General features: G+C 37.6%; 2 protein-coding genes across 6 annotated transcripts; both read right to left on the bottom strand.

The window, feature by feature from the left end:
* Positions 1 to 18,644: 18,644 nt before the first annotated feature.
* Positions 18,645 to 71,792, bottom strand: LOC131072921 (transcription termination factor MTERF4, chloroplastic). 5 transcript variants are annotated; one of them, XM_058009221.2, is made up of 7 exons: positions 70,947 to 71,791; positions 69,490 to 70,247; positions 51,309 to 51,473; positions 50,854 to 50,958; positions 50,643 to 50,749; positions 50,468 to 50,560; positions 18,645 to 18,951 (listed from the first exon to the last, which is right to left on the bottom strand). In XM_058009221.2, the coding sequence occupies exons 1-7, from the start codon at positions 71,521 to 71,523 to the stop codon at positions 18,660 to 18,662; spliced, it is 2,097 nt and encodes a 698-aa protein (XP_057865204.1). In that variant the 5' UTR covers positions 71,524 to 71,791; the 3' UTR covers positions 18,645 to 18,659. The 5 variants fall into 5 exon arrangements, with proteins under 5 accessions (XP_057865204.1, XP_057865205.1, XP_057865206.1 ...); XM_058009222.2 differs by having other exon boundaries at positions 69,490 to 70,241; XM_058009223.2 differs by lacking the exon at positions 50,468 to 50,560 and having other exon boundaries at positions 70,947 to 71,792.
* On the bottom strand, positions 56,096 to 60,228 carry LOC131072922 (uncharacterized). The gene is made up of 5 exons (XM_058009225.2): positions 59,370 to 60,228; positions 58,970 to 59,265; positions 58,474 to 58,868; positions 57,955 to 58,366; positions 56,096 to 57,863 (listed from the first exon to the last, which is right to left on the bottom strand). Exons 1-3 carry the CDS (start codon positions 60,098 to 60,100, stop codon positions 58,807 to 58,809), a joined length of 1,089 nt encoding a protein of 362 aa, XP_057865208.1. The 5' UTR covers positions 60,101 to 60,228; the 3' UTR covers positions 56,096 to 57,863; positions 57,955 to 58,366; positions 58,474 to 58,806.
* Positions 71,793 to 72,089: the final 297 nt, after the last annotated feature.

Genomic DNA, 72,089 nt, shown 5'->3' with positions numbered 1-72,089 from the left:
GAGGAGTTTTACAAGAAATTCAGAGTTGGTCAAGAACCGACCCATAAGGATCCCGCACAAGCTTCGTTTCAAGGCCCTAGGTCAAGATCACATAGGATGAGGACACCTGTCCCTGAGGGTGCTACTAGTGATGATAATTTGGACTCACTCACGATCGAAACTGATGAGGAGAGTGCCATTGACGACCTCGATGACTATCTTGACATACCTGAATATAACCACATCTTCACTATTAGCCTTGCGAACTCTGAAAACACTAAAGACCTTCCCCTCGTTCACCCCCAACTCATTGACTGGGATCAGGATGGACCAGCACAGCTTGATACATTTCAAAAGGACGAAGCTCTTGTCGATTATCTTGGCATTCGCGATGATCTTCCTCTGGGAGACCATAAAGCAGGATACGTCATAGAGCTTAATAACATGGCATACTTTGGTGAGGGTGTCGGGCCTTCTAGTCGCAAAAATGTGAAAATAAAAACAAAACAAGGGTCTTATGGCGAAAACCACACTGTGGCGCTATCTGACTCTAAAAAAGTAAAAAGAAAGGACGTATCTGAGGGTGAAAACCTCTCTGAGGCGCCCGAAGATGGAAGGCTTGACATTCTCCCAGCATCATACGAGGAAAAATCATCCATGTTGGTAGAGGAGACTATAAAGACAAACATTGGTACAACAGAGGTTCCACATAACATATTTTTGGCTCAATCATTGACAGAGGCCGAGAAAGCAAGGTTCATAAGCTTCTTTAAGGAACGACAAGTCAACTTCGCATGGTCTTATGCTGATATGCCTGGACTAGACCCTGATTTAGTAATGCATCATTTAACAGTCAAACCGGGGGCAAAACTAGTAAAATAGAAATTGAGGAAAATGCATCCACAAGTGGCATTATTAGTCAAGGCAGAGCTGGAGAAATTACTGGATGTCGGATTCATACGCCCAATTGATTATCCTGAATGGATTTCCAACTTAGTACCTGTTAGCAAACCAGATCGCAGCATCCGAATATGTACAGACTTCAGGGATATCAACAAGGCTTGTCCGAAGGACGATTTCCCATTACCAAACATTGATTTAATTGTTGATCTCACAGCAGGCCATGAGATGTTATCTTTAATGGACGGATTCTCTGGATATAATCAGATCAGGATTGCACCTGAAGATCAACATAAAACATCATTTACTTGTCCATGGGGAACCTTCTGCTGGAATGTCATGCCCTTTGGGCTGAAAAATGCAGGTGCCACGTATCAACGAGCTATGACTACTATCTTCCATGATCTCATGCATGTAACGGTGGAAGATTATGTTGACGACCTTTTGGTTAAATCAATAGACAGAAATACACACTTGGACATACTTTCAGTTGCTTTTGATAGGCTGGAAAAATACAAGGTAAGATTAAACCCAAAGAAATGTGTCTTTGGAGTAACCTCCGGGAAGTTTCTAGGATTCATTGTGTCTAAAAGAGGAATAGAAGCTGATCCAGCAAAAGTCAAGGCTATCTTGGACATGCCGCCACCCAAGAATATCAGTCAACTTCGGTCTTTACAAGGGAGACTCCAGTCCATACGAAGATTCATAGCACAACTTGCAGATAAGTGCAATCCTTTCCAGCACCTGCTACACAAAAACATCAAGTTCAAATGGGATGAGAACTGTCAACAGGCTTTTCAGGCGCTCAAAGACTATCTTTTGAACCCGCCAGTTTTAATGCCACCAATTCCAGATCAACCATTGCTACTTTACATATCAGCTACTCCAACAGCACTGGGGGCACTCCTAGCACAACAAATACCTGACGGCAAGGAAAAAGCAATTTACTATACCAGTCGCACATTGGTGGGATATGAGCTGAACTACACACCTATTGAGCGTGCATGTCTCGCTGTGGTCTTTGCTTCACAAAAATTACGACATTATATGCTCACTCACAAGACTAAGTTGATTGCCAGAATTGATCCACTAAAATATCTTCTCAACAAAGCTACACTTACTGGGCGACTGGCCAAGTGGGTAATGATTTTGAGTGAATTCGACATTGAATACGTGGACAGAAAAGCCATAAAAGGACAAGCCATCGCAGATCAACTGGCAGATGCTCCCATGATAGATGATGTTCCTCTACAGTCAGAATTTCCAGATGAGTCCATTCTAACAATATCACCTGCCAAGCCATGGCAACTATACTTTGATGGCTCATACACACAGCATGGGGCAGGAGCGGGTATACTCTTTATAACTCCCCAAGGCGATTCTATACCAAAGTCATACCGCTTATCATTTCCTTGCACCAATAATATAGCGGAATACGAGGCATTAACAACTGGGCTAAGAATTGCAGTTCAGTGGAAGATCCAAGAACTTCGTGTTTTTGGGGATTCTCAACTTGTCATCCGTCAAGCAACTGATGATTATCAAACAAAAGATGAAAAGCTAATGCCTTACAAACAACTGGTAGATGATCTGAAACAGCACTTTGCAAAGATAGAGTTTGAGCAGATACCAAGAGAACAGAATCGCGCTGCTGATGCCATGGCTACAATTGCTTCGCTCATTGATCTACCGCAAAATGAGACCTGCTATGAGTTCCTGGTTGACAACCTGCTGATTCCGTCATATGAGACCACTCCTACGGAAATGATATGTGTTGTTGGTCCTGAATCCCAGTTATATGGTTCCATATTCACATACCTTCGCGACAATATCTTACCTCCCGATCTATCGAACAACCAACGCCGCACTTTCATTCGCCAATCCTCCTGATACGTTATCCTAGCTGATATCCTATACCGACGAGGTCTAGATGGCACCCTTCTTAGATGTTTAGAGAGTGACGAAGCTCAGATTGCGTTACGAGAAGTGCACGAAGGGATATGTGGTCCGCATACTAGTGGTCCTACCTTGGCCAAGAAACTCATCAGGACTGGATACTACTGGCCTACTATGGAAAAAGATGCATATCAGTTTGTCAAGAAGTGTAAGCAGTGTCAAATTCATGGAGACCTTATACATGCACCAGCACAAGAACTACAGCCACTTGCATCTCCTTGGCCCTTTTGTCAGTGGGGACTCGATCTCATAGGCAAGATTCACCCTCCTTCTTCCAATGGACATAAATTCATTATCACAGCCACAGAGTATTTCACAAAGTGGATTGAAGCTGTGCCTCTCACACAAGTCACTGGGAAACAAATCGCTACTTTCATCCTGAACTACATCATTTGCCGATACGGGATTCCTACTTCCATTATCACCGATAACGGGCGTCCTTTCAAGAACCAGGATGTTCGTGAACTCTGTGAGCGCTTCCATATCTCTCACCGTTTCTCCACACCATACTACCCCCAAGGTAATGGCCAAGCTGAGGCGTCTAACAAAACAATTCTCAAAATCCTTAAAAAGACAGTCGACGACGCTGGCCGTAACTGGCATGTCCAACTCAATCCCGTACTTTGGGCCTATCGTACCAGTGTCCGCACACCTACAGGAGCTACACCCTACTCACTTGTCTACGACGCTGAAGCCATCTTGCCTATTGAGGTCGAGCTACCTTCTTTACGGGTCTCCTTGAGAAACATAATCAACGATGAAGACTATAGGGTCTCCCGCTTACAAGAACTAGAACTGCTGGAGGAACGACGACACACTGCTTTTAATCATCTCAAGGCTTACCAACAACGAATGAGTCACAGTTACCATCACAAGGTCAAGCCTCGCACATTTGAGGTAGGTGACTTAGTCCTCAGAGAGAACCCCAAAAATCAGCAAGACAGAGATAAGAAGGGCAAGTTCGAACCAAACTGGCTTGGTCCTTACATCATCACAGCAGTATATGGATCTGGGGCATATCAGCTCTCAACTACAGAAGGGGAATCTTTGGAGGATCCTATCAACAGCATGCACCTTCGCAGGTTCTACACATAGCTCATCGGAACATCCTAATTCAAAAATACAAAAAAATCAAAAAAATTCAAAAATACAAAAAAATTATAAAACAAAAAAAATCGTCACTTGGTGAAAACTTGGCAAACAGGCGCCTTGTGACAACAAAAAAATTGAAAAATTGAGAAAAGTAAAGAGAAATAATTTCGTCCAACGGTGAAAACCACTTCGGTGGCGCCCTGGGCAAGTACCATGGTGAAAACTGGGTCACCAGCGCCATGCGTAGAGACTTTGCTCCTCCCTCCTTCAGGATTCTCTTTCATCCTTTCACTTTGCACACACTCACAACCTATTCACTCACAATAAACTTACCCATTCCCATCATGGCTTGTTATTGATCTACCTAAGATTGGTTAGCCATTCATAATAACCCTCCCTTTTCACTCCCTTTTCCATCCATAATAAATCAGATCCTATCTGTGACTACGGCCAATTCCTAAGTCTAGTAATGGGTGTGGAACTGAGAACATCACATGTTTCGAGGAGTACAGTTTCTTCCAGCTTCCTTCAAGTCTATCCGCGCACAATCCGCAATAAAGCAGCATTTGCATCGAAGATCCACAATAAAGGTCCGTCTTCTCCGCAATAAAGTATCAGTTTCATGGATTCAGTCAGTTTCAAATGAGACACAGCAGCAACAATGAGCTTCAACAAAAATCAAATCTTTCAACAGACTCAGACAACATATGGTTCAGTGTTAATCTATCCTTTTTGTGAAAGTGAACATTGTGACCACAATCAAACATGATTTAAACAAGTGACGAGACACTAAACTTGAGGACTACAGTGGATGTTGGTGTCGAGTCTTGGTTTTCTTTTGATTTTATCTTTTTGGTGACATGTCTTTTAGCTTTTCCAGGATGTCTTTGACTAGAGATTCTATCTCCAGGATGTCTTTGACTAGAAAGGCGAGGATGGGGTATCGTCACCTATTTGCATTTGCTGTCTGTGGATTGTCTTTTAGTAATGCTATGACTTGTCCAAGGATATGAGGACATTGTGAGTCTAGTATGAACTGGGGCATTCCTTGTTTGTGACTGTCTTATCTCCATGCAAACGGGTACAATGACTTTTTGGGTCGAACATATGCCTCGATTGTCATAACCTACCTGCCATAATAAGCTCAATGATGATAACGCACAAGAAGCTCTTTCACGTTCATATCTTCTGTCTTCCATCCCCCTTTCTTGATTGACTTCCATTGTCCTTCTCGAGTCCGCGTAGCCCGCTATCACATGACTGAGTATAATGACACACCAAAAACATTTGCATTTCATATAGTTACACCTACATCACCACATATAAGCATTTCATACATACATATAGATATCACAATTGCATCACATCCTGCATACAACACATGTTAGCACATCTCACATTTTCATTATGTAAATAATCATTTGCATTATCATATTCATTTGCATTACATACATTCACATTTGCATCATGCATCACATATACAACATAAAAGAACAAAAATATATTGCATTGCATCATATAAGCATCCATATCATAAGAACATTTCATCACATAAGGTACACATGCATATAGCTGCCGCAAAAAATGGATCATCTCTCATATATAATCAAAAAGTGTCATGATACAATGATGTCAAAAGAATCATATGGCTACAAAAGAATCACCCGCAGGTGTCTACAATACAACAATGATACATATACTGATACAATGGGAGCCCACTATAGCTATGAGGAACTCCCTCCCTCAGAGCCGCCTGGCCTCGACGGAGTCTGAGCTATAGAAGGACCCGCCCCGGGATCCCCCTGTCTCTCTGGTGGTGGTGGAGGCCCCATAACCCCACCGCTGGATGCCTGTCTCCTGCGGCTCCCTCCCGTAGCCGTCGTTGTGCGCGACGATCTATGGAAGCTCCTAGCCCGCTGATCTGCTGGCACGGCTGCATAGTATAGATCCCTCCAGTAGGCGATCTCCTCTCCGGCTCGCAAAACATACGCGTAGCCTGCCCCTGCATCCTCTGCTGCCCGCCTACCTGCCCTCAGAGCTGTCTCGGCCTCTGTGTATCTCTGGATGGCCTGATCCCTCTCCCGCTCTGTGTCTCGGACCCTGATCCTAAGGTGGTTCCTCTCCCGCACCAAATCCTCAATCTCATCTGCCTGGCCTTGGCAGATCTCCCGCAGCCTCACCACCTCATCCTCCTCAGAGTCTCCGCTCTCCACCTCCTCCTGTGGCTCCTCCCCTACAGGTGCCTGTCCCTCAACCTCTGCCTGCACCTGTCCCTGTGCCTGTATAGGTACCTGTGGCTGCACCTGTCTCTGTCCCTCTGCCTGTACCTGTCTCGGTCCCTGTCTAAGACCCTGTGCTGCTGGCACCTGTAGGGGCAGTCCACCCCGTCCTCTCACCACCGGAGCTGCTCTCTCCTGTCCTCCTTCCCTCCGAGGTGCCACCCGCCTCTCTCCCACCACTCCCCTCCGCCTCCGCCGGCCCCTACCTCCATCCCCTCCTCCATCATCATCATCTCCTCCACCCTCTCCATCCAGTGGCTCTGCCGGATCGGTCAATCTGGGAAATGGATGCTCTACCCAATACGCAGAGTACTCTGCGTCCATCCCTGCATCATCTACCTCTGGCCACATGTCCCATGGCATCGGCATCATCTTCGCTAGCTGCATCACCGCCTGATCATATGATAGCAGTGGACCAAACTACACCTGATCTCTGACCGTCCGGGCATACATGCCCGAGCCCCGTGGCATCCGCTGGATCCACCCAAACTGCCTGCACACCCTATCAACAAGTTGCCTCTCCAGAATATAGGGCGTCCGCCCAATCAAATACCTGCTCCTAAACACATAGGGTAGCTCCAGCGCGTCATCCTCCCACTCCTCGCACCCCAGGTACGGCCTCCAAATGACCATGTCTATATCATCAATGACTCGCCTCCAATGCTCCAATCTCCCAATCCGAGGCTGGGATGTGATCATGTCATACAGGTGCACGAAACTCTGTCCCTGTCCTCTGCCTCTGAAATGAATGGGCCGTGTGATGGGAAGGTGCTCATAGGCCCACACCTGCAAGAGAGTCACGCCGCAGCCCAAACCCACCGATCTGTGGTAGACAAACTGATGCAGCTCATAATATAAATGTGTCAGGACACATGGGCCCCATGCATACCTAGTGTGCTCTGCCATCAGCGTCTCCAATGCCCCTCCCCAGCCCACTGCCAATCCTCGTGTGGCCCTGTCTGGACACAAATACCCACTGATGACTCCCCCAATAACTGCCGGCAATGCTAAACCTGTGGCAGTCATGGTATCCCAGGCTACATGACCTGCTCGCATCTCCAAACCGGGATCCTGAAACACCCGTCTCAATGCCTCCCTGTCACCGTCACGGTCGTAGGGAATCAACTCTCCATCAATAGGGACATGTAGTATCCTGTACACATCCTCCAATGTCACTGTCATCTCACCCATCGGCAGGTGAAATGTGCACGTCTCCGAGTGCCATCTCTCGGCCAACGCAGTCAGCAACCCCATGTTGGCCCGAAACTCGGGCACATAGAGCATATGTGTGAGACCCATCTCCTCAATCGAAATCATGTCCTGAATCGACAACTCTGGTCGCAATCTCTGAGTCGACGGGAATCTCTCCCGTGACTCTAACATCGGCAAATACTCCTGCAGTCACACAATCAATCTTGTCAGTTATCGTGGCATTCACTGTTTATCACAAAATGCTACTTGCTACCTAAATGCATCTGGTTATCTATCCTAGTGACACTCACTGTTCATCACAAAGTGTTGCTATCTATCCTAGTAGTGCTCCCTGTTCATCACAAAGTACTACGTGTATGACATTCCCTGTTCATCACAAAGTGTCACTCACATTTGCACTCCCTGTTCATCACAAAGTGCTGCCTATCTTGGTGCTCCCTGTTCATCACAAAGTGCCTGGATCTATCCTAATCTTCCTAGAGGACCTGCTTGAGTGTATCCTCTCAGCAGCTTATCCAATCGACAGCATATGTTCATCACAGAACTGCCGATTTGACCTAAAAGACTAAAACCATGCATTTAAACACACAAACGCACTTTTACAACACACACGCGCTTTTAACTCATAAACGCGCTTATAGACTGCACAAACGCGCTTCTGTAACACAGACGCGTTTTATGAACACAAACGTGCCTATGCCAGACACAAACGCGACCAGGGAACACAGACGTCCCTACATTACATAAACGCTTTTATAAAGCACAGACGCTGCTACATTTCACAAACGCGTCCGCATTCAACACAAACGCGGTTCCAGGCACAGACGCCCCTGGACCCGACACAGACGCGCCTGTTGGACACAGACGCGCCTGGCGCTGACACAGACGCGGTTGCGCGTTTTTGCACTTTTTTAATATCCTATCCCTAGCGCATTTATTGCTCCTAAACATGCATTTATGACAAAACTCGAAATGCGTGAAAGTACGAGGAGGTTTTCGGGTACTTACCGGCTCTCCTGCATCTGCTGGCCTCTGGAATTGGCGAACGCGGTCGAATCTATGAATGAAAGCCATCGCTGCTGACTGCTGCTGCTCTATTTTCTCTCTGCACTCTGCTCTCGTGGATGTGTAGATGACAATGAGGATGTATTTTCCCCCGTGGTCTATCTTATAGCCTACCCTAGCCCTCGCCTGCATTTTCCCGGGTCAGTATTCTTCATCCCGTGACTTTGTCACTTTATCCGATCAGTCCATTCTATCCCGTCTTTCTTATCGAGAGATTGTCTGCAATCTTTTCAGACATTTTCATCCAATCTCTCGAGGGGGCATATAATTCCTTATTCTGGGGCAACTCTGTATCAGTTCATCTTATTTTCTTTGAAACAACGCGACAAGCCGCATTGTCTCAAAGAGGGGCAAAATGTAGACACCCAAAATTGTCATGTCTAATTAAATAAATATTTTATTTATTTAATTATCTAAGCCTAATTCTTCTATTAATTAAATAAATTTTTATTTATTTAATTAATTCATTTATCCTCTTCTAGCCTTATTTCTCATTTAAATAAATACATTTATTTATTTAAATTATCCCTTTCCTAAATTAAATAAATACTTTTATTTATTTAATTGTCCTACTTCTTCTATTAATTAAATAAATCTTTATTTATTTAATTAATTCATTATCTTTTTCTACACATGACACATGTCATTCATCTCTTAATTCATACACTACCTACCCCTTTCATTATTTTATCATTTCCTTTACCTACCCTCTAATCCTAGCCGACCTCTCTTTTTACACCTCTCAATCTTAACCCTCCATTTCATATTGTGTCTTCTATTTAAGGAGATGCTTTCTTCATTGTCAAACCCTAACTACTTGATCAATTGACTACACTACAATTCTACTTGCAACCACATTCCGTTCTTTGTTGAGCTCTTGTGCATACAAAAATCTGAGAGCAAGCATATCAAACAAGATCAATGGAGATAGGAAGAATCGAGATCAAAACCCTATTGGACATGTGATGGTATAATCTTTGTGATTTTGAGTTATTTGCATTGTCTTAGGTTATCTTCATATGTTATGGTGGATCTTTGTTCATTGTTAGGCTAGGGTTTTGTGGTTGAATTCATTTAGTATTTCAATATTGATTATCATTGTTATCCATTTTCACCATATACAATACTATCTCTGTTTCTGGAGTGAATGATAAAGGCAACACATCTGTAGCTCCTCCTAATCAAAATCTTCAGATTTTCACTGATCCATTGCCTTCTCATACCTCTAATGCAATTGAGGCTAATGATTCCTCTCTCTCATCTGATGGTCTTGTGTCTATGACTCCGAATGTGATTAACTTTGTAGAGCAGCAAGAAATCCCAGAAGAACCTTCCATCACATTTGATTCTAGCGAAACCATTAGGGCACCTGATGGTCCTTTATACATAGTTGCAAAAGTTAAGAATACACCTTGTCGTGGAGTGCTTATTGATCCTTCGTGCATGGTTAACGTTATTACTGAAGAATTTCTTTTTACTTTGCAATTGAATCAAGTGATCTATGACAAAACAGATGTGATTGTGAAATTATTTGATGCATTTTCTTCTCCTGCAATTGGTTCTATTACATTGCCTATTGAGGTCCATAACAAATCTCTTGATGTGAACTTTGCTATTATTCCATCTTCCGAACAATTTCGTGTGAAGCTTGGCTATCCTTGGCTATCTTCCATGAAAGCTATTGCTTCTCCTATTCACAAGTGTTTGAAATTTCCCCATAATGGTGAAGTTGTTACTGTCAATCATAGTCTCTTTAAACCAGCTGAAAGAACCTCTAGTGTTCCTCTTGACTACTTTTGGCCTAAACAATTCCAATCTCTTCCTCCGCGAAGTGATCATCTTTTCAAATCTTATCAAAAGTGGAAAACAGATATGATCCTATCTCTAAGTGAACCTAGAACACCTAAACTTGACATTCCTATCATTCTTGAGAAGGAAGTTCTTCCTTTGAAAGATAAAACTAATGTCTTTCCTCAAGAAGATTCCCAACCCATCCCTATGGATGTGACTATGTCTATACCTAATAAACTTCCTAAGAGTAGACCTATACCTCCTCGTCATGATGGACTTGGTCTTCTCCCTAAACCGAAAATTCCTCCTTTGTATGGAGCAGTTCCTCCTCCTTTTTATAGAGAGAAGAGACCTTCTTCTTCTCCTATTATCCAGCCTAAGAGACCACAACCTAAACACCCAAGTGCTAAGGATGAGAACATTCCTCCTCCTCAGTCTTCTCCACTTCCTACTAAGACTAGACGAAATCGTTCTGCACGTGAACGTCGGCGAAAGCGTCGTCTTAGAGCTCAAACTTTGCAATCTCCAAAAACACCTTCAACAAGCATTATTCCATTTTCTCCTCAGCCGGACATTGAGCCTAAATCTCCTAAACATAAGATGCATGATGGTCTTGATCCTGTGCGAGTTAAAGATCCTATTTTTATAAATCTTGATGATGATATAGATGAAAATGTTACTCCTCTTGCTTCTGATAGTGAATATGAACTTGTTGATGTTAATAACCATTTATCTAACGAATTTTCTAAAGCACTTATCCTAGCTCCTAGACAAGAACAATGTGGCTCGGAACATGAACATAGCCCTTGTTTGGATCTTGTGATAGCTCCATCTACTGTGTTGGATGTTCCTCCTCTAGCGTGTTCCCTGCCTTCCCGAAACATTGATCAGCAAGATCGGGGGGTAGATGACGTGCTAGAATAGTTACATTAGCATGGTAGACTCTCTCCCCCTCTCTTTTGTTACTTCTTCTATATGTTATTCTCATTCTTCTATTTGTTGTCCTTGGTGTTGTCTACTTGAGGACGATGCAAAGCATTGAGATCTCTCGATCTCTCTCATGTTGACTCAAAAGACACATGTGTTCCCTTCTTCTAGGTGACCTTCCTTGATTGGGGAATGAAGAAAAATTATGCATACATACATATGATATATATACATGAATTATCATACAGCATACTGACCCCGAGGAAAGTGAAGTCACCTCGTGCTTTGTGTTTTGTGTCTATTATCCTTGGGTTTATCTCAATTATCCTTGGGTTTATCTCACACTTGGGGGCTAAATCCTTGCGATAACGTGCTCCTTTCTCATTTCTTATATGTATCACTACGTTAAAACAATCACCCCCGGTGAGGCGTGTGCGATCGCTTTAACGTAGGGGGGCATACATCCCGTTCATATCTTTTCAAGATACTTGAAAATTTCTTGGTAAATTTAACCTTGCCTTGAAAATTTTTGATATCTTTCTTGCATGACTCATAGTGAGGGAACCTTACTACTGACAGTCATGGTTCTCCCTCGTGATCTTCCCTTTTACTTTGTCAATCGAAGTCGTAAGATCCTTAGTCCACTGGGGGCTTGGTGTATCTTGCCTCCTTGACGTGGTGAAAGTCTTTCAATGTTGTTTCCTTGTACTTTACCGGAAGTATGAGCATACATACTCCCGCTAAAGTGGGGGCTAAATGTAGCGTCCTAAAATTGCGACACTTGCAATTTCGACTGCATTTCGGTCTTCACGATGGCGACGCAACACGCAACCTGAATGGAGACCCCAAAACTTGCTCACGACACTAAAAACTGCATTTTTCAAGCACCCTGGCCTGAACCTCCTTGCACCCTGCTGTCCCGGGAGGTGGGACCAGAGCGCCCAGCGCCCTAGTCCCTCAGGACCAGGACGCCCAGCGCCCTGGTCCCTGGGTCCTATTTTGGGCCCGGTCTCCTAAGGGGCTCGGGTCTTTTTGTTTGCAATTTGGAAATTAACTTTCCCTGATCGGCCTAAGGTCGGGAAAATCAGTCTATCAGCCCTAAATGACAAGTATATAAACTACATTTTTCTCTCTCATTTGGGATAGATGAAGAGGATATGTGTACAAGGCGTGGAAATTATACTCAAGAATTCAAGCATTCAAGCATTCCTTCAAGCAATTGATCATCTCAAGTCTCCATTCAAGGCTAAGTGTTGCATTCAAGACAAGGATTCAACCATTGAAGAGGAGATCACATACTACATGCTACAACATACAACATACAACATACAACATCTAAACCTTCACACATAAGGATACAAACATCCTTAGAACAAGGTATTAGTACTTGTTTTACAGTCATTTACATTTACAGCTCTTGCTCATTTCTTGGTTAATTCCAAAACCGGGGTTTGATCTAAAGGCAAACCCCCAATCCCTAACCCCCCAATCGTCTTCGCTTTTCTGTGTGTAGGTTGCAGGTACGCGGCTGAAATTGAAGATCTGGAATCCTTGTGCAGAGACGAACAGATCCCCCTTCGTTTCGCGGATTTTTCGGAGGACCGTGGCGCCGGGCACCATCGTCCCGACAACTTTTGCTCAAATTTGCAGGACAGTGTCGTATCGACATTTTACTGCTAATTCCAGGTCCGCAGCTTCATCCTATAACCCGAACTCAGTTTATAAGCGAAACTTTATGACTTTCTATGCATGCTTAGCTTAATTTCCTTAACAACATTCTTTACAAAAGAGGGTAGCCTTGCTTTCCTAACCCTTGAAATTCATTTAGCATCCAATCTTGCATTGCGTGGGATTGGATCTTATGAGTTTCAACCCCTCTTTTGAATGTAAAGTCTCTCCCCTAAGTTAAAAACCATCGAATCCTAGCGAACCTCCCTTCTCTCTCCTCGGAGTCAGAAGAGGGGAGAACAACTAGGGTTCGATTGCGATTTTTCCGGTTTACAATTTTCAACCTTATATGCCCTCCAGAACACTTTCTTTGGTACATAGAGACCCATAGATACTTGCATTTATTTTTAATAACCTACTCTTAACTAAAAATAAAAATAAAAATATTTTTCTTGGGTGATGCAGGATTTCTCTAAGGTCGTGGATGCTCTTGCATCAAAGGTGGTGGATCTACTTTTCCTTTGCAAAACTACTAGAGGGTGTCACATGGAAAATGGGACCATAGCTGGGATCAATGGCTCCCGCTTGTTGATCTCCAGATTGATAATCCCTGCATGCCCGCAAGATCGAAGTAGCTAGATCTCATTAGCATCATAGGGTCACAGGCAAGGGACATGTGGCAAAGGCACGCTCTTTCGTAGGAGCCATAGGACGGGTCCACTAGCAAAGTGCAAAATTGCAATAATCATTGATCTATTTGATCAACTACTACATTTTAAAATCTCCTTATAAGGGGCTCGAGGTCATCTATAGTGTTCGATTACATGCCAACCAAGCTCAATTGGTGGTCAAAATTGAAATAACGACTAGGCGATTTTTTTTGTTTTAGAGCTTGACACAGTGGTCAAAATTTATTACTCCAGTGACATTCTCCTCAAGCATGATGTAAAGAGCAGTGCCATAACTATCCCACACCCTGTAGAAGCAAGCTTAGAGCACACCATGTTGAATTGTTGAAAGGAAACTAGCAGCCTCATAATGACAATTTCCACACAACCCAAAGGGAAATCTATATAAACAAGTATTTAGAATCCATATGCAAGAGAATAGACATCATACCCATTAAAAGGTGCAACAAGACAAATCGTAGGAAAAGCCTCAAGAGGGAAGAACCCAGCCTCCAAAAGCATCCATGACTAATGCATTATTCAACAATAAACATTACAATACATCTCCAAAGCCTCCATGAATACCTTTGAAAAATCAAGCCTCCTCAATGCATTATCCATGTGTCCAAGCATGTAACAACACATCCCCTGCCATGCTTCACATATGCACTCTTCAGAAGAAGACTCAAAACCCCAACTAGCCAACTTTAAACAACTACCCTTGTGATTTATTTTATAGAGACAATCTCCCACAAAACCACCAAGTAGTATTACATATAACCATGTGATCAATACGTTGGAATTAAAAACCAATGACCCCACATTTGATATTGGGTACTAAGTTTTGACTTTTTTAATTTACTTTCCCTAATATTAAATAAAAACAATATGATATCTCAATGGGACTCCTACATTAAAGATAGATCTCAATGTTACAATACAACACACAAAGTGACCCCAAGAATGTTAGCTCCTAATGATGCACGTCCATCAAGGTTTCCTTAGGTGCACCACACACATAATAGTAAATAATACATTATAAGCATTTTGCAAAGTGCGCAACACCTAATTCCCAATAGTTATGGCTTGTAAGTCTCCCTTTTCAGACAAAACGAACATCATTTGGTCATGGAGCTAACCAAATTTTGCGGGTTATCCTCCTCGAACCACATCCACATTAATTCCATATTTATCATTCCTTTAAAAAGGACAAGATCATACATGCCAATATCAAATCTTTGATCGGATTACTACCAAATTGTCCTAGTGGCTAACCTTAATTGGTTAGGGTTCAAACCTAATGTAAAAATTTGAGTATGATTGACCTGTAAAAGGTAATTCTTGTAATATTAAAAAGAGCTCTTCTTTTATTTCTCTTGTAGATTTCCATGTTCTACAACTATAAATTAGCTTGGCCTCTATATTAATGAAAATTGTTCCTTTTACCTCTTCTCTCATTCATATTTCCAATGCAAAAATCATCTTGCCTTTATGTTTGAGTGCATTTTTCTTATTTTTAATGCATGCATGTTGTGTTGACCATGTTTATAGCTATTGATTATGAATATTTATTTCCTTCTAGTATCTTATCAAACCCTAACCTTCATGTGTGCCTCTAGGAATTAGCAGAATAGAGAACTATGTAAGTTCCTTGATTATTTTCATCAATGTTCTATATTGTTGTGGGAAGGGAGAAACAAATTCTCGTCTTGATGTATCACCCCCTTTTGTTTTTTTGCATTCTTCTCCTCCCTTTCCTTATATAAGTTGATAGGATAGTTTTAGAGTAGGGTTTCAAGCATTGGGTTGGCTCAACACTTTGCACCTAGATTGGAGAGGAAGTCGACCTTCTCTGGAGATTCAATCCCCTTGTCCTAGGTCCCACACTTTGGTGTTGTGTCCATGTTTCATGAGGTCGTTGAGTTGATAACTCAACAAGGGTGCAAACTTTTGTAACAACAAGACTTGTAAATTAGATGGAACAAAATATCTAGTATGCAAGGTCCAACCCTAATCAAGAGGACAATAGTACCAATGTAGGATCTAGCAACATTATCAAATTCTCTATTAGTAAGGTTTGATAGTTGTATCTTTGACAAGTCTACTTTGAATTGGCTTAAACAAATCTTAATTGCATGTGTTAAGACTTGATCTATTATTAACTACAATTCTTCATGTTATGTACAATTTGCACACTACACCACAGTGTGTAAAGGTATCGCTTCTTTAAGAACCTTTTCAGGTTGTATTTCAACATCATCAAGTGTTATTGCATGATATTCCTTGTAGCTAGTAGACTATTAAAGATGTAATTGATTGTGAAATATTATCAAGACTCACTTGGGCCTTCTCTCGGGCTTTTTTTTGAGAACCCTATAAAATGGTGATGTACACACTAAAACCCAAAGTGATCTATTAGCTTATGTATTTTGCAATTGTTAAATGATATCAACCTCCTTAGGTTGATTAGATGTAAGCTGAGGTGCAAGAGGTTGATTTGATGCTTTAGATGGTAAAACAAGTGGGTGCAATGTCAATAATTTTCCTCTTCCTAATCTTTGGTGTGTATGTGCTACAAGACTATATTCATGTGAATTGGAAACATTGACGAAAAGTGGGAATAGGAGAGGCATGAGCCATATTTATAAAAGAGGAATTGGGATAAAAAGGGATAAATCATGAGGGAACATCTCTAAGTCTATATTATCCTCAAATGAGTTATGACTAGAAAAATAGGTAAGGTAAGAATTATTCACAATGAAATGTAAAACAAACAGGAGGAATCAAAATATTGCAAAGCTCCACCACTTATATTAACTCACCATTCAATCAAATATAACATTCTAAATTTGTATAATTAGTAATAAAAAATGATTTCATATTCAAACAAGTAGCTATAGAACCATCATAATCATTCACTAAGGCTCATAATGTCATCATGTAATTAATGAGAGTGTGTTACCATATCACAATCATCCACATCAATAATCAAAGTAGTGACATCATAAAAAATGACAACATCATGGGATGTATGGTTAAAGAAAACATGAGTTGTGAAAGATTGGTCATCATGAGTCACATCATCATGGATAAGAAGAGATATGGTATCTAAAAAGAATGGCTCCATGGATGTAAGGCTATCATGACATGTAGAAGAAATATCATTGTGAAAAATAATGTCATCAAGAGGTAAACCTGCATCCTCCATGTTCATCATGCAAAGGGTATCACAAGTAAAAAACCTCACAAGATATGTACTCATCAATATCAATATCTATATGGTCATTATAAATCTTATGGAAAAATGACATAAGTGTATCTAATAAGGATGAAGACTAATCAATTCCATTGAGAAAGGAAAAGATGAAACATTATAGAATATAGCCTCCACACAAGATGTATCATCATCCTCGATATAATGTGTTAAAATATCAAGGATAGATGATGACATGTAATTAAAAAAAATCTATCAAAATCTAAAATTTAAGTGAGCATATCAACCAAGGAGCAATACCCAAATGGATCCCTAAGGTGAGATTTTCCTAATGTAAAAGCATGGGTTAAAAGATGTATATCACTAAGTATATCAAAACCCTAATTAAGGAATGAAAGTAAAATGAATCAAATCATAAGAAATCTGAAAATAAATGAAAAACTCATAATTATAATAGACATTGAATACCCTAAACTTAGTAAATGTATAGTCCTAAAGTCAAGCCCTTGGGAATGTAAATATGGCTAGGTTAACCAAAAATGTAAAGGAAAATCATCTTTCCTTTAGTTAGTCTAGGCTAATTAAAAAAATGCAAGCAAATTAATCACAATTAAAATAGATTAGTTATTTTCACAACTAGGAATAATAGATTGAATATGCCCTTTCGAAAAGTAAATGAGTGATATGCTAGAACAACAATGAACTATGAAACTTAAAGCAACATTGAAATTAATTACCTCGAGATTGGAAATAGGTATTCTATCTGGAGACCTCCTAAGAATAAAAACAATATTTAAGTTCATTATGAGTCAAATTCAAGACCTACAAGATTGGTCCCAACCGCCAAAGGAATGATGTGACATCAAAAGTGATCTATTACTTGCAAGAATGAATCTCCTAATAATGGACACATGAAACCTACCTCACCATGATCTCTACTCTTCACTAACTATTAAGGACAACAATATTGAAAAATATCTTGGAGAATTTGTCAAAATACAATGACCAATTTCTACTAGGTCAAACCCCCTTAATTAGACCAACTTTATGGTCATGGGAATGATTGAAAACAACATTGTTCAATTATTCAAATGCCCTCAAATAATTTGATGCAAAACTAAATTCATTTTAGTGCTCTAAAGCAAAATGTTACTCGAATGGTACTCCTTGAGTGCTTAGAATATGTGAATATAATCATGAATACTTAGATGATAAAATGTACGTTGAGTATCTTTAATTTATTACACAAAATGTGTACCAATTCTAACTCGTAACGACTGGTGGAATAGATAGGAGTTGTTATAGATATTAAACAAATAAATTGAAATTCCAGGCATTCCTATAGCATGTAGAATAAATCGGTGCAAATTTTAAATTTTGCATATTTGAAATTTGGGTCAATCATGTATGGTGTAAGATTGATCCTACAAGTCATGGGATTGACTATAGATAAGAAAGTGTAATATCAAGGTGGTGAATGAATGTCACGACATGGAGAGCAATGATACACATAATTCTAATAAATGTATCAGAATGCAAATAGCATGGATAAGAAAAGATCAAATGTATAGAAATGAATGTAAATGGAGAATAATGATAGATTGAAAAATGAGTTTAACTTTATACAAAAAGACAATTTGTTAATATACAATTGTCTTAAATCATTCCATCAAAATAAACCCAAAACTAAATAAAAATTCGCATAAATATACAAAGTCCATTATAATATCAACTTTGATTAAAACCATATATCCTCCACTACAACTATTCAACCAAAAAGCTCCACCAAAAAAATTTATAATTCATATTTACATAGAAACTATATACTAAACCTTTTCCTTCATATATAAAATTCAAAAATTGTACCATTCTACCATAGATAAACAGAGAAAATTACCGAAGCAGAAATCAATCTTGTATTAAATCGTCATTCCATCTAGAAATCATTTTTTCAAATGCTGCATCTCCGCAGCCATAAATAGTACTTAACGAATAATTGTTATGCTTTTCTCCTAAACGCATATAGCGTGGTATAATTCTCCTATCCAGACTATAACTAAAATATTGAGGGAATTTAACAAGTTCCTTTGGGGATCGTTGCATGACGTCGATGAAAAACTTATACTTGGGTTTTAGTACGTTGGTGACAGTCAAACCCAAAAGTGATGGTAGACGCCTTACCATATCTGCAACTTCTTCCCTGCATGCATATGAAGAGAGTAAGAACAATTCTAGAGAATCCATATGACGGAAAGACGTTAACAAATTTTATTTACAAAAAAAGTAAAACAAATAAATGAATGTTTTTAACGTCTACGATTACAGAGATTTTTGAAAAGCAACACCTCTTAGTTTTATTCAGAAGATTTTCTCCACACGACTTTATAGAGTTAAAAGTCTTTAATTGATATTTTTGCTAAGAATGGGCTGAACATTCAGTGATCATCCAACTCTCAAATTAATAACTCCAAACACCATTTACAGTCACATACATATGAGATCCGATAAAAGTTGAACAGGAAAAGAATATGTTCGATTCCACCCTAGAAAATAAATACAATATCCCACTACTGCTAAAACAATTTTAAGAGATCTTTAAAACTACAAAGAAATTGCATCCAAACAAAAAGCTGACAAGTACTAGGACATGACTGGCAAGTAATGCGCTTTAGTACAGCACATGAATTTGCATTGGGGTGTGAACAATGGATTGTTCTTTCGAAAACCAAATTTTGTCCTCATGGAAAGTTACTAAAGAAACAACCCAAGTCGATCTAATGATATTTGGAGCTATATTTATACAAATGCCTAGAATTTATTTTGTTATGAGTTGGCATTAAGTTATGTTGTTTTCAACACTAAATCAAACAACATACCACAAGAAAATTCATGAGATTTGTTTCTGATGAGGATAAGTAAATTTTAAATAATAAGCCTTTCTAAGTTAGAATTTCAATGAGGATATCTTGTTCATAGTTATAGTGCCATGCATGCTAGCATAACATTCCATAGAAATCTAACTAGAAAATGTTAGTATGCAATTTTTGTTGACCCTTGGAATTCTAGTAAAAATTACAGTGTAGCAAATACTCTCCGTTGACCTTTTGCAATGCTGCTAGGCAACAACTATCTATGCCTATACTTTCTATTAACCATTTTATTCTGCTAAGAAGCAGGTCTGTTCATAGTTATAGTGCCATGCATGCTAGCATAACATTCCATAGAAATCTAACTAAAAAATGTAAGTACGCAATTTTTGTTGGCCCTTGGAATTCTAGTAAAAATTACAATGTAGCAAATACTCTATGTTGACCTTTTGCAATGCTACTAGGCAACAACTATCTATGCCTATACTTTCTATTGACCATTTTTTTCTGCTAAGAAGCAGGTCATATTATAAAATATTTTGTGCGTGTTGGACCTCGGAACATAAATAGGGCATATACCATAAATTTCAAACAATTGGAATCGAATCCTTTAATGAGAAAATGGGAAAGGTATTAACAATGAGAGCATTGTTTGGATTTTATAAACTTTGCTTGTCATTTAGAGACATTCTATTATTTAAAATGTTCTACTTTTTTGCTTTTGATTAAGCATAACAGCAAAAGTCAAAACGGATCTCCAAGATGGAGACCACCAAAAAGATCATTACAAACACAAACAATAAAAAGGAGACAACATGAACAGCACAACAAAGAACACAGCACCCATACAAAACCCAAGAACACCCACCACAATCTACCCAGAGGAGGAACAGTCCAGCCCCTGAAGATTGAAGGCCACCTTCCTTTCCTCAAAGAGCTAGTGAGAGAATCCATGTCACTGCTAGAATCATGAACGGTCGATTTCTTTCCGATGTTCCTTTTGGTTCTGGTGAGCCCCCCTCAAGAATTTTCATGCTGGAAGCAGTGTTCTCCAAACATTGTTTGCTTAGTTCAAGGTCATTGGCCACTGATCCCTCCAGATCCCTAATCTTCTTTCCGAGCGAGAACATCTTGTATTGCATAATGTTGATCATTTTATGGTTGGAATAGTGGGTATTAATATGATAATGTTTATTATTAATTTTCATGTGAACATTGCTAACCTTTTCTTTATCAACACCAGTCAACTGATCATCCTTCCTCAATTCTTGTTCCTTTCTCTCCTCGTAATTGTGCTTCTAAGGGGGGCTCTCAATCTTGGTTTTTGTCTTTTTTAGGATGGGTCTCTTTTGTTTTCACTTTAGTAGTGGTGACTATGTTTTTCTTCTCCTTCCCATTAGGATCCAGGGAAGGTCTACTACTACACAAATTAACATTTGACACAATCTTCACCATTGTTGAAAAACTCTTACTGGGCAATAACTCTTTTGTCCCAAAAAATTTTAAAACTTGGGACTCGGCAAAAAATATTACTCAGCAACGATCTTCTAGCATGAGGATTGGAGGCAGTTTTATAGAGTTTGTGAGCTTTGGGTGGGGCCCATAGGCCATCAAGGTTTGACCTTGTGCATGGAGTTCAAAGAAATTTTTTATTTTTTTTTAAATTACTTTTGAGCCATCTAGCCAGGGGAGACACTTGGGCATCCCCAAGATGATTGAGAGGCTCCTAGGAATCCCTTGAACATCTCAAGGATGTCCTGACATCCCCAACATCCCCGAAATGACAAATGTGGTGGCAAGGCAGTTGAGGAGCGTCCCCCACAATTCCCTACATCTCGGATATGTACTCATCCCAAAAACCTTTGGTCTTTTTTTTTTGTGGGTGGGTGGCGGGGGGGTGGGGTGTGTGTGTGCAGGCCCATGGAACAATTCTTTAATCTTACTTGTGCCCATTCTTACCACCTTTGTGCCATCAATGTCCAATCTTGTGGCATCACGAATCAATTTTTATGTGATGTCAAACTCTAACACTACTGATTTTCACTTTTCCTTATGATCCAAGTTTATTGGAATTGGATCAAAAGAGCAAGGTCAAAGCCCCACATGGACTCAAAATATGACGCCACCCTACCCCTATAGAAAATGTCCCGTGATTCCTGATTTAGTTCTAATGTCTTCACAATAGGAGGACTCAACCCAACTATGTCACCTCCCATGATAGCAACTTCAATAGTTTTTTCAATAGTAGAGTTGACCAAAAGATGGAATAAAGATTAAGGTTACCATAAGTGGTAATTACGAGGCCAACTGTCTGTTTAAAGGGAATGTGAAATATCCCAAAACTAGGATATTGTTTCAAATCTGATTTGTTTTTTTTTGTTTTTGCCATGTTTTGCTTAATTTCATTGCAAAGTAACAACATGCAAACATGCAAAGGAAATGATATAGACTTCCATGGAAATAAGCATGTTACAAAGACAAATCTATTGATAATGATTCTGATATTAAACATGCATGATCATTTGAAACATACAGAAGAAGATTGAATGACATGCAAGAAGAGAGACCTATGCAATGTGTAGCTGCTGCTGTAGAGATGTGCCAATACCAACATGCAAGGAGGAATCAATATCAACCAAGTCTACAAATAATTGCCACAATATGAAGAATGATTACCGTCCAAACTTGGAGAAGCTGCTACTACACAATCGCCCTAGCCGGAAAATCTCCTCCAAAACCTAATTAGAATGATGCCAATCAGCTCAATGATGAAACCTGAGTGAGCCCACCTCTCAAGTAGCGTTGGGTTTCCGTCCAAGATATGAATATCCAAGGGTTTCCGTCCTCAAATATGGCTGCTACTGTCAAACCAGCAACAATGGAGAAATTATCAAGTACCAAATCAACATATCATAATCCTTGGAGAAGGAAGGAAACCCCTTAAATAGATTTTCTAAACCACTTTTGGACCTCAAAATCACAATGTGTGATTTTTAATAAACTTTTCCCTCCTCCAAGAGTTCTGTCCCACTTCCAGAAGGCTTAATAAATGTTATAAATTCATTTTATAACTTTGTCGTCATGATAAAGTCAATTTTATTTTATTACCACCTTAATAAAGTCACTTTAAGACTTTATTTCGTAACATAAGTCACTTTATTTTTATAATTTAATTTTATAACCAAAAGTGACTTTTCCCTTATTACTTTATGGGCTCAAAATAATATTATTATTTCTCCATCAATAAATAATTGACAATGCCAGCCTCTCATCCCTTATATCTTTGAATTAGCCTACCAGAATGACAAAAGAATAGGCTAATCAACACCCAAATGATCATTGGGGAGAAGGGGACATTACAGAATGCAATCTTAACCAACCTGTCACTGCCAACTCAAATCAACAAGCTACTGCCACCATAAACCACAAACCCTAAAATTATGGCAAAACTCCTTTAGGATTTTGTCCATTTTAACAAATCTTTTGAGAATATGATGTGAGTGGAGTATGTAGAAATAATTAACCAATAACTCCATTGCCTCTTCATAGTAATCATTGATGACATAATTATCACGACAATGATGACCTTGATATGTTCATCAACCAACCATGAGCACAATGTCATGATTAAGTCTTGATTAGGTGTTCGGATCAAGAAGATTTTCCAAATCATTGAGAAGAAGCAAGTCCACATAATCCGAGCCCCCTCACTAATCTCCAACATCTCCAGCTTCTCAACCCACTTCATTAGCAAGACCATCTGCAACCATGTTGTCTTCTTTAAAAACACGCCCAATAGTGAAGTGACAGGAATATTCTCAACTATCTGGCATCAAAAATAAAATTTCCCTACTTCCAACCGGATGCAAAGACACCATTGATGCAATCTATGATTAATTTGGAGTCACCTTCAAGAATGACATTTCTTATACCAATAGAAGAGGCAAAATGCAGACCCAACAAACCACCGTAGCCTCAGCTTGGTTATTGGTCCTAACCCATAGATTACTAACTAAGGCAGCAATGATCTCTCCTTTGCCATTTTTGATAACTCCTCCCCCCACTAGCAATCCATGGGTTTCCTGTGGAGACTGTTGATGTGTTTTTCATGCACTATGCAACACAAAATAAAATGCCAAAGACACTCTATCCTCTCTTGATCAGAATCTCCTCGGATACTAAATGATGTGATCAACCGAGATGACTCCAAGGTTTCTATTGATAGGTCTTGACGTATAGATAGCTCAATGGTCGTGATATGATTTGCTGAAATCACAAGGGAACTTACGTTGAATCTTGAATGTTGAACATTTGGATATTGCTGGAATGTGGAGATTAACTTGATTAAAAAGGGCAAAAGGATAGGGTTTAAGAAGACTACGCTACTCCTAAGAATGCAAGAGACAATGAACGATTGGGTGAAATTCAACTAAGCTCTGCTTCGCCATCAACGAACAACTCCACAAAGCTAGTGAGATCTTCTAAGGTAAGCACGTGATGTTCTAATCACTATTAACAACCATACCATCAAGGTGATGCATATCAAGGTATGAATAGCAATTGAAGTTAAGCTCATTTAAGGATTCCAATTGACCACACAAGGCAAACTTACAATCAGTAAATCGCTAGTGGTATGGATAAATGAATTTCACCATTAATCATTCACAATTCAATTCATTCATCTAATCAACATGAAAGCAAGTTTGTTGAAATAACACATCAAATCCACCATAGCTTCAATGAAATCATATGCTCTTTACAACAAAGTCTTGGCAACAATCTTTGCCTTCTCCTAAACTAACTTCTATTCTATTTGCTAACTATTGATTGCTATCTATGAACTATCATCTATTACTCCACTATTATTCTACTCTTGTTCACCCTTACAAATGAGAAAACCGAGCCTTATATAGATAGCTCATTACAATGAATGGCTCGGATTGATTCACAATCAATGGCCAAGATTACAAGGTGGAAACCCTAATTAGGGTTTGTTACAACTACTTTATTTTGGCCAATGAAATAACTACATTTAGGTCCAACATTGAATGTGAACCAATAGGAAATGAGGTTAGGTATCTCGAAGTTTGTGCATTCATGAGGTGAGTCAGGTACATTGCATCTGGACACGTTGATATGAAGCCCTTTGATTGATTGGTGATGACAAGGATGCCACCTCAGTCTGCTTGGTAGACTTGATACTCAACATCACAAGCAAGTGTTAATGCCACGAGCAATATCTCTTGATACTCAACATTATCCATGCCCGGTGTGATGAAGATGAAGACATCACTATGGTTAAGTCGGTCCTTTACCCTTGCTTACCTATCTTGCCTTGATCATCCTAACCTGATCAACTTGCCTTACTGCTAGCTGTCTTCTTGATGATGTTTGATGATTAAGCTTTTCTCTTTTGAAGTTGCAATGATGTTGATACGCTTTAGAGTGTAGGATTCTAATCTTTTTTAGATCTTGGACTTTGACCTTGATCTCCACTTTACATGATTCGAACTTGACCTTGATGTCAAAATACTTCCCTTGGATCGCTGTTCTGGTCCTCCTATAATCAGTCCTACTCCTTTGCCCTTACCTGCAAAACAAACAAAAGGGGGGTCAAATACATAAAATGCATACTAATCTTACCCATCCTCCATCTTATATGCCCTGATTTTGTCTGATCAATGGTGTCTTAAGGTCTGATTTTACTTAATGTCTGATTTTATGTTTGCTACAGGTTTGATTATACATGGAAATTAGCTCAGACCTGCTGTTGTTGCCTTCAACAAATGAATGAAACAAGCCTCCTCCTCAAGATCAAACCTTCCTAATCAAGATCGCACCTCCTTGATGTGGAGTTTGATCAATGAAATGATCGACAAATTCGCTGATCTTAATGAGTTTCGCACTGCCTGAAGGATTTCTATCAAGATTGCTTGGAAGGATTGCTTTGTATGATGTTTTGATTGTCATAAGAGACCTCCTCTTATAGGCACCAATGAGTGGGGTATGTCCTTTCAAATCCTAGGCCGACTTGACCCAGCAGACAAAACATTTAATCTCCTTGGTAAGCGCTTCACCCTTATTCATATGATAGCCGACTTAGCATTAAGCTTAGAGGCACCTTTGATAGGTTGGCTTTTTGTGCTTCATTTGCACAACCTAGGCAGAAATTGGTAGTCATATGCACAACCTGAGCGGCATTTTTTGGGTAGGCTTGCACAAAAATGTCAGCATTTGAAGGCTCTATTGCACAAGGATTTCGTCATTCGTGGTCCTTCATGCACAATCAAATCGGAAATTTTTCTCTTGTATGCACAATCATGTCGGAGATTTCGCTCTCTCATGCACAAATAATTTCAGCTTTTTAGCCTCCCTATGCACAAATGACCATGCTAAGTCAGATGTTGATGTTTGTGTGCACAATTTAACTAAGTCTTGATCGGATTTCTTCTATGTTGTTTGCACAAGAGTATCGGCATCTTTGAGGCTTGAGCATCATGACTTCCCTTGTCAGCATTTTTGGATAGGCATGTACAAACATGGTGGCTTTTTGGTGCTCAATTGCACAACCATTTTGGATTTTAGGTGCTTACTTACACAAGAATGGCGGCATTTAGGGGGTCATTTGCACAAATGTGGTGTCATTTTGCCTCCTTTATGCACAAAGTAGATGTTTATCTCGCCTAAGCCAAGCAAATTAGACCCTCATTCATACAAGTTTGGCGGAAATTTGGTATTTAATTGCACAAACTTGAACTTGCATTTCACCTAGGTGTGGCGGCTTTTTGTGGTTCATTTGCACAAATACCTTTATGTGAGCAAGCTCATTCCAAGACCACACCTCGAGCAAAATCTTGCCTTAGCTAAATTTTGCATCTTAAGACCTTAATAAGCCCAATGTTTGCATACTTCATCATCTTGGGATATTTGTTCAAAATTGAAAGCAACTCTAACAACAATTCTCTGAACCTAGCCTTTGACATCCAAAAACTCTAAGACCCACTCATGCTCGCAAATGAGATCTTGATGACTTGATCACCTAAAATAAGTTAATCATGAAAGTCTCAATTCGATAGAACCAACCTCCTCCTCACAAGCAAAGGCAAACTACTAAGCCAAGACAACTAACCTAAAACCCTAAGCCTAGAGCGAAAAAGTAGGGGTCCCCATTTGCAATGGAGCGATGTGTTAAACGTCACAACAAAGACCCCATCATAATCAACTATAAACCGACCGGTAGGGGTAGGCAGCCATTTTGTGCATGTCAGAGTCAACAATGTGTATTTCCCTCCTTACTCCCTAGCATCTTATAATTTTGGACTCGTATAGAGGAGGATGGGATTGTTTTTTAATGATAGAAAACTCCAAACTTTCAGACATAGCCCTGCAAATCAACATGGAGACTATTTCACAAATCAAGGACCATTCATTAGAACCAGAGTTCCGTGACTCACGGCGAGTCACGCAAGTCAGCGGGCCGGGTGACCCTAACCTGGGCTCGGACAGGTCAGGGGGCGTGACTCGCCGAGTCAGCGAGTCACTCCCTGACTCGCCGAGTCCGAGGGTCTTGACCCGGCCGGCGTCACTTAAAAAAGTGCAGAAGTTGGGTTGACCAAGCAGACAGAGAGGCTGAGGCTGTGGCTATGGTAGAGGAGGAGGATAGTGTTGTGAAATATGGATCAAAGAATAATGAGAATGATTATGGAAGACTGATTGCCGTGAGTTATTGATCGTCTCCATCATTGAATCCGGTTTAAATACAAGAGGAAAGGTTGCCTACGTAGGGACATGTCCATACGTGGCAGTTGCCACGTATGGGCATGCCCCTACGTGGCAGTTGCCACGTATGGACATGCCCCTATGGAGGCAACCGTTCATAACAATTAGTTTGTTTATGTTTAATTTCCGAACTGTATGCTCTGTTAATATATCACTCTCCAGATAATAACCGATTTACCATCAGTTAGATTCACGAGGGCTATATCTTAACACTCCCTCTTAGCAGGAGTGGATCTAAGTAATTTTCTTGGGAGCATATTCTGTCATGACTTCCAACACAATTCGAGACAACATTTAATATAGTCTTGTCATGACAATAAACTCAATATCATGATATCCGGCTCAGTCCGGGACAATCACTTAAGAAATCAATCATGAGATGATCACATACTTTAGGATCAAGATATCCGGCACAGTCCGGGACAACAACTTAATGTAGTCAATCTTGACACTTGGTCAACTATTGTCAAGATCGTCGCCTTGAAATAGTAACCTTAAACATAAGAAGATCGTCATCTTCTTGAACATAGTTAGAATATTGCAATATACATTTTATTTATTTATTCATGAACAAATTACACATGGTAGGAATTTCATCCTAATAATCTCAATTATAATCTAGTCATACCAAGTTTACTTCTGAAGTATTCTATCTTCAATCTTGCAAGTGGCTTGGTGAAGATATCAGCGTTTTGTTCTTCAGTACTGATGTACACTAGTTTTATGACGTTTCGATCTACCATATCTCTTATGTAGTGATAAGGGATCTCGATATGTTTGGATTGATTGTGAAAAACTGGATTTACTGAGAGCTTGATACAGCTCTGATTATCACAATGAATTATTGTTGAATTCAAAGTTTTTCCAAATAATCCAAATAATAACTTTCTTAGCCATACCGCTTCATGAGCTCCCATGGAGGCTGCCATATATTCTGCTTCGGTGGAGCTTTGTGCAACTGCTGACTGTTTTCTGCTGAACCAAGATATCATAGCAGAACCAAGACTGAAGCAACACCCTGTAGTACTTTTACGGTCAGTGGTACTTCCAGCCCAATCAGAATCAGAATATCCTTCAAGTTGAATCTCAACATTTTCATACTTTAAGCCAAGTCCGATTGTGCCTCGTAAATATCTTAGAATGTGTTTAGCAGCCATTAGAGGTATCTTCTTAGGTTCACACATGAAGTGACTTAATACATTTGTAGCATAGCAGATATCAAGACGAGTATTTACCAAATACATGAGTGAACCGACGATTTGTCTGTAGAGTGTGGGATCTGTAGGTTCTGAATCTTCTACCTCAATTTTCAGCTTGTGCAAATTAGTTTCCATTGGTGTAGCTAATGGCTTACACTCCATCATCCCAAATCTAGTTAGAATATCTGTGGTGTACTTTCCTTGATTTAGGAAGATGTAGTTTTTCTTCTGCCATACTTCTAATCCCATAAAATAATGTAGAAGCCCTAGATCCTCATATCGAATTCTGCTGCCAGATCTTGCTTACATTTCTCAATGAGATTATCCTCTCCTGTTATCAAAAGATCATCCACGTAAAGGATCAATATAATCATATTGCCATTTGAAGCCTTGAAGTAGATGTTGGGATCTGCTAGGTTCTTGGAGTACCCTAGTTTGGAGAGATAGTTGTCTATCCTTGCATACCAGGCCCTAGGTGCTTGTTTTAACCCATAGAGAGCTTTCTTTAGTTTACAAACATAGCAATTTTTATCACGTATGGTGAATCCTTCTGGTTGTTCTATATATACTTCTTCTTCAATTGAACCATTTAGGAAGGCAGTCTTTACGTCCATTTGGTGAATTTTCCATCCTTTGGATGCTGCAATTGCAATATTGTTCTTACTGACATATACCGGGCAACTGGGGCAAATGTCTCTTCATAATCAATTCCTGCTTTCTGAGAGAATCCCCTGGCCACAAAGTGAGCTTTATGTTTTTCAATGCTGCCATCAGATGCATATTTGATCTTGAATAACCACTTGGATGAGACAACTGATTTGTCTTTTGGTCTAGGCACTATATCCCAAACATCATTCTTTAGTATAGATTGATATTCTTCAACCATAGCATCTTTCCAAGCCTGTTTTGATAAGGCTTCTCTGACATTTGTTGGTTCAGAATTTGTGAGTTCGGTTAGAAGTGCAGCATAACATTTTAGAGTTCTTGTTCTCTTATTTTCTTTGGAAATTTCATTTGGTTCTACATTATTCTCTTCAATTATTTTCCTTGCCCATAGAGGTCTTTTCTTGTTATTGAGTGTTTCAATATTTTCATCAACAAGAGGTTCAAAAACTCTTATGATGTCCTCCCTCTCAGTGTCTGAAGGTTCTGAATTTTCTATGATATTCTCCCTCTCAATCTCAGTTATGTGATCTTCTTCTTCTTTAGTAATGTTATCATCCTCAGGTTCTTTGAGTGTAGTGTTTTCTTCAAACTTTACATCTCTACTTATCTCAACAGATTTTTTCCCTGGAATGTAAATGCGATATCCTTTAGTATTTTCACTATAGCCAATGAAGATACCTCTTTTTCCGGATGGTTCTAGTTTTGTCCTCTTTTCTTTAGGAACATGTATATATACGGGACAGCCAAATATCCTTAAATGACTTAATTCTGGTTTGTTCCTTGTAAAAGCTTCTTCAGGAGTTATGTTTTCTAGAACTGAGTGCGGACATCTGTTTTGAATGTAGACTGTTGTATTTGAAGCTTCTGCCCAGAATAAAGTGTGTAAGTTTTGGTCATGCATCATGGCTTTTGCTGCTTCAATTATGGTTTTGTTCTTTCTTTCTGCTACTCCATTCTGTTGTGGATTATATGGTACAGTATACTCCCTCTTAATCCCAACAAAATTACAAAAGTCTTTGAAGTTGTTAGATGTATATTCTCCCCCATTGTCGGATCTTAACACCTTAATTTTCTTCCCTGATTGGTTTTCTACTAGTGCCTTGAATTCTTTGAACTTAGTTAGTACTTCATTTGAGTCTTTGCACTTTAGAAAATATATCCATGTTTTTCGAGAGTAGTCGTCAACAAAGATTATGTAGTATAAGGATCCAATTAGGGATGGTGTTGACATGGGACCGCATAGGTCTGAGTGAATTAGTTCTAAAATAACTTTTGATTTGTGCTCGCTTGAGGGAAAAGAAACTTTCACATTCTTTCCCAAGGCACATCCTTTGCAAATGCCTGTGTGTTCAGATTTTAGTTGGGGCAATCCTGAAGTAATCTTCTTTATGTTGGATAGAGCACTATATCTTAGGTGTCCTAATCTTTTGTGCCATAATTCATTATTATTTGAAACTTCAAGATTTAGTGCTTCCTTTTGATCACTGCAAAGTTTGTATAGGCTACCATCTCTTGAACCTACTGTTATGGCATTTTTGATATTTGTATTTTTAGGCCAAAGTAGAACTTTATCTTCATTGAAGGTAACCCGATATCCTTGATCAGCTAGGCCTGAGATTGAGACTAGATTTTTTTTTATTCTAGGTACAAACAGAACATCCTTTAATTGTAGAGATACTCCATTTCTTAGTTTGATAGTACAGGTCCCAATTCCTTTCACAGGATATGTGGAGTTATCTCCAATAGTAACCTCTTCACTTGAGTGCCCGTTAAGTGTTTCAAACTGATTTATGAATCCGGTTATATGCCTTGATGCTCCACTGTCTACGATCCAAGTGTTTTTATTTGTATTTATTTCGCTTGATAGGGCTAAGAAGAAAAGTGAGTTTTCTCCTTTGACTTCGGCTAGAGTAGCTTGTGTTTTCTTCCTTTCTGGACAATTCCTGTGAGTGTGCCTATATTTGTCGTATTTGTAACACTGAATTTTAGACATATCTCTTTTCTGATGGTTTTTATTTCCTCTCTTCCGTTTGGAGAACTTTTTCTTTTTGTTGAAGGTATTTGTATTAAGTGCTTGGATTTCTCCTTCTTTATTTGGCCCTAATCGTCTTGAGATTAGTCGAGATTCCTCTTGAATGCACTCATTCTTAAGTTGTTCAAATTTGGGTAAGGGGGGTGTTCTGCTAATACATTGAATGTAGGATTCCCATGAAATTGGTAATCCTCTTAGGGCTATGAGAGAGATTTCTTGATCATCTACCTCATTTCCAATAGTTTGTAATTGGTCTTTTACTTCAGATATCCTTGAAAAGTATGTAGATATTGTATCATCTTTATTCATCTTTATGTTTAAAAGTTTGTTGTTTCAAGGTTAACATTCTGCTCGCATTGTTAACTTCATATGTATTTTTAATGGCTTTAAATACTTCATATGCTTTAAGCAGTCTGGCTATAGATGGAAGAATATGATCTTTGATTGAGTCAATAATTATTTTCTTTGCTTTATTATTACACCTTTTCCAGGTAGATTTCTCTGGTTCATCATTTGGCATGTCAAGATTTTCTTCTATGTAAGACTCTAATTCTAGTTCTTCAAGAATGGCAATGATTCGTATCTTCCAGGAAACGAAGTTGGAGGCTCCTTCGAGTCTATCTTCCACTCTCATATTACTTGACATTTTGAATATTTTCTTAGTTGGATATATCCTCTGCGTATATAGCCTCTGCGTCGATTTGTTATTTACTTCCGATAAATGCTTATGAGTAATATGGCTGTCTAATTTATTCTCTTAATAACCTGGCTCTGCTACCATGTTGTGAAATATGGATCGAAGAATAATGACAATGATTCTGGAAGACTGATTGTTGTGAGTTATTGATCGTCTCCATCATTGAATCCGGTTTAAATACAAGAGGAAAGGTTGCCTACGTATGGACATGCCCCTACGGAGGCAACCATTCATAACAATTAGTTTGTTTATGTTTAATTTCCAAACTGTATGCTCTGTTAATATATCACTCTCCAGATAATAACCGATTTACCATCAGTTAGATTCATGAGGGCTATATCTTAATAGATAGAGCACGATCAGGCACATCACCTATGGCTACTCAGACTAGCACATCACAAGCAGAGACTATGGCTACTCAGTCATCCAGGACCTACCTTAGACGCCTTTCTAGGAGGCAAATAGACGAGGCTGAGCCTGAGCCTGAGCCATAGACTTGTTTTTGTTTACACTTTACAGTTACATATATGTTTGGGAACATTTGAAGACATAGATTATATATACATTAGACAACATTTATAACTCTATATATCTCTGTTTTCTAATTCCTTCAGCTACAGTTTACATTTCTATGCATGTGATGGATGTATGTTTATGTATGTGATCAAATTAGCTTCTATTTGATGATGTTATAGTGTCTTTAAGCTTAATTCAATAATGGGTGTATGAAACAAGTTTTAAATCATTAAAAATCTCTAAATTTCAAGGGTTTTCTTATTTTGCCGAGTCATTGTCGAGTCCGAGCCGAGTCAGCCTTGCCGAGTCAGAGCCGAGTCCGAGTCTGGGAACTTTGATTAGAACACACCCCATCCAACAAGGAGAAACTTGATACATTCTACGAATGAAGCATCCTGGTCAGATTACTTATTGATGCTAGAGTCCAGCTCATCTCCTATGAACATGCACATATTATAATTAACAACCTGTTTTTATTGTATTCATGAATGCACAAGCTGTTTATCTGGGAGATGCGTTAATTCATAAGTGCATACTTATTTCAACAAATATTTATGATCATCTCCAATTTCACATCCCAACACATTACATTTAAAAATGTGTACAAGGTGATCTTGACAAAGGTGGCAGCTCTTATACAAGCGATCAATTAAAAGTTTCATCAATCATGGGATGCCATTCAAACTCACTTCCCATTATTAGATGTATATTGGTTAAAATAAACTCCTACCTCCAATGTTACACAAATCATCGAATGATAAGGCAAAGCATGTATTTCCATTAATTAGTCTTGGCCATTTATTTGAATTCAAGTTATGGCACAACGAAATCAAAGATTAGCTGTTATAAATAGTGTTGGGACAGTTCAAAACATCTAAGGACTACAACTAAAAAAGGTCACTAAATTGAGAGTCTACAATGTCAACATTTAACAGTATTATATGTTAAAGGACCCAAATTAACTACACACATGTAAAATTAAGAGCAAACAAATATATATAAAGAGATATCATATATCCTAACAATTATTGTACTTCATAACATAAACCAAAGTTACCAGGTTCAAAAAAATTGATTTGTGTGGGAGGTTAAAAAAATTTATATAGGATTTGAAAGGTCCAGACTGAATCAGACAAATTTGAACGGTCCAAAAAATTGGGATCAAGCCAGATTTGGTAACTATGACACAAACAGAGCACGATAAAGAATAATCACAGCATGCAACAATGATCCTCCAAGACCGATCTTTAATGTAGACAATCTGCACTAGCAATCAAGGGTGAACATAGCAGACCTACCAGTCCAAAGTGTGCAATCTTGATATAAGTTGTCACACCACCAATGGAGGGAGTGGAAGGAGATTTAATTATGTATAATGCGTAAAATACTCATTTACATAACTGCCATTAGGAGGAAAACCTTAATAGATTAAGAACTCCCGTTCAAGGTAAAGGCCTAACTAACATGGTACTATTCCCAATGAGGACTACAAGTTAACAACATAAAGGACACCAAGTCAAGGGTACAACCTATCACTGACACCCCTCTCTAAATTTTACTTGGGAGCATAGAAGGAAATCTGTTGTTACGTAACATCCACCTTTAATAACTTTCATAACAAGCAATAATAAAAGTCTCCAAGAATGGCAACGATGATAGTAGAAGTGTGCATGCCAAAGCCAATAGTAAGCTCCAAAGGCCAAAGTGTTAAATATCAACAAAAATGCTTCAAGTAAGGAAAACATGACTTAACCAACTGCTTTTTACTAAAAACACATGGTATACACCTCTCATCCACACTAATCTTAACTCAAATACATTACAAACTTGTCCAACTGGTTTTCTTTGATTTCTCACACTTTCACATACTCTACACTTAATTAGAAACATACACTTGAAACCTACTTGTCTTAGAGACTTTCATGTAGATCTTTTGCACGTTGCATTTACTCCTTGTTGATGTGTTTTTTATGACTATATGCAATACATAATAAAATACTAAGTATTCTACCCTCTCCTGAACAAAGACCTCTCGAATTCTAATCTATGTGATCAAACGAGACGACTCCAAGGTTCTGATAGTCAGGTCTTTACTTTATAGTGTGGAAAGACTCAGTGTGTTGATCTGATTTTGCTGGAATCACAAGGGGACTTACGTTGAGCATGATGAATGTTGGAACATGAAAACTAACTAATCTGCTTGGAAAATAAAAGGCAAAAGAGATAAGGGTTTAAAAAGACTATGCTACTCCTAAGATCAATGATGACAATGAATGATACTTAGACTGAGAAACTCCTTCAAATCAAGTCTTGCTTCGCCATAATGACAACTACACAATATTGATGCAACCTTCTAAGGAAAATGGAAAATTTTCATATTGCAAATACATCACTCAAATACCCAATGCTAGCACAACTTGAATGAGTATCCCCAATCGAACTTAGCACAATGACGAGGTTCAGGTTAACTTTACGCTGTGACTTACAATCAGCAAACCACAAAAAGCATGAACCAAGGAATTCATCATAATATCCTTATAAGCATCCACCAAAATCAATGAACTTTACTTAAACTATGAGAAGTAACAAGAAACCATGCAACAAGTTGAAATAATACACAAGGATCCACCATAACTTCAATGAGATGAAGCATTTATTTCCACAAGCCTTGGCAACAATTTTTTGTTTCCTCCTCCTACTCTACTTCTAACTCTTAATTGCTTATACTATCAAATTACTAACTATTGTCTAGCCACTATTCTTTGCTACTCTCTATTCACTTACAAATGAGAAATTGGAGCCTTAAATAGAGGGCTCATTACATTCCAATGGCTCAAATTGATTCTAGAATCAATGGCCAAGATTTTACAACAAAACCCTAATTAGGGTTTTGTTGACGTGTATTTTGTACACTATCAAACACAGAATAAAATACCTAAAGGTACCTTATCCTCTCTTGAATAAAGTCTCTGATTGCTGAAGATGTCGCAAAGAAGGATCAATTAGGGTGACTCCAATGTTCTTTTATGTAGGGTCTCTACGTGTGGATAAGCTCTCTGTGGTATGATGTGATTTGCTGGAATCACAAGGGGACTTACATTTGATGATTGAACTTCTGATCTGCTTTGAATATTGCTGGAACACAGGATTTCACTAGCTTTGATTTGAAAAAAGAAAAAAAGATGAGGGCGAGGAAAGGATCTAATTCTAATACTAGGAATGTAAGAGCAATGAATGATCTTTGATGAAATTCTAACTAGGTCTTGTTTTCACATCGCAGGACCATCTCCACAAGGCTAGTGCGATCTTCGAAGGGAAGCTTTATGATGTTCAAATCATCACTGCAGGCATAGACACCATCAGGTTGATGCATATCAATGAAGAAGCGACAATTGAAGTTAAGCTTAAGCTGAATGATTCCAATTGACTACACAAGGCAAGTTTGCAATCAACAAACTGCTAGTAGTATGGATATACGAATTCCACCATCAATCAAGCACATTTCTTCCACTCTTCTAATAACATGAAATCAAATATGAGAAGTATAAAGACCATGCAAATTGTCGAATCGACCCATAAATTTCACCATTTCTTCAATGAAGTTACAAGTCTTTTACAACAACATCTTGGCAACAATCTTTGCCTTCTCTCTCTACTCTACTCTAATTGCTATTCTATCTTATTACTTATCTATTTCTAATTCTAACTCTCTAACTCTCTAACTCTCTAACTCCTTTACAAAATGAAATGCCAGGGCTTATATAGTGCCCTCAATACAATTCGATGGCTGAGATCAATTCGAGATCAATGGCCAAGATTTTACAATGAAAACCCTAATTAGGGTTTGTTACAACCATTACATAACATTTAATGCTTGACCAATGATAAAATTGTATTGCTTGGACACATGTCCTCTCTGAAAAATTCCACCAATGGATAGCCGAGGTAGGTACATCGGAGTTTGTGCCACCTTCCATGAGTTAGGTACATTGAATCTGGACATGCTGAGGTGGACCACACTAACTGGAGAAGTGATGACTAGGATGCCACCTCATTTGACACTTGGAACTTGGTAGATATTCAACTTGATGTTGTTGAGAAGCTAGCTTTAATTAATTCTTCTGGAACTATCTGCTTCTTCAACGAACCCTTCGCTTTGACTTCTTGTGTCCTTGATTTGCAGGATGATGATGTACCTCGCCTTGGAACGCTGGATTGGAAGAGGTCGCCCCTATCTTGATGATGCTTGATCGAAGAAAGCCATCCTTGTCGATGCTAGACTGGAGGAGGTCGCCCTTGTCCTTGCTTGATCTTCCTTGAGGAGACCGTCCTTCGATTTGTAGATCTTTCGAGCTTGGGAGTCGCCATCTTGATACCTACACAACATTTTAAAATTTAGTAATATATCTTGAAATCTAAAAATTAAACTTTAAAAGGAAGATTCAAGATTTTAATTAGGAAACTTCATGATAAATCTTGAGTTATCATTTCCTAATTAACCCTGCAATACTTAGACTTTTCTAAAAAATGTCTAAAAAAAATCAAACCTTGAATAAGGGTGTCAAGATGATTTTGCCATACCTCCTCTTGAGAATTAACTCTAAGAAATGATGTAAAAATAGATGAATTTTGCTAGGCAAAGTGTAGATCAAAGCCCTTCTCTTGAAAAAATTGTGCCTCCATTAGCTAGCTTCTTCAAGATCTGGAAATTCGCCTTCAAATGTCTTCAAAAATCTGGAAATTATCCTCCAATCTAGCAAGAAATTCGCCTCTCCAATAGCCTTCAATATGAATTTCACCCTTCTTAGTCTCCACTCTTGGTAGAAATTCGCTCCTCAAATTGCTCTTCCAAATCGCACTTGAAATGATGAGTGAATGATTTGAATAATGAAAACATGCCTCAAATATATAGAGCGCTCACCATTTATTTCCATGGGCCGACTTGGTGAAATAGGCCCCAAAATAGATAAAATTAATAAAAAGAAAGAGGCCGACTTTGCAAAAAATAATAGATAATACCCCAAGCGCCCTCTTTTTTTATTTTAAATTAATAATAATTAATTTCAAATGCCTTTATAAAAAATTTAGATTTTAAGGCTCAAAATTAATTATTAAATGCCATGCGCCTTTATTAAATGCCAATTTAATTGAAATTTTTTAAAATATTTTGAAGTTTTTAACGAATTTGGCATCTAATGTAATTTGCTAAAATAAGGCAAAAAATAACGAATGTTGATAACTTCGCTCTGGTCCCTTGGAGAGGGACAGGAGCGCTATTGCCAATTGTCATCGAAATTTGTGGTCCTTGCAACTCCATTCCACCCCGAAGCACCTTAAGTATCATTCCAAACTTGTGCTTTGGCCTAGATTCGTCCAAACTTGGCGAGAAGGACTGGATATTAGGTTTTTCGCCCTGGTCCCTTGGAGAGGGACAGGAGCTATTTTGCAAATCCAAGGTTATCCGTCCTTTGTTAGCCTTCCAAATTATATTCAATGGATAAATCATGTTTTCCTTGGTCTCTTCAAATCATAAAATTGTCTTGATCCTACAAGAACAGTGCAAATTTGAAATTCAAGCTCCAGTCCTTCAGTGAGGGACGGGAGCACTTTTGCAATTACAAGCCAATTCGTCCTTTGCTAGCTTCGAAAATTATCTTCAACGGATCGATTGTGTCTTCCTCCACCCACCTCAAACGCGAAACTTGCTTTCCTTTTGCCAAAAACTTGCCTTGAGGGAAAATCGCTCTGGTCCCTTGGAGAGGGACAGGAGCGCCCTTTGAAAATAGCCCTGGTCCCTGGGTGAGGGACAGGAGCGAACTTGTCATTTAGGTTGGTTTTCTCCTTTGTGGCCCACTTAAATTATATTCAACGGACAGAGCACACTCCCCTTGGCCTCTTCCAATCGCAAAATTATTTAAGTCTTGTGAGGATAATGCAAATTTGGGATTCAAGCTCCGGTCCTTCAGTGAGGGACAGGAGCGAATTTTGCTCTCTAGGCCAAATCGTTACAATTTTCATCAAAAAATGTCTTGGCTAAGGAAGATATCATCTTACTTCATGCTATGAATAAAAGTTAATGTCCAAAAAAGGTCTAAAATTGTGCATATAAAGAAAAGCGCTCTGGTCCTTCAGTGAGGGACAGGAGTGAATTTGACCTTCTAGGCAAAAACTTCATCATTTCATTGTTTTTGATCAAGTTTGGATGCTCTATCATGCTCATTTCGTCCTTCACCATGCTTTTGATGTCTCAATTTAACCAAACAAGGCCAGGAATGGCTCAAATAAGTATTTTCGCCCTGGTCCCTTGGTGAGGGACAGGAGCGCTTTGCCTTGGTCCCTTGGAGAGGGACAGGAGCGAAATTCGCTCTGGATCCTCAGTGAGGGACAGGAGCGAAATTTGACTTTTTGAACTCTCTATCAGGATAATTTTTATGGAATATAACATTTAAGTATAAGTGACATATATACTTTCAGGATGTTTGAGAGTGGTTTCAGACCTCTAGGAGTTATATTGCAAAATCTAGTTTTTTGAGGTTTTTCAGTTTCCAAACTTAGTCAAATTTCAGGATCAAGACATCACTCAAGCCGGACTTGCTTATCCATGTGATCCCCTGGGCGACACTCAAAATGCAAAGGCTAACTAACAAAACCCTAAAAGACCAAAAAAACAAACCCTAAAAAGCAAAAAAAAGCAAGGGTCCCCATTTGCAATGGGGCGATGTGTGAAAACGTCACAACAGGTTTGTTACAACAAACTCCTTTTGGCCAATGTGAGAATAGGAGACATTGTAAATCATCCACTTGCTAAGTCTAGTTCATTGCACTTGAACATGTTTGACTGGGATGCCACCTCAGCTTGCCTTGCAAATTTGATTCCTCATCATGAATAAGTGTTGATACCTTAGGCAATATCTCTTGGTACTCAACATTTCCAATTACCCAATGTGATGAAGATGTTGGGACCAAAGTAGCCAAAAACTCCTGTGTCCCTCCCTAGGTGCTTGTATCCTCATATCCAAAACGGATACGTATCCAATACAACCTGGATACATGTTAGATACTGTACCCATGCATGCCCAAAAAACCTTGATTTCCAACCATGCCAAATAGGTGATGTGGTTTTTTCAAAATTTGACGTAAATCTTCTTAAATTTAATTTAAAAAAACTTCATTCATGCAATTTAAATAAAAAAATTGGTATAAACAAAACCTACACCAAATGAGAAAGACAAATGAAATGTTTTTCTATTTTAGCAACCCATTTCTTTGGGTTATCTTCCAATGCAATTCTACTATTTTTGCATATTGTATATTGTTAAATCAAGTTATAATTATTTATGTAGAAATTATGTGTCTATATTACTTTTGAAGTAATGAACATCTCCTCTAACAACTTAGAAATTTGTGTTAAATATGTGTATGTGTTTTTTATGAATGTTGTATCCATATTGGGGGTCTTAAAAAATGGTCGTATCCGTATCCAATACCATATCCGTTTTTGTATCAGTATCCATGTCCATGCAACTTTGGTTGGGACATATTCCCAAATTACATCATCTTTGCATGATCAAGTCTTCTAACTTTGATTATCTCTTCAGAAACTGTCTTTCCTTCTTGATCATTCTTACATTTTACTCTCATATTTGGAAATTTTTCTCCTTTGTAATGCATTTCATCCTTGATCCTTGCTTTAGTCTTTAATTCCTCTTGAATGTAATCTTTCATCTTCATCATCCTTGTGGATTCCTTGATATTGTCTCGCCATTTCATGATGTTGATCCTCATCCTCTTGGATTTTTCTTTGATGGTCTTCTTGTATTCCTTCTTGAAGTGTGAATATTTTCCTTTCCTTGTATACTTGCCTATCATCCACTTCCTTGAACCTTTTTGAACATGTTGCCTATCAACTTTGAAGTCAGTTACAGGTTTGGTAGATAGTCACTTCCATATTTCAGGTCATAATCAGACCTTGCCAAGTGTTGAAAATCAGGTTTTTAGGCCAGGTTTATGAAATTTCATGTTTAAATCATGTATTTCATGGTTTCATTTCCAAATTGAGCAGTGAAAGTGTTGAATTCTGATTTTAGAAATTTATTTGAAATTCATAAATGAAAATCAGACCCAAGGATAGAAGAGATAGCAAATTTTGCTAAAATCAGATCTGGAACAGCAATTCAAAAAGTTTTGCGAGGACAATTTCCAGATTTTTGAAGGGTTTCAAGAAGCAAGTTTTGTGAATTATCTAGCATTTTGTTTACTTAAGGTTTCATTCATAATCAAGATTTAATGTTTTCTTTGTCTTTTTCAGGTTTGATGTGAAGAAGGACAACATCAAGATTTTCAAGGACTCAATATTGTAAAAAGGATCGAGGTCAAGCTCCAAGTTACACAATTAACTTCACAACATGTGAGAGATCAACATGTTTAAAAAGGTTCAAGGAAGTGGATGATAGGCAACTATACAATGAAAGGAAAACATTCACACTTCAAGAAGGAATACAAGAAGACCATCAAAGAAAAATCCAATAGGATGAGGATCAACATCATGAAATGGTGAGACAATATCAAAAAATCCACAAGGATGATGAAGATGAAAGATTACATTAAAAGGAATTCAAGACTAAATCAAGGATCGAGGATGAAATGCATTACAAAGTAGAAAAATTCCCAAATATGAGAGTAAAATGTAAGAATGATCAAGAACGAAAAACAGTTTCAGAAGAGATAATCAAAGTTAGAAGACTTGATCATCCAAAGATTATGTAATTTAGGAATATGTCGCAACATCTTCATCACATCGGGTAATTGGAAATGTTGAGTATCAAGAGATATTGCCTAAGGTATCTGTTATCACAAAAGCTCGCACCCTTGCTGAGCTATCAACTCAGCAACCTTGTGAAACATGGAAACAACCCCAAAGTGTGGAACCTTGCGCAAGGGGTTGAATCTCCGGAGAAGGTCGGCTTCCTTCTCAATCCAAGTGCAGGTATCAACTCAACACCTCAACTCTTACTTCTAAACTACCCTAACAACTTAGAGAGGAAAAGGGAAGAGAGAAATGCTACAAATGAAAGGAGTTGATGCACCAAGATAAGAGATTGTTCCTCTCCCCACCCGAAATGGCACGAGGAATCAACTGAATACACAAGAGATGCACAAACTTCAGTTGCATGAGTGACCCAAACGCATGTATGGAGGTTAGAATTCGCTGAGAGTCAAGAGGGGCGAAGGATTCTCACAAGTCACACTCAGAAAAAACAAGTTAACACAGCATATATGGAGAGAAGAGCCACAAAACATCCACTTATGATGAAGGTAAGGAAACATACACAGCATGCATAAGTTGAAGGAAGGCAAGAATATAATTTCAATGCATTCAAAGGCCAAAGGCCAAACTTACAGTTGCAGAAATGCAAAAATAATTACAAATCTTCAAGAGAAGAGAAAGAGCATAGGAAAGCTCAAGGCAGCAGGGAGAGAACCCCTTACAATGAGGCTTAACAGCCTTATATAGAAAAATGGTTACAAGAGTGATCATGACCCCTGCATGTCAGTCTGGGAGTGCAAGGAAGTGCATGCACTTGACTTCTGTACATGCAAGCAACCTAGCCATACCCACAAAAGGCAACCCTGAGAAGGGTGGATTGACTGACCTTCCAAAGTCAGAGTATGCAGACATGACATAAGTCACTACAACAAGCATGGCCCCGTACCTTCCTTGATGGAAATCCTACCAAAAACATTAAATGCACCCCTGTGGCTCCACAAAAGAAAGTGCATAAGTCACCAAAACTGTCGGAGCATTTAAAGCCTTGACTATCGATCACGCCATCCGGAAGTGTCGCCAATCGGAAAGAAGTCCAAGGACTTCAAAACTCGGGTTCCCGAAGTGGGGAAGACAAGGAAGGAACTTCGGAACCTCGGGGTTCCGGGGAAGAGGAAAGAGACGCAACAAGGAACTTCGGAACCTCGGGGTTCCAAAGTTCCAGGGAACTGAAAAAAGGGCTAAGGAAGGAACTTCGGAACCTTGGGGTTCCGAAGTTCCAGGGAAACTTAAGAGAAAAGGCAAGGAGGGAAGGAACTTCGGAACCTCGGGGTTCCGGAGTTCCAGGAAGGAAGAAAGGGGAGTAAAGGAAGAGAACTTCGGAACCTCGAGGTTCCGGAGTTCTAGAGAAAGGAAGGAAGAAAGGCTAGGAGGGAACTTTGGAACCTCGGGGTTTTGAAGTTCCGAAGAAGGCAAGGGAAAGGAACTTCGGAACCTCAGGGTTCCGGAGTTCCAGGGAACTAAGAAAGAGGCAAGGAAAAGGCGGAACTGAGCAAAGGAACTTCGGAACCTCAGGGTTCCGGAGTTTCAAGGAACGGAAGAGAAAGGTAAAGAAAGAGAGGAACTTCGGAAACTCAGGTTTCCGAAGTTCCAGGAAAAGAAAGGAGAGGCAGCAAAGGGAAGGAACTTCGAAACCTCGGGGTTCCAGAGTTCCAGGGAAGGAAAACAAGAGAAGGCAAGGGGAAAGAACCTCGAAACCTCGGGGTTCCGGAGAAGGAAGAAAAGGCCAAGGGAGGAACTTCCTCCGGTTAAGGCAACACTTCACACTTCATGATTCTTTTGCTTTCTCCTCGATCAACTAGGGAAGCGCTAGTCCATGAATCGTATCTCTAATTGGTTCTTACTGATGGACCAAGGGTATCATAAAATGACAACAGTATCAACACTTCTTCATGATGAGGAATCAAATATGCAAGGCAAGCTGAGGTGGCATCCCAATCATCAATTTACCAGTCAAAGGGTTCCAAGTCAGACATGTCCAAGTGCAATGAACCAGACTCGACAAGTGGAAGATATTAAATGATTTACAATGTCTCCTATTTTCTCATTGGCCTAAAGGAGTTTGTTGTAACAAACCCTAATTAGGGTTTTATTGTAAAATCTTAGCCATTGATTCAAGAATCAATCTGAGCCATTGGAATGCAATGGGCCCTCTATATAAGGCTCAAACTTCTCATTTGTAAGTGAATAGAGAGTAGCAAAGAATAGTGGCTAGACATTAGTTAGTAATTAGATAGTATAAGCAATTAAGAGTTAGAAGTAGAGTAGGAGGAAACCAAAAATTGTTGCCAAGGCTTGTGGAAATAAATACTTCATTTCATTATAGTCATGGTGGATCCTTGTATATTATTTCAACTTGTTGCATGGTTTCTTGTTACTTCTCATAATTTAAGTAAAATTCATTGATTATGGTGGATGCTTATAAGGATATTGTGATGAATTCCTTGCTTCATACTTTTTGTGGTTTGTTGATTGTATGTCATGGTGTAAAGTTAGCCTGAACCTCATCATTGTGCTAAGTTCGAAGGTGGATACTTGTTCAAGTTGCACCAGCATAGGGTATTTGAGCGACTAATTAGCAATATGAAAATCTTTCATTTTCCTTAGAAGATTGGATCAATCTTGTGTAGTTGTTGTCGTCATGGTGAAGCAAGACTTGATTTGAAGGAGTTTCTCTATCTAACATTCATCGCCATCATTGATCTTAGGAGTAGCATAGTTTTTCCACACCCTTATCTCTTTTGCCTTTTATTTTCCAAGCAGATTAGTTAGTTTTCATGTCCCAACATTGTTCATGCTCAATATAGGTCCCCTTATGATTCCAGCAAAATCACATCAACACACTGAGTCTATCCACAATATAAAGTCAAGACCTGACTATTGGAACCTTGGAGTCGTCTCATTTGATCACATAGTTTAGCATCTGAGAGGTCTTTGTTCAAGAGAGGATAGAATACTTAGTATTTTATTTTGTGTTGCATAGTCTCATAAAAAACACATCAACACTCCCTTGCAAGCTTTCCCTCAATTGCCAGTTTAACCCTCCTCTATTTAGTATACAAGGTCCTCCTAGAGCAGTCCAACAAAGTCCCTATCTTATCTTTGGACTACCTACTTGAACTTTTTGCCTATTATAAGAGGGAAGAAAACAAATTAAAACTATTCAGTGGATTCAGCCTAAGTCATCTATAATAAGAAAGGAGACATTTTCATCTTCTGAATATTTCTAGGCTTTACAATCATCAATAAGTTCAGAAGCATCTACAAACAACTGCATAACCAGTTGCAAGCCATCCTTACTGTTTTGTTCTACACTGTCTATCATCATCAGTAGCTAAATTGTCAATTTGTGCTCCACCAAACTGCTGATCTCAATCCAACAATGGGTCGAGCACTACTTCAATTACTAAAGCCTTAGATTCAAGTATCATTACAAGACAGTAACGATTGATCATAACTGAGATTTGATTACTATCCATGGTCTCACATTTGCATCCACACTGAGCATGTTTTGCAACTATTCTCGCACGCATGCCAAGTAAAAAATTGTTTAGCTGTAGAAGTGATGAACTGTGAAAATGAATGAAGCATTGCAAATAAATCTACCAAAAGGTGAGGATTTGGAAATTGCTAGTTACAAATTCACTACAAAAACAGGTATGAAAAGAGGGCAAAGTGGCAAAATTTAGCTAAAAACTTTGTAATGTCCCCGTTTTGAAATAGGATTTAATAATAAACAATAATAATAAAATTAAAATGTAAAAGAATAAAAAAATATATTTAAATTATAGATATAAAAGAATCAAATTAAACATAACCATAACTCAATTTAGTTAAGTTTAATGAATGGTCAAAAGGCATGAGATGAAAAGTTGTGACTCCCTCAAACATGAGATATAAAAGGGAGAAGAGAACTTCATTTGAAAGGGGGAGGAGGGAGGAAGAAAGAAAGAATGGAAGATGTTTAAGAGGAATGAGAAGAAAATAAGAAATCGGTTCCTTCAATAAGCAGAAATGATGAAGGATTGTGTCTCTTTCAAAGAGTGGTAATTATGAAAGTTTGTGACCCTTGCAAAGGGACAGACATGGTGAAGGGGTGTGACTCTCCCTCACATTGGGGGATATAAAGGAGAAAATCTCATTTGAGGACATCCAAGGGAGATCAATTTGGAGAATAATTTATAATTCTCAAAGGGCAGCAATGAAGAGTGATGACTCATTTCTTATGAAGAGGTGTGACTTCCCACAAATGAAGATATAAAGAAGAGATTAGTTCAATTGAGAAGGGGGAATTGGAGGAATCATCCTAAGATCAAAGAAGACAAGAAAGTCAATGGATCACTATCTAATATCAGAATTACTAAGGGTGAATATTAGCAGACTTTGATATCTACAAGGGCAAGATTCAGGGCAATCCCAAAAGGGGACATCACAAACTTAAAATTGAAGTTGTGAATTTTAGCTGTCAAAATGCTGCGAACAAAAGTGTGGAGGTGCAAATTTGAGCTATGAAAAAGATGGAACTTCAGTGTAAAAAGGGATGGGATCTGCATAAAAGTTTTACAATAATCAGGTTGTAAAAATTAATGAAAGAGGTGCAAAGCAACTCAATGTAGCATTCAAAAGAATGTAGGATCGTCTCTAGATATTCTTGCATCAATCAATGTACTCATATTAAATTTAAGAAAGTAAACAAAAGAATGGATGTTTGTGATACTAAATTAAGTATCGGTATCTGAAATTTGTCTTTGGGTCCATGATGAGCATTGAAATGGTCATGGGTAGTAGTTGACCTTTAATCTCTCTGTAGACATTGAAACTTGATTTGCAATACTCATCCCCTCCTTTTGCTTGATTTCATATGTGCTTATTAGATTATAAGTTAATTTTTCTTAAAATTTTGGAAGACATAGGTACCATTATGTTCAATAGGCAGGAATTTCTTCCTCTTTTCTCAAAAGTGGACGTGTTATGTAGGTGTTGGTTTTGTCGTGTCCCCTTTTCAGAACTAAAGAAATTAATTGAGGACCTGTAGCCGATTTTTTGTTTCCGTGGACTAAGGGAAATAACAATAATATTTTAAGTTGGGCCCAATCACTTTATTTTCACAAGAGCAACTTATATATTATTATTGGCAATATTCTAAACATTATATTCAAAAAATACTTCGAGGGAAAAAATAAATTCAAATAGAAAGCCCAAAAGGCAACTATGAAAGAAAGCCATTACTCAAACAATTTTGTGTTTTGTTAGTCCTTCCGTTTTGGAGATTGAAACATTCAAGGGTGAAAACCCTTGGTGTGGGAGACCTCGAAGATGAAAAGCCTCTTGTACTTTTGAAGTTTTTTCATTTAGAGAACGCATTTGTGCTGAAAGATTACAATTTATTTTGAATTTCAGTATGCTACAGTGTTGCTATAGTGTCGCTACAGTGCCCAGTCATTGTGGGACACTGAGAAGTATTTTAATTCAGTATTTAAGTTGGGTTCAGTGGAGATTATAGTGAGCATTCAGATTTATATATATACTATAGTAGTGCACCATTTCATCTCATTACTGCTGCTGTTCATGAAGGGATTCTAAGGAATTTTGCTAATGCACCAGGAAGCAATGATTTACATTTCTGGATTTTCCAGACAATCTGTTTGCAATTTAAGCTTGATGTCTGAAGTATGTACATAAATAAATGTAGAGGAGCATTTCTGAAGTAGTAGATTGGTGAATTGCATACAAATTTTGGTGCAGCCCTATTAGGGCACTGCTATACACATATTAAGGGTACCTTAGGCTTGTTGTACCATCATTTAGAGGCAGCAGCCATACTGCATAATGCAGCCTCCACGTAGCAGATTAGACTGCATTGGAAGTGTCAACCAGGGTTTCTATACTCACCACTGGTCATACCCTTGGCTATGTGAGATTATTTCAAACCATCTTCTGTGCTTCAGCAACTTCCGCAGTTATAAGTTGTGAGTAAATTGTAAGTATTATTGATGTTATGTGTATTAGACATCTCAATAAAAAGCACTATCATATGGTGCTACAGTCCTATCATAGCATTCGTAATAATCAGCATTTGAACTTGGTGTTAGGGATTCTATACTTGTTTCATTATCAATAACAGTAATTTAGACTCACTTTATATTGCATAATAAGTGGCTGTCTTAGTGTTTATACTTTGCTGTTTACAACATAAAATAATGTGATTTATCATGTAATGTCCCTACTATTTAGAGATCATTAACCTGCAGAACAGATTGTTAGAACATAACAAACATATAAATATATATATAAGTAATTTAAATTGCAATCTAACTTCAATGCTTATTTAACATAATCATAATTTTTATCTAATAAAAAGGATACGAATGCCATACAAAGTATGTCCTTAGGCGGCCGTGAGGCTCGCCTTCTTGGAACCCCTTGGTTCCGAGATGTCCTTAGGCGGCCGTGAAGCTCACCCTCTTCGAACCCCTTGGTTCCAAGCCCTCTAGGAAATCAAAGATGAGTTTGAATTCTGTCTTGGGTGTAACCTCTTACACCCAAGCCCTCCAAGGAAGACCCTTGTCTATTCCTTGCCTTGGGTGATGCCTTCATCATCCAAGTCCTCAAAGGGGATCAGCCCGACCTTGAGTCCTGTCTTGGGTATAACCTCTTATACCCAAGCCAGCCAAGGAAGACCCTTGCCTTACCTTGTCTTGGGTGATGCCTCCATCATCCAAGTCCTCAAGGGGAATTGACCAGATCCTTCTCTTCTTGATTGAGTTTTAGTCAACCAAGCCATACATTTGCATAATAGTTTCAGTTCATAAACTATCCCTTGTGTTAACATGAATTCTTAATGTATTCTTAATTAACATAGATATATATATAATCTTCCATCTTTTACATATGCATTACATCTCTTAACATACCTTTGTCTTCCTAATCTTTCTTAATACGCAAACTTATGTATACAACAATTAACAAATTATATCTTTTACCTATGCTTAGTGACTAGTGAATGCTACACATTAATTAATATATATACATTCACTAGACTACGATTAATATCACATATTAATGAACATTACACATTACCAATATGTATGAACATTACACATTAATTGATGAACATTACATTTATTAATTTATATCCCTACTATTCATTGATACGTATACTCGTTAACGTATGTTAATACAAATTCATTAACATACGGTTTATACTTATTCCTTAATATCTGTAAACCATTCATTAATATGTTCATTTAAAGTATTCATTATCATAACATTACATATACATTAATTACATTCATTAACCTTAACTTCTTTCATTACCTATCTATTATAATCAATATCTATATTTATAATCATTATGTTACTCCTTGTTTGATATATATATATATATATATTCACTAGATTACAATTAACATCACCTATTAACGAACCTCACACATTACTCAGTAGCTAATATTAATGAGTTTCACACATTATTATGATAATGACATTACATATTAAATAATATACTTATATTATTTAATATAAATAAAACCTTGTATCACTTATATTATTTAATAACTAAACCTTGTATCTTACCTTACCTCCGCAGACCGCTCTCCTTTACCTTTTCTCCACCGTCCGCCCTCCTCCCCTTTTTTCCCTTATTTCCTTTCCTTTATATCTCTCAATTTGAGGGAGAGGTCACACCTCTTCATCATGTATGCCCTTTGGCAAGAGACACACCCTTTCACCATTATCACCCTTTGAAAGAGTGCAACTCTTCATTATTTCTACCATTTGAAAGGGACACAACCTTTCATAATCAAATCTGCACTTATTATTTAAATCCGATCTGCACTTCTCCTTACCAAATTATCCCCCCCTCAAATGAGGTTTTCTTCTCCCTTTTATATATCATTGTTGAGGGAGACAACTTTTCCTTTCATGTCTTTTGACTTTTCATTAACTTAATTAATTTTTAATTAATCATATTTAATTATATCATTTTATATTTTAATTTTATTATTATCATTTATTATTAAATTCTATTTCAAAGTGGGGATATTATTATCATTTATTATTAAATTCTATTTTAAAGTGGGAATATTATTATCATTTATTATTAAATTCTATTTCAAAGTGGGGATATTACATATCATTCATGAGGAAACCTTTATCAATCGCATAGCTTGGGACTTTAAAGGTTGCAGAGTTCATAAACATAATAAAAATGGACATTACAGGTTATCTCACTTGTACTTCTATATATGTTCTCTTTGATGCTTCCAGAATTATTTTGCTATGTAAAATTAAAAATATGTTGTAATACTCATGTTGGTAGCATTAATAAGTGTTGGAATGTTTCTGAGAAGAGTTGGTATTTTAGTATTTTATCCTTTTGCATACAAAGGATACCCTTAAACAAAGAGAAGCTCTCGCTTTGCTTGTGTTAGTGTCTCCTATTGTTGAGACTCGGTCTACATTTGTTGTCCTATGTCTTGTATTTTGGATTTTGGCATTTTATTTTAAGGTTTGCAAGAGGATAATGAAAAAACATAAATACTTTCTAACAATTATTACTGAACTATAAAATACCCTTTTCATCTTGTGGTGTTCAGACTTCCATTTTCCAATGCACTCCTGACAGTCTCACGTGTTTTTTTTGTGATCAAACAGTCTCCAACACAGAGAAATGTTACCATTGCCCCAATGGTTGGAGGGTTCTTGCCCTAGGTGAGAAACAGCACCAAAAGCCTGGAAAACATCCATTCATGTTGCCGGTGGTATTTCTTGCATTAACACATACAACAGGACTATACTGTTGCATTTCTGGTAACTATGATATGAAGTGGATTGAAAAATCATAGTGACTTTTTGTTTAAAATTCATGTTTTAAAACCCTTACGGCATGCATCTCCTTTTTGGCTCTTTTTTACCTTTCATCTATAAGTCTCTAAAAAACAGTTTGATCAATTTATTGGCTCTGTGTAAAATGACTACAACAGCTTTCCTTTCATCATAAAAGATACTTGCTAGAAGATAAAATATGCATTTTGTATTACTCATAAATCTATTCTAATTCTATTGTAACTGTAGTTGAAAAGCCGTTTGCTGTTTTATTGGTTCATATAGGAGTTATAAAAAATCTACACTTTACCTCGTAAATCCCAACTCCAAGAGAAATCTCGCAGTAGGTTCCAAGTTCTTCTCAATGCTTAATGTAAGTAGTTGTGGGTGGCGAGTCACAAGTCTGTTAAAAAACTCAATCTGCGCAATCAATATTCAAGTTGCATAATGAAAAAATAACTAAAATAAGGAAGAAATCTTCGTACTTGCCAACATCAAGCCGGTTGATTCCAAAATTTTGAAGGAAACTGATATTTGGCTGCAATTTTGCTTCTACACTATAAGCCAAGACCATTGGTTTAAGCTTCAGAACCTGATGAATCAAATATTCAGTTGTTTGAAACCCAATAGATTTGAAGCACCGGTTAGAAAGAATTTGGCTACAAAGTTTTCTACTCAAGATCCAAAAAGTATCACCTTGCATAATGATGATCCCTTTACACCAATGTTTTCTAGAAATTTTATTGTGGCCCTCAACTTCTCTTCCCTTAAGCCAAGAAGCTGAGGAGCGTTGTAAATAACCTGAAAGACATATTGGAGCAAGGCCACCTTAAAATCAGTTGCCCTTCTTTAGAGAATAACACTGTATTTACAGCAATCATTAAATTCATAAACCAAATTTTAATGATGTTGCCTATATGCTTATCCAGGTTATGAATCTAATCAAGGTCTCATCCTACCTCCATAATCCTACATCTTCTTGCTAAAGTTAAGCCAGTCTCAGCTCCAAAATAACCATTAAAAAGCATTAAGAAAGAAAGAAACAAAGGAACGTGTACTTTGACTGCTTGCTCTTAAAAATTTCAGAGCCATCTAAGGTATGGATCACAAATCAACTGAAGTGGACCAGTTAAGTATAGTTTGGAACTCACTTTACCCATATCTTCTTTTTCCAAACCAAGCTTTAACAGAAACTGTACTTTCGATCCAATATTCATTCTATTTTTCAACAACTGTGGATGCCTTCGAAAGAGCTTGCCCATTAAGCTGGGATCCACTCCCACACTTTCAAACTGAGATACTGCTGGTCTAAAGTCCTGTAGTGAATGGAAATCAGATATTTCTGACCAAATATAATTTTAAACTTTATATACAGCATTGGTTAATCCAATTGAAGATAATGAAGCACCAAAGATAGATCATATGCATCCTCAATGGCTATAATATGTAACCACAAACAACAGTGTGAAAGAAGGTGAAAAAGGCATATGTAAGGCAAACCATGCTTCATCTATTTTAGGGTTCATGTACTTCATCACAATAACAAAGCAGGAAAGAGAAGCTAAATACAATCATACATTTTGTGGAGTAGTATGGAAACAAAGCAATTGGGATTTGAAAAATCTAAGAAAAATATATGACAGTAAATTCAGTTATATACTGTTTATATTGTGTTGAATCTTGTTGGTGCAAAAATTTTAAGCAATCTATTATTCTTATTTTGCAGTAATAACTTCTTTGATTAACCAAGAACTGCTTTACTCAGTTTAATTCCACGAAATTTCTAGCATCAAACTCCCAAATTAGCGAACATGTGCATACACATGGGCTATAAGCCTATATGCCCTTCAATTTTTAAGGCTCACTTGTTCGTGTGATGATGTCCCACCTCAACCATTTGACCACAGCTTAATGGATTTGAATAATAAGGTAACCATTTGGGCAAAGCTCATAGAGAAAATGGGAGTAGGTGTGTGAGTATGGGTGTGGGTGCAAGTGGTGCTAGTCCCTTAATTAGATTAGACTCAACTCCTAAATCCAAATCCCCCATGGCAACACATAATATGTAATGTCCCCTCTTTGCTAGTTGCCTCTCAGGAGCATGGATTTGCCTGTTAGCCATCTCCGCAGGCAAATTTGGAGGTTAGGAGATGATTGGCTAACCAAGGGGGACTTATACTTAGTCAATTTTTGGCCTTGGTGAACTTTACTTATGAAAACTTTATTATATTATATTATAAAGTTACTTTTTTCTAAAATTAGAAATGTTAATAAAGTGATTTAATAAGTAACTTTATTATAAAGTTACCATGGTATGCCCCGCTAGGTGAATAAGACTTTTTAAAAGGTGGTCAAATTGTCATGAAGAAATCACCCTCAAGCCTAAGCATAGCTGAGGAAGAAGATTCCTTTGGAATCTTAGAATCTTGCCAAGGGAGGTTCGATTTAGGGTTTAGAGGCATAAAGCAAAGGCATAGCATTTTGCATCCAGATTATTCATTTTTTTGAGATTGTATCTTCATCAGCAGGTCTGCAATGACAAGGCGGAGATCTGAGAACAGATTGGAGACGAAAACCTCCATTATTTAGGTGATAGGACGTAGCCCCTTTCACTGGACAGCAAATTGGCACACAAAGGAACTTCATTTCAGGTCATTGAGGGCCAAAATAAGAAGTTTTACTGACTGAGTTAACATCTGCAGAGCTTTTACAGAAGGTTTGGACAATTTAGACAACTACACCAATAAAATAAGGGTGATTTGAGTAGGTTGTACCCTCTTCCAATAAGCCGTACCATCCCTTTGGCACCTGGGAAAACCAAATAAAATAAATAAGGAGTATTGAGGCTGCAATTTGTTACAAAATTCATTGTTAGCAATAAATAAGAACAGATTCAAGGTTTATTCTATTAGCTGAAAATTTTGTACACCTGGGGGATGTGCAAAATTGTGGTTTCAGCCACAATGTGTGAGTATAATACTCTCCTAATTTAGGGAAGGCTCCCCCTATCTAATTAACTAATTTAATCTAATATGGGTAGGACAGCAATCTTCCCTCTTCTTTAAAGAAAGACTATATTCTTTTCTCTTCACAGAAAAGTAATGACAGTTGTAAAGTAATAATAACAGCAACTTTTAAAGCAAAACCGAGAGATGAAATGAAGTTTCCTAAAAGCACAAAGACTTTCAACAGCTCCTCCAGGACGGGAAAACAATAACAAGCACATAGTTTTGAATATCTGAAATCCTATCAACCTTTTTAGATGATTTTCTGGTAACCAAACACAGTATGTAGCAACTCAAAGTCTAACTACATGATGCACCTATTATGCACAAACATAGAAAATAAAAGCAGCACAAAATGTGCAAGTTACTCACTTACTTGATCTTTCGACACTAGCTTCAAACGTGATAAGCAACTCAAAGTCTGCAAAACCAAGCCTGAAAACCAAACCTATGACTCTAAATACAATTCACAGCTCAAAAACTGCAAGATTGAATTTAAATCCCTCTTGAACAATAGAACAAGAATCACAATCAATTCCAGAAAATGTCATCACATAACAACTTGAATTGGCACAAAGTCTCAACACAACTTGCCTCTTTTATTGAAAGCAATTTGATTTACATCTAAGCTCAAAGTCTTAGAGTGCACATACAAACTGGCAAAATTTTGTTGTATTGCCAAAAGATATAGATTACAATAGACCCCCTCAAGTATTTATAGGAGAGGAGCCTTGAGAAAAAGGTGGAAGGATCCCAGCTAACTTGAGAAATTCTCTCAACCACCATGACTTATTCCAACTACAGTCCAAATTTAACTCAACTTGTAGTTGCTTTACATGTAATACATTTTACAAAAATGCAAGTAGAAGTGACACTTGCAATTACAAAACTTGTTTTTACATGTAACTTGTCAAAACAAAATTACAAATGCATAATTGAAACTCTTCTATGTGTCCGAAAACACGACTCTAACTACATCATCATTTGTTTGTGATGATCTTCATGTTGCTTCAAGATGATAGAACTTGAAGTATTCAGGATTAGTGAAGACATGTCGAACCGGAACGGGAATTTGCATCCTTAATGATCTTTGTGTCCTTGGCCAACAAACTTCAATCTTATCTTCTTGCTTGGGGTAGTACTGGCTTTTAAGGAGGGAAGTTCTTTGCAAGGCTGAAGTAAGAAGCCTATCTCTGTCTTGAAAGCATTTTATGCTCTCAATCATTCATATCACTTATCCATCTCCTTGTATGGCTCCATCATGTTGTTGTTCTTTCTTTGTATCATCCTCCAATCTTGGAATCTGCTTACAAAATAAGGCCCATGCCTTAATTTGTTGATTTGGTAGGTCGTGTGTGCAAACGGGACTGACATGGATGAGACAAAGGGGCTGCAATAGTGAGGCCAAAGCTCAAATTTGGGTTTGGGAAGGCTGACTACAAGTGTGGAAAAACCAGAGCATTGACTTGCAATTGTGGCGAACAAACATGCAACTTCATATGTGCAATAGGAAAATACAAGTTTGCACTTGTAATTGGATCCTAGAAACTCATTTTCAAGTGTTTTTGACTGCATTTTAAACCAATTTCGGGTTTTGGAAGGCTGACTACAAGTGCAATGTAGAGAAAAACTTTTACACTTCCACTTGTAATCGGGTCTTGAAGACCCGATTGCAAGTAAACATTTCGATTGGGTATAAGCTTACAATCTTGTGGAAAAGCCTTCATAATCTGCCCTTGAAATCAGAACTTGGGGATTTGATAACGAGCAAGCAAGTTTTAAATGTTTGGGATGTGCAAAATGAGGAAGATGCTGAAACCTCCACTTGCAATCAGGTCTTAGTGACCCGACTGCAAGTAAACCTCTTTACGTTATTGGTAGTAACTTGCTAATGGCTGGCTTTTGAAATTGGATCAGGAGGATCTGATTACAAGTTGGATTTGGAACTTCAAAGGCGAAAATCTGCAACCACTCTTATGATGTATAATATAAGATACATTCTTCTTGCACTCGGGTCCTTAAGATCCGACTGCAAGTATAGTCATAATAGACTTGCAGCCACAAACTTGGACTCTTCTTCTTGAAACCCGACAAGCCATATGGGAGCATAATAAAGAGGAAACATAATAATAGGCACTAGGGCCCGACTGCAAGTAACTAAGATTGCAAAAGGGAAGAACACACGTCCAATCGGGTCCTTGAGACCCGATTGCAAGTGAAGAATCACTTGCAACTTTTCCAAAGTCATGAATGTGTATGATGATGGCAATATTTGTAGGCAAACCTTCAAGACCCGATTCTAAGCATGAATGAACTAAGGAAAACATGTGAAGTGATATGCAAAGGGAAAACAACAAGCTTGCAATCGGGTCCTAGCTCTAGGACCCGATTGCAAGTAATCGATCTTGCAATATGGGTAAGTCGAAAGGAAAGACCATGGCGTGAAAGATGAAGGCAACCGAAATACAAAACAAGGAAACACGGAGAGCGTAGATGCAATGGAAAGATCACGAACTTGCAATGATGGCTTGCAACCAGGTTTTTGGGACATCATAACATAAATTGGGTTTTCAAGCTGAGATTACAAGTAACATAAAGTCATGTTTAAAAGCAAAGAATCCACTTGTCATAGGGTCTTAGATACCTAATTGCAAGTAGAATGTCTAACTTGCAATTACAACAAAGAGACCCCCACTTGACTTAGAACTTGACTCTTACACAATGAACCTACTTGTAATCGGATCTTGGAGACTTGACTGCAAGTAAGTGCATTTACTTGCAATGAGTTTACTTGTAATGACATCTAAACGTTCCCCAACTTGCAATGACTGTTCTAAAACCTGAATTTGCACAAAAAGTCCAAAACTTTCATAGAGATGGAAGATAAGCTTGTGATTGATTTACCATTAAGAAATGTGGACTTTCCACCTTGGGAAGCATGCCCTAGAGCCTTAAAATCTCAAATTTCAAGCCAAAATCTTCTACTTCCAGTGAATGCTCTAAAACCCAAAATTAAAGAAAAAGCTAGGAAAATGAAGGCCAAAACTCACCAAAACTTGAACAATAATGGCAAAGACATCCCCTGACGATTTGACCCTATCAAATATGAGTTTTGCACCTCGTAAAACATGCCTTGGAGACAAAAACGACACATTTAAACCAAGATTTGGTAAGGGTTTGTCAAATTTTTGAATTTTCAAAAATTGAGACAACATATTCAAGGTTATCAGGGTATATGTGGACTACATCGGCAATAATTTAGGGAAATTCATCATTTCTGGAGGGTCACGCCTGGCAAGGAATTGGAAATCAGATTAGGTCTACACAATTCTTCATTATTTGTTTTTGGTAATTCATATCAATGCTAATAAAACATATTGGAGTTGTTGTCACATTGTGGAAGCCCCTATATCAACTTTTCATTCAATTCAATAAAATAAAGAAGCTCAACCAGGCAAGATCTGGACACCTGTTATGCTATTTGAGCCCATGTGGAATAAATTAGTCATTCTTTGTCATATTGTTTGCTGCAATAGAGGGAATCAGAAATTCTGAATTTAATTTTCAGTATTAGTTTAGTTGTATTTTGCAAATTCCTTTCATTGTGCATCATTCAAAAATCCTAAAACGCAAGAAAACCCAAAGACCACATCAAAACCTAAGGCAACTACTCGCTGGTCCCAAAATTCAGTTAAAACAATCCAATGAGATTGTGCCAATCTCTAGTTGGCATCTTTCATAATAGTGGGCTTATGTCATGTATGTTGGTGTGAACGGGGTATATTACCCATAGTTGAACTACTCGCCATTAGCAAAAACTCGCCAAGGCCTGAAAAAAAAACTCAAGAAAAAATCGACCAATACTCGGCAAAAACTCGGCAACTTAAAAACACGCTTAAATTTAATTAGAAATGCATTTTTTTGGCAAAATTCAATGAGAAGATGCATCCAATGAGTCAATAAATGAGAACACAAAAGAAACAAGCTGAGTCTAGATATATTTAAATGCAAAGTGGGTACAAAATTGCATCCTCATGAGGAATGTTGATGGCTAGAAGCAAAATAGTAAATAGTTTTTGTAAAACTAAAAGTAAATACATCATTACAATTACATCTTCCTCTTCCCAGTTCTAGTATAAACTGGAGGAGAGGTAGCACTAAAGGGTCTAGTCCTAGAAGTCTGTTGTGGGCGTGGCGTGACTCGTGAGTGTGACTGTGCCTCCTCGCTCGGTATGTCTAGCTCAGGCTGTGGCTCATCCTCCATCCTGGATGAAGCTATGTCTCTACCTGCTCCTGGCACTGGCAATGACTCTTCATCCTCCTCAATGTCATCCAACGTGAAAACAAATCCACCGCCCTCCTCCTCCATAGCCTGCCTCTCCAAATCAGTGATGTCATCCTCTATAAACAATGTTGGCTACTCCTGTGATGTCCAATCACTGTAAGGATCTATATCATCCAAGTCAAGTGGACCAACTAATGCTTCCTCTACCTTCCTTATGCGCAACCGAAGATTATATTGCACAAAGACAATGTCATTGAGGCGTTTTTGTGCTAACTTGCTCCTCTTCTTTGTGTGGATGGCTTCAAACAAGCTCCAATTGTGCTCACAACTGGATGAACTATAAGGCTGACATAAGATTCTGAGGGCAAATTTTTTGAGATTTGGGGAATTTCCACCCCAACTTTGCCACCAAGCATCTACAAAGTAAAATATTGAAAAGTTAGAAAGCAAAGAAAAAAGCGAAAACATAATTTATCAATTTATCAATTCAAATGGCAAATGTTATACCTGGGGTTTGAGTGGTTCTTCCTCTTATGGCCAGCTCTGAAGAGAATAGCTTACCCCTTGCTTCCTCATGATTTTGGAGTTCGGCCACAATGAGGTCTCTCACCTCAACATCGGGTATCATCCTTTGAATGCATGTAGTGAGGCCCTCCATGACCTCTCCATTAGGATCCGAGTAAGAACCCCCAAACTTAAAATGAGGGTTGAGGAAGTACCCTACTGCATGAATGGGTTGGTGGAGTTGATTGTTCCACCTCTTATCAATAATTTCCCAAATGGGATCAAATTTGAGTCTATCCCCCTTGTAGTAATTTTTTATAGACTCCTTGACCCTATCTGTGGCCTCATAAATACACCCCATTGGGGTTTTTTCCTCATCTACCAAGCAGAGAACTTTAACCAAGGGCTCTGACACCTACAATTGAAAAATACAAATTACAAAAAGATTAATTAATGAAGTTACAAATTAGTAATGAGAGACATGAATCAAGAATAATTAAAAAATTCAAGTTTTGAAGTTACCTTCACAATCTCTACAGCCTTTTGTGCAAAATGATTGTCAAAGACTATGCATGCGACACCCTCTCCTTCAGCTTTCTTTGAATAAAGTGAGTCTAGCCATGCTTGACTCACAAACATTTGTTTCAAAGAAATCAATGCAGCAAGAATGCTTTGCAACGTCAAGAAATCGTTGCAAACTTTGTGACACCAGCTCTCACCAAATCTCTCCCTTGGGTGTGCTCTCTCATCAAATGTAGAACCCAAGAGTGATTGTAAATATATTTCGTGATCCTCCTTGCATCTTCCACAATTGGAGTCACCCAATCAAGTTTTCCTATGTCCTCCAAAAGAAGGTCAAGGACGTGTTGCACAAGGTGTCCAAAAAAGAGTGGGGTGCCTATCTTGGAGGATTCTACCTACAAAAAAAGAAGTTATTCTTATGAAAGATACAACCAAGAAAAACAAAGCCACAACAAAAGAAAATATTGCTAAAGGTGATAATTCAAAAAGATTCTACCTACTGCCACATATGTTGTTGCATTATCTGTGATGATTTGCACCACATTCTCTACTTCCACCTCCATGACAATGTGCTCCAACATTCCAGCCAATGTTTTTGCATTTTTCACCTTACTGGAGGCATCAACCGATTTCAAGAACACAATATTGTCCTTGCAAACAACCAAAAAATTAATGATGGTGTAGTTTTTGCCATCTGTCCACCCATCGGAAAAATGGTGCAGCCATATTTTCTCCACTTCATTTCTTTGGTCCTTCACTTCTTTTGCCCTATCAACTGTATTTCTGAGCAACCTACAAGAACAAAGTGAAATTAGGTCTTAGTACACAATTTTGATTTAATAAACAAGAAATCTAAAAAACAATTAAAAATGAGATCAAGTGGACTATTTACTAACCTCTCACTCAAATCCCTGCAAGAAGGGGCCTTGTACCACTTTCCTGCAACTATCCTTGCGGTCACCAAATTCAGCCAATAAGGATTGTCTGCCACATTGAATGGGATGTTGTTGAAGTACCAAAAATCAGCAGCTACAATGTCTGCTTTCTCATGTGCCTCCCTATTCCATCCACTGGCCTCTAATGATGGTTGTGCTCTAGGTGTATTCCTGGGCACAAAATAACTACCTATGGACTGTGTCCTTGATGGTGATGCAGCAATGCTAGGTACTCTACTAGAGGAAGCAGAAGCGATGGGCAAGGTGGTGTTGGGTTTGCGGATACGTGGGCCACGACGAGAGCCCAATATGCCCTGAAGTGCTTCTTCTTCTTCTTCTTCAATGTCAATAGAAGCACCTTGAGAATTAGCTATGGCTGATCTCATGGCTAGTTTTGCCCTCTCCCTTTGCAATTTCTTCTCTTCCCCATCTGCAAGTACGGCATTCATTTCTCTTTTTATTTCATCAGTGGTCCCAATGCATTCTCTAGCATCATGCTTGTCTATGCCTGCAAAGTGGTATTTGAGGCGATTTATGCCTCCATGAAGTATTTTTTCACATTTTATGCAAATCATTGTCCCAGGATCCGGTCCTTCATAGGCATACCTCCAAGCCCTATCTCCAGCACCTTTAGGATGGGTGCCTACATATCCAGATGGGCATGGTTCTAGTGGCCAATTAGAATTTGTCATAATTAATGATTAATTAACCTACACGTACAAAGTGAAAAAAGAAAGTTAATATTTTAGTTAAACAATTTAGCAAACTATCTAGATTCTAAATTAGTTGAAATAATTTTAGACATTATTCAAAATTTTAAAAAAAAAAACTATTAGCGTTTGATTTTTTTGAAAAACTAGAGATTCTTCAAAAAAAATAGTGAAAAATTCAACAAAACTTGTCAAAAATAGTGTTAAATCTTGTTCCAATGACTCAAAAAGATTTTTTACTACTTAGGAATGATTTTCTATTCATCTAGATGCAACAAAAAATAAATTAAATGTTTTAAAAAAGCATAGAAAAAAAATAAGAAAACCTACCTAGGAATTTGATTTTTCTTGAAAAACCACCTCAAATCCGCTTCAAATCCACTTGAAATTGACAAGAATCGGTGGAAATCATCTTGCAAGAGTCGTGGAGTGTGTTTTTCCCCTTCTCGGCAAAAAACCCAACTGAAAATGATCAAATAAAATGACTTTTTGCTGTTTTCAGCTTTTACCAGTCAGCGGCCGAGTTTTTTTTACGGACTCGCCAAGTTTTTGCAAAATATTCGGCGAGTCTTATCGACAAGTTTAAGTCATAAAAACTCGCAGAGCTTAAAAACTCGACGAGTTTAAAACTCGCCGAGTACTCTGTGAGTGTGTCAACTATGATATTACCTAATTATTTCCATGTTAGGTCCTACTCACACTAGTATACTTAGGTTTACTTAGGGAATTTACTTTTTGTCTTGGTTTAATGTTTATGTCTCAAGTTATAGGATTAAGACAGTTGTCATGATTTGAGTTAGTCCTGTGTCTCATCCTTGCCTATACATTCAAGAGCTTTTTTGCATCATTAACATACAGCAAAAAAATACAAATTCCAATTGACTAGAGGTAAGGTGCACATGTGACATCAATAGCTACAAAAGTTTCTAAAGGGGCCAAGCCCCTATCATATCAAGGACCAAGGGCTAATTCGAAGTCATTGGTCATGTGAGGACGGGCAGCCCCTAGTACCAATCAACCATAGGTGCTTAAGCCTAGTCAACAACCAATCGCCTCCCTATTGCCATTGTAGTTGGCACAAAATGCTTATTGTTATCCAACAATGTATAATTAAATGTATTGAGTGAGTTGTCACTCTCGGGTAGTTATGTGTCAGTTGGTTGACCATTGTGTATCTCTCAGCAACCATCAGGTCCTGTAAATATGTTGTGTACCACCAAGAAAGGCAATACGATATAGTCGAATCTATTGTAATCCTTGGCCAACCATCTCTGGTCTTCTTTGTAATAATTGCATGTGCGAATAAAGATATATTTTACTATTGTGTTTGGTATGCTTTGTCATGAACATTATTACTTCTTGTATTAAATTTATTAGTTGTAGTGGTAAACAACCATCTCTAGTCTGTTGGAATCCTTTGCCATTGCGCCAGAAGCTCGAACTATCAATGCCCGATACAAACGCCAGATTTAACCCAACCCATGGGAGGCGGTTAAGCCATGTCATGAGTCCCCAAGGAGGTGTTGACCACCAAGTCAACAATCTCCCCCTCAACACCAACTAAGCCTTCAACACCCACTGAAAAGAGACTTGAACCCGTGACCCAAGGCTCTGATACCAATTGTTGAAATTGTTTGTCGTTGCACTAAAAGATCTAACAATCAACGACCAATACAAATGCCAGATTTAACCCGACCCACGGGAGGCGGTTAAACCATGTCACGAGTCCCCAAGGAGGTGCTGACCACCAAGTCAACACAATCCACTAGGAAGACATAAACCAAATCATAGCTTGCTCTACCATTTTCGTCGACCTTAGGGAGCCATGCTGTCCAAATCAACCAACTAGCCATCAAAGCACCACCCTTATCACCAATGCAATAGTACAAGGAGGTTAATTTTGGCATAAAGGAGCAATTTTTTCAAGAGTCACAACTTTCACCCACATTATAACAATTTCACATCCTTATAGCCATTGGAAAGCTAGTTTGAAGAACTTCACAGCCATCCACTTGGTTTTCCTACATTTTTCCCAAGTACCTATTATTTCAATTCGAAGTTAGTTTTTTTTTTTTAGCTTGTACTTTGGACAATTTGCAAAATATGGAGCCATTTTTATGCTACAAGGCTCCAATTTCATGTGTTTTCATTTCTAATTGGTACATGAGGAGTCTATCATTGTAAAACCATGAATTTTTAAATTGGTCCTTTTTTAATCACCCTAAACAAAGGGAACTATAAGTTTTGGCAAGACAACATCTTGAAACATCTCAAGTGGCTTCATCTCTTGCCCAATCTCTATGGACTTGTTCCTAAACCAGGCACTTATCATTGAAAGATAGCATGGGCTAACAATAATGATCGTATTCTAGGATTGATTGATTCTATTATTAGGGGTAGCATATTTTGGGAGATCTTTGATATTATTTTAGATATTAATGTCCACTTATAGTTTGAACCAAAATTTGGGAGATCTATGGAGACCCGCACCATTCTCCAATTCCAAATTATCCTATTATGGACTATCTTGTACCCCTTGATGATTGTGATAACCTACCATATGCCAATGATAGACAAAAGGAGCTTGAATATTTGGCAAGTCTCGATCGCTGTAATGGCATTGAGGGTTCTCCTAATGCTTTTTCTCCTCTTATAGAAACATCCATTGATTCTTTGGCTTCTATGAGTCCTAATATAGACTCATAGGCTTCATCTTTTTTATGTTCAAGTCAGTACCTTGAGGCTAAGAAATCTAATATTCCATCACTTGTTACTTTGAGTGATTCTTTGTAATAGGTATATATGAGTCTTTCAAATTTAGTACATCAAGGATGAGTACTCAACAACTATTGCAGGCTTGTTTTGTGAGTCCCATCTTGCAAACTTGGAGGACACAATTGAGGACATCATCTCTTTGATGACAGCCCAATCAATGTTGTTGTCCCCTTTAAGATTTCTTCAAATGATTATACTTATGACTTGATTGAAACACTTTGTAGATTTATTGTTATGGAATATTAAAATAAAGAGGAATAATTTGATATATATATATATATGTGTGTGTGTGAAACTGAAATGTAATAATGAAACCTTCTAGTCTGATAAAGTATTCAGTATCCAAAGGAATCTATGTTCGTGGGAAATTCTCATTGTATTGATGTTACAAAGTTATAATTTCAGATCTAAGATCACTGTCTCTGTTATGTCATTATGACCATGCGATAGCTTGGCTCATAAACCTGATCTGAATAGTATTCTTCAGTTGCTTTTCCTAATATAGATTTATGTTTGTGCAACTATGACGCTGTCCCAGATAGATAGTCTCTTTCAATCATGCACCCTTTAACCTTGCAATAGGATGGGTATCTCCCTCCTCTTACTCAGCTGTCTCTTGGCTCATGGGAGCACTATAGGAATACAGAAATAATAAAGCAAAATCCGATGCTTTTGGAAGATCTTGAGATTGTCATTAAATATCCCTCGATAAGGCATCATGTGAGAAGTTGTATCTCACCATCACATCCTTTAATTAGAGTCTCTTCATTATGATTTACTTTGTCATTGGTTAACTAATATTAATGCGATTTGTAACTAAATGCAAATAGTAGTTATCCCCCTTGGCAGCGATAGTAGAAAAGATGAGCTCTACTTAAAGTTGATCTTTGATAGCGATTATATTAGAGGATTATGTACAGCGATAAGGTAATGATATATGTTACAAACTGATACTATTGATCCTATAATGTCACTAATCAACACATCCTTGGCCTTTTCAATTGTGATTGCTGACAAGTGTTTATTCTTACTTGTCATCACTGTTCTCTTGTTCTATCTTTCACTACCGATCGCACCCTCTTTGACTTTCTTATTTACAACAATTTGTACTCTTCCAATAAGGATCTCTTGATTCATTCTGCAATTTTGTCTCTTTTATGAACTTCACATAATTGAAGAAGTGCTAACGATGTAAGGTCCAAGTTTGGGGACATTATAGTCTCCCCCTCTTGGAAAATGCTTGCCCACAAACATTCTTAAATTGTCATGATGATTCATAGATCCCAAGTAACTATGTAGAATGATTCAAGATATATCCACTGCTTCATATTGAACTCGTTATGCAATTCATTCATCACGTAGACTTTTGGGTCCCAAAAGTTAGAGTACCAATGATTCTCTCCGTAGTTAAGTGTAATGTCCCCTTGTTGAAATAGGATTTATTAATAAATAATAATAAAAAATTAAATTATAAACGAATAAAAATAAAAATTAATATAATTAAAATTTAATTAAGTTTAATTAATGGTCAAAAAGCATGAAATGAAAAGTCGTGACTCCCTCAAACATGAGATATAAAAGGGAGAGAAGAGACTTCATTTGGGGGGAAAAGGAAAAAAGGAAGAAGGAAGGGAGCAAGGGAATTAAGGAAGCATTAATGGGAAGAAGATACAGAAGTGACTCTTGAAAAGGGGCAGCGATGATGAAAGGTTGTGAACCTTTCAAAGGGTGGTAATTGTGAAAGGTTGTGACCTTTAAGAAGAGGTGTGACTCTCCCTCACATTGGCTGATATGAAGTGGAGAAATTTTCATTTGAGAAGGAAGGATCCATGGAATAGAACAAAATCTGAAGCATTAAAAGCAGATTTAGGAGAAGACCTAAATCAGAATTATAAGAAAATCTGGAAGAAAGATATGAACATTTATCAAAGAGATCAGAACACAAATACAAATCTGCAAATAATAATAAAGCAGGCATCAAAGGAAAAGAAGAGGAAACATTAAATCAATAACCAGAGAATCAGACCTGATGGAATAGAAAGGATTCTCATACACACATATATATATATCAGAATATAGTGAACAAATCAGATCGATATAAACAACAGACCTGTGCATTTAAAGAGGGAAACAACATCGAATTGAATCTTCCAATTTACCACAGCAGACTGAAAATACATAACCTGCAATAATTCTACAAATATATTGGGCAAGATTTAGTGTCCTCCCAAAAGGGGACATTACATTAGGTTGATTATCCGGAGTAACAATCTTGTAGTGGTTGTCCCTGAGGCGAGTCATCCCATATTGCAAGGCTCCTTTACACGGATATCTTTTGATGATCTTAGACCTGTATCCATTATCAATCTTTGATCTCCAATTGAAAATTGAATTCCAAATCATCCTTATGGGTGTACTATTACGCGGATGCTGCGTTACTCTGATTTCAGTAATCTGATGATCCTTCCTCCAACCAAAATAGATGTCATGGCTGGCCTCATCTTGACAAATGAGGAGATTTGGTTCAACAATAGAGTCAAACTTTGTTTACGATCCTACAAGAAGTTAGGAAACCATTGAAATGTATATAATTAATAATATAAATCTTCTAAGAAAGATAATTAAGCATTAATTCTTTATACTTAGGGTTAGAAACATTAACTTAACTGTAGTTTTGTCCAACTCCTTATAGGAACTCAAGCATAAGAAAATAAGAGTAAGAGGAATGGTAAGGTGTCCAAGAGACCCTCTACCCTAGGCCCAAGAGTGGAGTGAAAGCTAGAGATCCCTTGGCCTCATGGGACCATCGGTCAAACTACCTAGTGAGGTATACTATCGCCATTCTCCTTCATCACTTCCATCCTTATCCTTCTCTTGTGGGTGGGATTCCCTCAATAATTAACCATGATAGAGTTTGGAAAGATACAATAGGGTGTCTTGAACGTCCTTCCCCTCTAAGTCCAAGAGCAGTGGACTCTGTCTATACCCCCTTTCCTCATGGGACCATTGGTCAACTACCATGAGGTGGCATACCTAGAGGAGTACCTCATCATCGTTCTCCCTTCTTGTACTTCCTTATAATACTATCATGGCAATTGGCTCAATACATTCATCATGGGGTATTCTTCATATAAATGATAATATGAATTACATAAACATTTCATAATTATGTAATTTTAAGACGAGTTTTCTCTCATCCTTCCTTACTCATTACTATAGGAACTAGTTAGATACTATAGATCTTGGGGATGTATGGATCCATGATCACTAGATTGGCTCTTCCACAAAACTCCATTTGTTTATTGTCTCATCCTCTTTTGGTTGAAGGATTTTAAGATTTCCTTCATCGTATCTTCTTTTTTTGCAAGGGCTTTCCTCTTCCTCCCTACTCGCTCCTTTATTGGATATAACTTCAATATGATGGGCTTGACTTTTTTCCCACATTTATGTCCCGGCTCCCAACTTTCTTTGCACCTGTAGCACAAGTTTTTACTCTTATGATCACTTCACTTGCAAGTATGCCCTTCCTCCTAGGATCTTTACACTTGTAGCACAACTTTTCCTCTTGGTGTTCTTTGTTACAAACATGCCCATGCCCCCATGGGTCTCTACACTTGAAGCATAGATTTTTCTTTCCAAGTTCTTATCAAGTGTCTTGAGGAAGAAATATTCCCTCACGCCTATCCTTTCCATAGAGATGTTTGTCCTTTGATATAATAGTAATATCATTATTATAATATTAATATATATAATATATTTTTACTTAAATATGTTTAATGTATAATTAAGCTAAGAATAAAAATAATGCTAAAATATTATATAACAATATATTATATTAGTAAAATATAATAATATAAAATGTTATAATAAAATGATATACTATAAGTAATATAATATATGCAGTAAATAATATTATAATATTACTATATAATACAATTATGAATTATTGTATAATATTTTAGTTAGTGGCAGCACTTAACTCATAATATATTTTCCCAAATCAAAAGTTACAATTTTCAATGTTATAAAAAAATTTATATAGTTCATAATCAATTTTTCTGTATTCGTTGCCCATACCGTCTCGAAGTTATGAGCCAATTAGATTGAACTAAATAATTTTTCAATAAGGTTTTGTTAAAAAATTTGCATCTAAATTTTGGTAAAGTCAAAAAAATATATATATATATATATATATGAAAAAGAATCTTGACATGAGATTGGTTGAAAATATGATTTTTAATAAAGAGTTAAAAACAGCACGATTGCTATAGTTCTATGACAGAACTAATAAACTTTAGAGGGAAAGGGGAAAAAATATACTATTTGATTATAACTCCCTCAAGTGCAGATAAAAGGAAGAGTGGAGCATAGAAGACAGTTACTGATTTATGAAATCAACCCCCATTCTCTTGGCATTGAATGTATGTTCAGCTTTCTGCCTAAGGACAAAAACCTTTGGCAAATGGATTAAAGGTTGGAAACCCTCCTATTCATATGAGTAATTCCATTCTGGGATTGTCATTGTGTTGATCAGTTACAAAGTATTTTCCATTTCTGTTAGTTTTGTTGAATCATTTGCAAATTTTAGAATATTTTAGTTATGTGAAGTTGAAGTCAAATATTTAATGCGCTGGACTACCTCTAAATTTCTTTATAATCTCTGTCATGCTAACTGTAGCATTTCTAGGCACACCGTAGCAATTTCATTATAGTTTATATTATGATAGGGACTGCTGTACCTTTTTGTATATCATAAATCTTATGAGTTTTGGCTAGTCATTCCATTTATAAACTGTTACCAGTCGTACCTTCTATCTTGTTGAGCATATTATTATAAATGTGTTATTGTCATTTACATTTGAGGCTGCCGCATCTATGGTAAGTTCGTATCTTCATTGGTATAAAGTGTTGTACATTTGTGAAGAGAAGAGCAATTCAAATATATAGTGAATCTTTATATGATGTTGTACCATCATGGGATCTGATCACAGCTTTTGCAGCTATTAACTAAATATTGTTTTAGTCTGCCATAAACTCTCAAATGCAACTGTACAAGTCAAGGTATGTTGCATAACCTTAATTTTGGTTTTAATTTTAGATCTTAACAAATATATTTTTGTTGTTTGGTATTACTATTCATAATTGAGATATTTCTGCAATTAATAATTAGTCTTTCAAATCATTAGAATAATGTTTTCGTTGTAAATTTTTTGTGCAGTTTATCACCAGAAATAATATAAGATTTGTGGTTGATTTCGGTAGGCTATGCCGCCACAACAATAGTGAATCATTTTCAATTTCTAACAGTTTCTAATGTTAATCTGCATACTTCTCCACTAGATTTAGATATTGTAATTATTTTGAAAAGGCTGCTACTGGAACTAGTTCAATTATTTTCAGTTACAACTTTACAATTAATCTTGGCAGCTTGCTAACATCCAAATCTTGTAATAGGTTGCAATATTGAGTTGTACAGCTTGCTGCCAAGCATATTACTCTAATCCTTTCACCAATTGCTCTCACCCTACCCACATCAGAATCTCGATGATCAAAAGGTGTTAAGGTTTTATGCTTGTTCATTGTAAAAGTGCAGAAATTAGAAATATTTCAATGTGGGACATTATAATTCAGCTCAGGGGCTACAACTTTACAAGATGTAGTTCTACTTGGTCCAAGAATTGTCTTCAAAGAGAAGCTTATGAAGAATTTGTTGTTCTATTTGGTTATAATGCAATAGGGAAAATGTCCAAATATTACATCTTAGCATAGTAAATATAGGTTAGATAATTATATATAAAAAGTAATTGTTAGTGTAAAAATAAAACAAATGTTAGTTTTCAGGTAGTTAGTTGGGTGGAGTAGTTTTGTATGGGAAACCACAAGCTTTATAAGCCAATGCATATAGTGTAAAAGTTAACCCAATGAAATAATATTATCATATAACATTTTATTTCTGCAACAATGGTAAAAAGAATTGTATGAGTTTGCTTTACCAATTTCAATTCAGTGGGCTATGCAAAGACAAAGGTTAAAACCTGAAAATAAACAATCGTGGCCAGGACAGGAAAGGATTCAACAATGACTCACTAAACTAGGAATGACCTTCAGTTTACTCAAAAATAGAAATTATATGAAAAAAAATTGTATGGGTACAAAATAGCTTGAGTTTCTTTGCCACCACTACGGAACTAAAAGCTTCAACTCTGTTAGTTATTCGTAACAAGTATTGGACGTGATTTTATATTAGCTTTCCCTAGCAACAGTATGTGTATTTACTAATTACCTGTAAGGATAATAATGGTTAACATAGACCATGAATTCTAATGACTATTACTGTGATCATGACACCCTGTATGAAGAAACCATAATGAATCTTGGATTCACACTTTGTTAGCATTAATCAGGGCGCTTCAACATACTTTAGAGTCTAAATCTTTCAATGATCGTAGAATTGGCCAACCTTCCCTAATTGTTACATAAAAGTTTGTATGCTCAACATTATTCAAATTTCAAACAATCCTACTTTTCTAGATAAAGTTTCTATCCAAATCATTTACACAAAAATTATACCTGCAATCGAAAAAGAGTTCACATACCTTCTCAACATCATAGCAAAACAGTCCAGGAAACGATGTAATTATTTTGTCTATATCATCTGCACTTGCATTGATGTTCTTCAAGTAATTTATTACAGGCAATAGATCTTTCTCAAGGTTACTGTTGATCAGTATCGGCCTCTTTACCAACAAGGGGCCGATGTGCTTCTTCTGTATTCCTGCACCTACTAAGTAATCTACCAGTAGGCCAAGCTTCAGATTTAAATTCTGAAGAAGTAAGCTTGGATGACTAGTTATAAGAGTCTTCACATCTTTCAATGATGAACCAATCTCTTGAAGAAAGTCTACAGTTCTCCGAAGTTCCAATTCAACACTCTGTCCAAGAACCTCTGGATATTTCACAATGATGGCTACAATTTCCTTGTGCAGAAGCCCAATGCTCTTGAGGTACTCCACCACTAATACCAGACTGTCACATTGATAGGTGAGGATTTGAGGCCAACTTGCAAGAACAGATGGAAGATGCTGTGATCTCACCCCAATACTTCTTAAGAACTCTACTTTTGCCATTGCAACATCTATTCCCCCTCCAGCATAAGGGATTACTTTGGGTATGTCGGATGCTTTCATGTTAAGAACCTGAAAATATACCACCAATCTCGCAATCCCTCTTCTCTCAGCACAAATATACACTTTGCTTGCAATTGATGGATAGTCAAGAACTTTCCATGGATCTTCCAAGCCAAATCCTGGTTTCCTTTCAAAAAGTACTGAAGATTCTTTTATATTGTCTGCAACTTCATGATCATCAATTTTCAGTCCAAGGGAAAGCAATCATATATACATTATAAAGTGAGATTCTGTATTCATCTACAATAATCATTGTATATATATCTGTAAAGGAATCTTATTTTAGGCATACGTCTAATTGACTTGCTTCCTTGGTGTAATTTTTGAGTTGGCAATGGATGGGCAAGGTTGCATACATACGGACCATTGCAGGTTAAGCATGGTACCAACCACTAGTACTTGTAAAACTATGAGTTGGATTGTTCTATCGAGAGTTCTCCATCCACAAATCCAATATCATCCTGACCACACTTGGAGACCATGTATATTACTGAGAACATTGGTATATATAAACATGAAAATTATCTACAAGAACACGCATATATACACACATATACATATATATATGCGTGTTCTTGTAGATAATTTTCATGTTCATATATGTGTTTTCTTGTAGATAATTTTCATGTTCCTTTGTGTATATAACGATGATATATATTTTCTAAAAGAGAGTTGTATGATTATGATCGATGTTTTGTTCTCTACAGTCGTTTCGTGTAATCGTGTAAGAATAACCATCGACGATTACTAGTTAAATTCAACTCCTCTAAAACAAAAGCACCATCCATCCAACTGTGAAATTCGCAACAGAAAACATGCAATTTATTTGGATCAAAGAGGAGGTATATTTGACAAAGAAGGCTTACCATTGCCAATATCTTCAATTGTGTCTCGCTGCTCCGTTTTTATTCCAGTAAAATTCTGCTTTGCCTCACTTATGAGCTCATCAATCAGCTTCCCAGCACATCTGATGAACTCAAATGCATAAGCTGTTGGAACACTCTTTTGCTCTAGCAAGTCCAGGAGTCCATTCATTGCATCTGCTCTGTCTCTCAGTGAAAAGTTAGGAGAACCCACAATTTGTAGAGCTTTTTTCTCAAGTGCAGTAGTTGAGGAACGGTTGCCCTTGTCGGTGGAGCTCTTATTCCTATCACTTAGTCTGGTTGGTGGGGATGAGAGCATTAAATCCTGTATTGCATCAAATTCATGTTTCTGCGTGGATATTTTATTAGCATGACTTTCTTGTTGATTGTGTGAAGAAGAAGAAGAAGAAGAAGCCATGCCCAAAAGGAGGACCCAGTTACTCTTGTGATGGAGACTTGCCCTATGAAGGCTGGAGGCCGAATACCATCTTTTTGAGGTCCTGAGGGCAACATTTTGAGACCCAGAACTACCTAAAAGAATTGCATGCCTTGAAATGTAGGGACAACAAGAGAATGACATTGAACTTCAGCAGACAATCTCTGAACCACCTATTGCTTTTCGCCCTTTTGTTTTCGTCTTCATCCTCGGAGGCGAATAACTCATGAAGAGAAAGATTGGCTGAAATTTTAAGGAATTTGATGGGAACAGTGTCCCGGAAACAGTTTTCTCTGAGACAGGCTTAAGTACAAGGTGCATGTCATGGGAGTTTCAATGATACAATTGCAACGATTTAACATCCGTGGCTTCGAGGATCAGATTATTATTTGGACGAGTTCGATACAATATGGTTTTATAATCCACACAATGAGAACCAATGTTTTTGGTAGATTAAATGGGATAGAAGATTTTTTTATGGTGGTTAAAGATAGTTTATGAGATTGGTAAATTATTATTGTTATTTATATTTTAAATTGGTGTTATTAGTATTTGTCATTAGGCAATACTATTGTAATGAAAATTTATTTGTTGTGTTTATATGATTATTAAAAAAAATTATTTAGACCAATGAAAAGCAATTATTTTTCTTTCTTTAAATTTTTTTAATTTATTTTATAGTATAGATGTACATTTGTTAACATTATAAT

Source organism: Cryptomeria japonica, chromosome 11 (assembly GCF_030272615.1).
Source record: "Cryptomeria japonica chromosome 11, Sugi_1.0, whole genome shotgun sequence".
Classification (NCBI taxonomy): Eukaryota; Viridiplantae; Streptophyta; class Pinopsida; order Cupressales; family Cupressaceae; genus Cryptomeria; species Cryptomeria japonica.
The sequence above is the reverse complement of the archived record's forward strand: the minus strand, read 5'-3'. Positions and strand labels throughout refer to the sequence as shown.

What these genes read in the sequence shown, in the direction of transcription:
- LOC131072922 (XM_058009225.2), bottom strand. Translation starts at nt 60,100, where the DNA reads ATGACAAATTCTAATTGGCCACTAGAACCATGCCCATCTGGATATGTA. An exon ending in TGCAGGGATTTGAGTGAGAG is followed by an intron (nt 59,266 to 59,369) that starts GTTAGTAAATAG and finishes TTGTTCTTGTAG; the next exon opens with GTTGCTCAGAAATACAGTTG. An exon ending in AACAACATATGTGGCAGTAG is followed by an intron (nt 58,869 to 58,969) that starts GTAGAATCTTTT and finishes CTTTTTTTGTAG; the next exon opens with GTAGAATCCTCCAAGATAGG.
- LOC131072921 (XM_058009221.2), bottom strand. Translation starts at nt 71,523, where the DNA reads ATGTCATTCTCTTGTTGTCCCTACATTTCAAGGCATGCAATTCTTTTA. An exon ending in AATTGAAGATATTGGCAATG is followed by an intron (nt 70,248 to 70,946) that starts GTAAGCCTTCTT and finishes ATGATCATGAAG; the next exon opens with TTGCAGACAATATAAAAGAA. An exon ending in TTTGCTATGATGTTGAGAAG is followed by an intron (nt 51,474 to 69,489) that starts GTATGTGAACTC and finishes CATTCACTACAG; the next exon opens with GACTTTAGACCAGCAGTATC.